Source organism: Onychomys torridus, chromosome 7 (assembly GCF_903995425.1).
Source record: "Onychomys torridus chromosome 7, mOncTor1.1, whole genome shotgun sequence".
NCBI lineage: Eukaryota > Metazoa > Chordata > Mammalia > Rodentia > Cricetidae > Onychomys > Onychomys torridus.
This window is the reverse complement of record NC_050449.1, coordinates 116,284,194-116,356,282: the sequence shown is the minus strand read 5'-3', so window position 1 is coordinate 116,356,282 and position 72,089 is coordinate 116,284,194. Positions and strand designations below refer to the sequence as shown.

General features: G+C 38.5%; 1 protein-coding gene across 2 annotated transcripts; it reads left to right on the top strand.

The window, feature by feature from the left end:
* The first annotated feature begins 43,340 nt into the window (after positions 1-43,340).
* Lztfl1 (leucine zipper transcription factor like 1) lies at positions 43,341-70,472 on the top strand. Of its 2 annotated transcripts, none has more exons than XM_036192764.1 (10): positions 43,341-43,443; positions 47,021-47,141; positions 49,989-50,183; positions 52,099-52,159; positions 53,630-53,701; positions 55,058-55,123; positions 55,210-55,287; positions 66,863-67,039; positions 68,346-68,449; positions 69,133-70,472. In XM_036192764.1, exons 2-10 carry the CDS (start codon positions 47,065-47,067, stop codon positions 69,149-69,151), a joined length of 849 nt encoding a protein of 282 aa, XP_036048657.1. In that variant the 5' UTR covers positions 43,341-43,443; positions 47,021-47,064; the 3' UTR covers positions 69,152-70,472. The 2 variants fall into 2 exon arrangements, with proteins under 2 accessions (XP_036048657.1, XP_036048656.1); XM_036192763.1 differs by having other exon boundaries at positions 47,017-47,141.
* Positions 70,473-72,089: the final 1,617 nt, after the last annotated feature.

Below are 72,089 nucleotides of genomic sequence, written 5' to 3'. Positions count from 1 at the left end.
CCACCCCACACCACCTCTCTGGGAATGTGGGCATCATATTCTTAAAATTGCTTCCTGCTGGGTACAGGCGAAGGTATCCTTATTCTGAAAAGAAAAATTTGGGGCTAATTGTCAAATTCTAGGAAAGGTAACTATATTCATTGTTGTTCAGTTTGAGCATAATGCCAAAGTTTAGGGTTTATCTCAAGTCCTTATTCAAGTAGTCTTTGAAACTGGATCTTCTCAGCTAGCCCTCTCAAAATTGCTTTGAGCACTTTGTATTCCAAAGCTGATCTGTAGATGATGTTTGTCAGCTTAATGATATTATTTTCCATGTGGAATTATCGTTGTGGGGCCCCATCTTCTTCCTGGAGATTTCAGTTGATGTTAGGCCTGGCCGTGGTTTACTGCAGAAAACTGATAAGAGACTCGAACACAAAGACATGTATAGGCAGCTAATTGAAGCCTTTTCTCTAGAATTAATTAGTACTCTATATGACCATTATTATCTTAACAAGGTTTAAAAGGTATATATATATATATATATATATATATATATATATATATATATATATATATCTCTTGTAAATTTTGATATAAAATTCATACTTTAAGAAAAGTTTAAAGAATCAGAATAGAATCAAAGAATTGAGATTAGTAATAGTCCCTTAATTAATTTGGTTTTTCTCCTGTCCCATGTCAGAAGATGGCTCTTTCTTCTGGTATGATACAGGGAGTTTGTATTTTCCTTTTAACAACATGCTTGAATTTAAAGGAGAGAGCCATTCTCCAACTCCAAAGTAAGCTTTAAATTTTAATTGTACTGGGACTACAAGAAGACCAATAGTGTTAATTTTTTTAGAGAAGAGCATAAACAAACATTTAGGAAGATTTATGAAATTTTTTAGATGATATACCAATAGGCCATTTTACACTTTTTCCTGGGAGAGATGATTTGTCATTTTTCTTCAGTTGTCTCATTTGTCCAGTGTTCTTCAGATTCCTTAGCCTTCATACTCCTAAAAGACAAAAACAAAAACCCTTCCCCAAGACTAATTTTGGGGAGGTTCCCTTTCGGCAAGTTATATCTGATTAAATGAAAAGACATGTATTAATCGTATAAGTTAGTTTAAATTGGATGGTCATGTTGGTTGATGGACTATCACCTCCTCTAATTAAGAGGTCTCTCTTGTTCAAATCGAACCTTTATCAATTTTGATGGTACCCACAGCTTATCTTCTGCAGAAACAAAAGCAAAACCTCATCTCCAACATAATATATATCCTGGTTTCCATTCTGAGGTCAGCACATCCTTGAAGTATATAGGCTGATATAATTCTGTAGTTTTTTTCTATTATCCAATGTCTCTCTGCAGCTGTTGTTCCTTTCTCATTAGCATTGAGAAAATTCAAAGTTAATAGAGCATTGTGCAGTCTATTTCTGGGGGTTTTTGTTACCCCTTTCTGTTTATTTATCATGTCCTTTAGAGTTCTGTTTGATCTTTCTATAACTGCTTGGGCTGTAGGATTATGTAGTATACCTGTAATATGCTTTATATTATAATAAACAAAAAACCTGTTTTGTTTTAACAGAGATATATGTTGGAGCATTGTCAGTTTTAATTTGTGCAGGTATACCCATGATGGCCATAACTTCTAGCAAATGATTACAGAATCAGCTTTTTCAGAACTCAAAGCAGTCACCCATTGAAATCCTGAATAAGTATCAATGGTATGGTGTACATATTTCAATTTTCCAAATTCCCCAAAGTGAAACACATCCATCTGCCAGATTTCATTCCTCTGAGTATCCTTTGGGTTACATCCTGCTGGTAATGATGTCTGATTGTAGAAGGAACAAATAGGACATTTCTTTACAATTTCCTTGGCTTGTTGCCAGGTTATGGAAATTTTTAAACCTTTACTATTGACATGATGTTTTTTATGAAATTCTGAGGCCTCCAGCACATTTTCTATCAAATGGTTTATCAATCTCATCATTACCTTGTACTAGAGGGTCTGGCAGACCAGTATGGGATTGGATGTGAGTTATATATAAAGGATGACTCCTTTCCCTGATTGTATCTTGCAATTGAATAAATACTGAAGCATCAGGGATAAATTCTGCAGTCTCAATATGTAATACCACTCTTTCAGCATACTGAGAGTCAGTAACTATGTTGAGAGGTTCTGAAAAAATCCATTAATACCAACAGAATAGCATACAATTCTGATTTTTGAACTGAATTATAAGGACTTTGAGCCACTTTACTTAAATTTTCTGATTTGTAACCTGCCTTTCCTTGGCATCTGTATAAAATGTACAAACTCCAGATAGGGGTTTTCTCATACAATTTGAGGCAAGATCCAATCAGCTCTCTTTATAAGATCAATTCTATTGCTTTTGGGATATTTGCTGTTAATTTCTCCTAAAAAATTACGGCAAGCTCTTTGCCAAGGTTCACTTTCTGTCCATAATTTTTCAATGTCCTCTTTAGTTAAAGGTACAACAATTTCTGCTGGGTCTATTCCTGCTAATTGACAAAGTCTCAATTTTCCTTTCAAAATTAGGTCAGAGATTTTTTCCATATAAGTTTTTAATTTTTTATTCAGTTTATTTGTAAAAATATCCATTCCAATATAATATCTTCTCTCTGCATTAATATTCCTATAGGAGAATGCCTCGAAGGTAAAGTAACCAAAATGCAATCCAGCTTTGGATTGATACAATCCACATGTCCTTCATGTACTTTCTTTTCTACCAAGGCCAATTCTTTCTCAGCTTCAGGTGATAATTCTCTTGGACTATTTAAGTCCTTGTCACCTTCTAAGGTTTTGAACAAATTATTCAGTTCATCATTTTTTTACCCCAACAATAGTTTGTAGATGAGAAATGTCTCTAAATAATCTTTGAAAGTCATTAAGAGTCTGAAGTCAATCTCTCCTAATTTGCACCTTTTGAGGTCTAACTTTTTGTAGCTTTATTTTATATCCTAAATAATTAAAAGAATCTCCTCTTTGTGTCTTTTCAGGAGCAATTTGTAATCCCCAGCAAGGCGATATTTTCTTTACTTCTTCAAACATTCTTTCTAAAGTATCTGCATTTGAGTCAGCTAGTAAAATATCATCCATATAATGATAAATTATAGATTTAGGAAATTTTTTGCGTATCACTTCCAATGGCTGTTGAACAAATATTGGCACAGGGTTGGCCTATTCAACATTCCCTGTGGGAAGACTCTCCATTGAAATCTTTTAACCGGTTGAGAATTATTCTAAATAGGCACTGTGAAAGCAAATCTTTCTCTGTCTTTTTCTTGTAAGGGTATTGAAAAGAAGCAGTCTTTTAAATCAATAACTATGAGAGGCCATTCTTTAGGTAACAGAGTAGACAAAGGAATCCCAGATTGCAGAAATCCCATTGGCTGAATTACTTTGTTAATTGCTCTAAGGTCTGTTACCATTCTCCATTTACCAGATTTCTTTTTAATAACAAACACAGGAGAATTCCAAGGGCTGGTAGATTCTTCAATATGCTGAGCACTTAACTGTTCTTCTACCAGCTCTTCTAAAGCCTGGAATTTCTCTGTTGTTAAAAGCCATTGATGAACCCATACAGGCTTGTCTGTTAACCATTTTAAAGGTAGAGCTGTTGGTGTCTTTGGAAGATCATCAGTTTTTATGCCCTGTTCTTGTACAATCTGGATGCCTGGTGACCACTCATTAGAATAATACCTTCTAATATTTCTCTCAGAAACATGTGCTAGTTTATGATTTATTTCTGAGGTTGGAGGGATGCTAATCTGAGTATTCCATTGTTGCAACAGGTCTCAACCCCACAGGTTCATGGCTATGTTAGCCACATATGGTTTTAATTTACCTCTCTGTCCTTCTGGGCCTATACATTCAAGCCATCTTGCACTCTGTTTCACTTGAGATAATGTTCCAATTCCTAACAGTTGAACGTTTACCTCTTGAAGAGGCCAAATTGGATGCCAAAATTCTGGTGTAATTATGGTCACATCGGCACCTGTGTCTACCAAACCAGACAACAAAACACCATTTATTTTTATTGTTAATTTTGGTCTTTGTTCATTTATAGAAGTTTTCCAAAATTTTTTCTTTATGGTTTCTCCTGAATTTCTGTTCTCTCTGTCTCAGTTGTTCCATTACTCTGAGTAGCCTGGTTTATTCCAATAGGCATTTGGTTATTTAACTGCTCTGAGTAGTAGTCTCCTCTACAATTGCAGGAAAGGTCTGAACTGGATTCACTGTAGCGACCTGCCTGAGACCCCTCTGGGAGTTTCCTGAAGACTGAGGCAAAGTATAACCTTGTCTGTCCCTTGTTGATCTATATTCGTTGGTCCAGTGTTTTCCCTTAACACACCTTCTACATACTCCAGAAGGAAGGGTCATTCTGTTGCCATTGTTCCTTGAAGAAACATTGTTTCTAGAAGTGCCTTGTTTACAGTCCCTTTTCCAATGTCCTTGCTTTCCACATCCAAAACATCTGACATTCCTCAAACCCCTTGAAATTGCTTCTCCTACCCACATATTATCATGTTCATGAGCCTCAACATTAACCGTGTCTCTAATCCAGTCTTCCAAGGGTACAGATCTTGTCTTTAATGGCTTGATTATTCTCTTGCTTGCTGCATTTACGCTCTCAAAAGCCAAAGATTCAATTATTATCTGGCTAGCTTCTGAATTTGGGACCATTCTCTTTACTGCTGAAGTCAGTCTTTGTAAGAAATCTGTGAAAGATTCTTTTGGGCCCTGTATAACCTTTGTAAATGACTCAGTTTTCTTTCCTGGTTCCTCAACTCTGTCCCATGCATTCAAGGCTGCCATTCGACATAGAATTAAAGTTTGGATATCACATAAACATTGTGTTTGTACTGCAGCATATTGGCCTTCTCCAACAAGCTGATCCTGGAAGACTTGTATACCTTTATCCATACATTGTTTTGCTATGTTTTTAGCTTCCTCTTTGAACTACATTTGCCACTGGAGCTATTGTCCAGGTTCCAGAACAGCCTGTGCCAGCTCCTGCCAGTCCTGGGGTATAATCCTATTATAAGTTGACCAGGAGTTTAACATTTGCTTTACATATGGGGAATGCATGCCATAAGATACTATTGCCTCCTTAAACCTTCATAAGTCTAACATTTCAACTGGAGTCCAAATATTTTGTATATCTACTTGACCAGGTAGCTGTTTTATGGTTACCAGATAATTTAAGGGTGATTGTGTGAAAACAAGCTTTCTTTCTGTAACTTTATAATCCAATCCTGAAACAACTTCACTGTTAATTTCTTCTGTCTGAATCTGAATTTCTCTATAATTCATTTTAACAGGTTTAACAAGTTTTTCTAAAATTTTTATCTTGGCACTTAAATTGACTATCTTTTTAAATAGTAAAATAAGGATAAGAAGAGTAATAATGTGCATAATTTGATCAACATTAATCTTCTCATATAGTTGTTCCATTGTCAGACTGCCTGAAATTTCAAACAAAGACCAATTTTCTTCCAATGTACACATAAAACCTTTTTTTTTTTAATGTGGAAAAAATTATCTTTTAAATAGTTTCCTTTAAAATATCTGATTTAATTGACTTACCATTTCTGCATAGAACAGTATAAATCCAAGGGAATTTCAAAACAGCTACCTAGCGTCCAAGGTGGGAATCCAGAGAGAGAGCATAGCCATGTTCTAGCTAAAAGCTTGAATCCAACCATGTGTTCCCACTTGAACCAAGTCGAGCCTGGGCTTTGGCTTCCTTAAGCTCCAACTGATCACAAGCACTGGCATTTCAGCCAAAAGCAGCCTATCTGCAGTTGCGTGTAGCTACTGCAATTAGCGGTAGCTCCCGCAGGCCTGAGTTGTTTGTAGCACCGGCTTTTTAAACAAGTAACTCCAGCTGCAGCAGTAACCACTTGTAGCTAAGGTCAGTTGGGCCTGAGTCCTAAGCTGAGCTAGGCCCGAGCTAGGGTGCTGGGCCTACCCAGGCGGGAAGCCAGACCCACTGCCAAGCCAAGTGGTTTTTAAATGAAGTCTTGCCACGTTGGGCACCAAATGTAGCCATAACCATCTTGTTAAATGAGAAACACAGAGCCAATTGCAGAGTTAAAAGCCAAGAGGTCAGAGCAATAGCTGAGAGCTGAAAACCTTACCCTTCACTGCTGCTCTGTCTTTCCTCTCCACAAGAGACCTACTTCCTGTGTTTTTCTCTTTTTTATAGACTTTCTGTTCTGCCTTCTCATTGGTTGTAAACCCAACCACATGACCTCCTCGTCACTGCCTGTCTGTACAGACCTCTAGGTCTTCCATGGTTGGTATTGAGATTAAAGGCATGTGTCTCCATGCTGGCTGTGTCCTTGAACACACAGAGATCTGCCTAGCTCTGCCTTCCAAGTGCTGGGATTAAAGGCATGCACCACCACTGCCCAGCTTCTGCTATGGCTTGCTCTGACCCCAAGGCAACTTTATTAATATACAAATAAAACCACATTTCAGTACAAATAAAATATCACTATACACAAAGTAACAGTGTACACGCTCAAACTGTTCAGTCTTTCACCTTCTGGAACTCCAAAGTGGTTTTGGATCCTTAAATAAGTATGGCTTCTAAAACAGAAGTGTAAGAGATAAGGAATGACTGGAGAGATGGCTCCATGATTAAGAGTTCTTGCAAAGGACTGAAGTTCGATTCCCAGACTAACATGGTGGCTCACAACCATCCATGACCCTACTTACAGGGAACCCAACAAGCACACATGTGGTCAATATACATGCATACAAAAAAATAAATATAAATATTTTAAAAGAGAGTAGAGAAGTAAGGACTTTTTGTTTGCTTATATGTTTTGATTGGTTGACAAATTTAGGGAAAGATGTAAAGGAAATAGAGGTGGAAATCTTTCCAAAGGAAAGAAGACATCATAGATGTCTGTTACAGTGAACTTTGGAGGGACGTGGAGAAATGATATTTTTATCTATTATTTTTTTCTTTATTTTATTTTACACACCAACCACAGTTTTCCCTACCTCCTCTCCTCCCATTCCCTCCACACACCTCCCTTAAAACCCCCATCCACTCCTTCTCCCTCTCCATTCAGATGGGGTAAGGTCTCTCTTGGGAATCCACAAAGCATGGCACATCAAGTTGTGGCAGGACCAAGCTCCTCCCACGTCCATACAAGGCATCCCATTGTAGGGAATAGGTTCCAAAGAGCCAGCTCATGCCTCAGGAACACTGAGGTCAGCCCAGTGCTTGGCTGTAGATCTCTGCATCTGCTTCCATCAGTTACTGGATGAAGGCTTTATGATGACAATTAGGTAGTCACCAATCTGATTACAGAGGAAGGCCAGTTCAGGCACCCTCTCCACTACTGTTAGGAATCTTAGCTAGGGTCATCCTTGTGGTTTCCTGGGAGTTTCATTATTATCATTTTTTAGAAATGCTTTATTTTATTTTTATGTACGAGTGCTCTGTCTGCATGTACGCCTGCATTATAGAACAGGCCATCAGATCCCATTATAGATGGTTGTGAGCCACCATGTGGTTGCTGGGAACTGAACTCAGGACCTCTACAAGAGCAACCAGTGCTCTAAACCACTGAGCCATCTCTCCAGCCCAAAATATGGTATTTTTAAAAGAAGATTTAAAAAAAGAAAGAAAGAAAGAATTATCTACTTTTATTTTGTGTGTATGAGTGTTTTGTCTACATGTGTATCTGTATACCATGTGAGTGCCTGGTGCCCACAGAGGCCAGAAGGATATCATATTCTCTAGAACTGGATATACAAATGGTTGCGAGCTGCTATTTGGGTGATGAGAACTGAACTCTGGTGCTCTGGAAGAGTAGCCAGTGTTCTTAAGGGCTGACTCATCTTTCTAGCCCCAGAAATAATACTTTAAGAAATAAGATATTGCAGAAAAAAAAAGAAAAGAAAAAAACCATTAGAAATGCCAGGAAGAACAAAAGGCTTTATAAGTAAGGAATTGTTATAACAACTTGCTACATGGTTCTGCAGTAAACAACTATACAGTCACTATAAACTGTTTATTAGTATTGATAAAAATGCTAATACTATATTGTAAAGATGAGAAGTGAATCTAGGATAGGAATGAGATCCTCATTTGTTATCACAGGAAGTAACGGAAAACTGTCTAAAATTGAGCCAGGCTTGGAGGAACCTATCTGTCATCCCATGTCCCTGGGAGGCTGAAGTAGAAGGATAGATCACCCAAGTCCTGAAATTTAAGATAAGCCTGGGAAATAGAATGTGATTCCATCTCAAAAATGTCTAAAAATGACCAAAAGCTTTCTGATGTAAAGAATATAAAGCATGGCCCACAGATGCTTCACAGTGTCTACTTTCCCTGCATGGGCCCTTAGCTTAGATAGAGTGGCCTTTCAAGGGCATCCCAACTTGCCTTGCACGCTTTTAGAGCAGTACAGACACTACTCCCCATCTCATCTGCAAATGTAGCTGTCAAAGAATTTGTTCTGAGTCTGTTTCCCCTCTCTCAACAACAGAAGAGGACAGACCATGGCACAGCTGCCTTCATGAGCTCTCAACATCTTTTTTCTCCCAAATTAAAAGTTTCTCAGGAAAGTTATCACTAACCCAACAGTCCTCAAAGCATATTCCCTGGGACAGCAGCAATCCAAGAACCATCACCCAGAAACTTGCCAGAGCTGTGATGCCTCAGACCTTCCCAATCAGGCACTGGTGGCCCAGACTTTCACAACCCCTTCAGGAAAGTGATGTCTGCATGTCTGTCCCTGTGTTATCACTAAGTGAGTATGGTACAAATCTCACCTGGCTCTCCTAAGGGATAGGTTCAGACTGCTAGCTGTTTCCATGAAGGTGCAGACATCACCTAAGCCAAAGATGTTTCCTATATAAAACATAATTTTAAATTGGTTATGTCACACATAGATCTCTTTTATCCATCTTATATCCCTCTTGTCTCCAGGGCCCTATTGACACATATCAGAACTATCACAGAAATAATGACTCTCCTGTCACAGTTACCCTTTCTCCTTTCTCCTTGGCCCCTCAGCACCATGCCACAATTCTCTCAAGCCCCCAGCCTTCATCTTCTCCCCGAGAGATGTGATGCTGAGATAAGTTGTGCTGTGGTTGAGCACAGTTCACGCAGGCCCTGGGCCCCCGCTACCACCTGGCTGCTTTTCTGCTCTGTACCAGAGCATGATGAGCCCCTCAGATAACTCCAGGCGGGGGCCATGAGCTTACATCATTTCCTTAAATGGGCATCAAACAAACACTAACCTAAATTCCAAACTCCAGATATAGAAAGATTCCTATGGGAGAGTCCTCCTTAGATTGAACTAAAGCTTGTGCAGGACACGAGGGTGGCTATCAGAGACAGGAACCTGCCCACTGGTACTCAAGCATGTGGTAGACTTACTTTCTTCCCTCTTTCATCTTTGCCTTTGCAGTCTTGGGGGCTTCATTCCACTTGCTAAAGGTGTGTGGGTGTTAAAGTCACGCTATGGAAACAAAATATGCACAAACACACACCACAGCTTTTTTTTTTTTAATGTAAGCAATGTTTTTGTGACTTTCTAGTTCTATAGGTCCCTGCCTGCTTTTTGTAATGTCTATTAGAAAAGAAACTCAATTCCCACCAACCAAAAATAGAAGAATACCTAAATTTTAAAATGTGAAAAAATATGAACAGTTTCTTAGTGAGAAAAGAAAAAGATCTGAAAAGTATAATTGTGGGTCTGGGGAGATGAAGTAGTGGATAAACTGCTTTACATACAAGTGAACCTGAGATCAAATCCCTAACGCCCATCTATGGCAGAGGTGTGATGGCTCTCCTGTAATCTCAGAAACAGGGGATCTCAGGGCAAGCTGGCTAGCTGGTTAGCTGAATCAGTAAGTTTTGGGTTCAAATGAAGCATCTTGCCTCAATATATAATGTTAAGAATGATCAAGGAAGGCATTCATGTCAATTTCTGGGTTCCATATCCACACGAATACATATATGTGTACCTGCACACACACACATGTGAACATGCACACACTCAGGACACACACAAAAGTAGTAATCATAAAAGTAGAAATGCATGTTCAACAAAGATAGTATTTTTATCTTTCAAATAGGTAACTTGTTTTGAGTTTAGTAGCAAATATTGGGGGATAGGGAATCAAGTATGCTCACAAACTCCTGGGAATGTAAAAATTAGCCCTGTCACATTGAGGAGGACCATGACAACATCTGATAAAATGTAAAGTTGTCTACCCTTGGCTCACAGCATTTTTCTAATGTCCCATGTATGACACCAACCTTGCACATGTTGCTCTGATGGAAAAATCACCAGAAGAGGATCACATAAATCATAGTACGTTAATTCTGTGGAATACCATGCAGTAGTAACAAGATGATGAGTCAACTTATACAAACATGGAAATATCCATATGATTTTGAATGATCAAAATAACTTGTCTATTATATGCTCAATGTAATGGCATTCTCAGTATCAACCTGTCTGGGAATATATGTGTTAGGGTTTCTTTTCCTCGTGCTATAATCAAATACCCTGACAAAGGCTACTTAAAAGAGAAAGTATTTTTTCTGCCTCACAGTTCAAGGTCCATTGTGATAGAAATGTAAAGGTGGCAAGAACTTGAAACATCTGTTTGATCCCATCAAATTCACTATGAATAGGAGACAGCAATGAATGAATGCCTGCTATGTTAATGAGCAGGTCACTTTCCTCGTTTATACAGTCCAGGATTCCCTACTCGGGGAATGGTCCCACAAACTATTCAGATAGGTCTTCTCACATCAGTTAGCATACCCCTCAACATACAAGTGTGTTTGAAAGACCATCTCCCAAGTGATTGTAGATCTTGTCAAGTTCACGTTAATACAGTTTGTTAATAATGGTACACAAAAAGCTTTGAGAAGGCTTCAAACAAAATGGCTACTGTAGTTAGAGTTTTCCTGCCTGGCCCACAGTCAGGACAAATCTCTGTCACCCACCAGGCCCATAGACGTTCAGAACCAATCAAGTAAACACACAGAAACTTACATTGTTTAGAAACTCTATGGTCGTGGCAGGCTTCTTGTTATCTACTTCTTCTATCTTAAATTAACCCATTTCTATTAATCTATATCTTGACATGTGGCTCATGCTTACCACTACCTTACATCTTCCTTGTCATGGTGAAGGCTGGCAGAATCTCTGCCCCAGCCTTTCACCTCCCAGAATTCTTTCCTCTCTTGTCCTGCCTATACTTCCTGCCTGGCTACTGGCCAATCAGCATTTTATTTATACAGAGTGATATGTTGCTTTGGAAAAGAGTCTCTGCTTTTGTTTCCACAGAAAGCCAGAGGCTATGGATTTGTTCCAAATTAAGATACATCAGGTTTGACCAGCCAAGACCACCTGAAAGGTCTCCGATAATACCATGGCCCAGATGATCCAACATCCAGAATGGTTTCAAGGCAACTGGCTCAGAGGTTTACCCTCATGGACTACTCCATAATCCTAAAATTTTCTTTGTGTCCCCATAAGATACAGCGCCCCCCTCCAGCAGGAAGTAGTAAGAAAAACTACGTCCAATTTCCCAAAATTGTCATGCTGGCTTTGGAAATGGAATTGGCTTACTCCTTCTCTAAACCCAGACATATTGCTAAAAGAAAAGGTTAAGAGATTTTTGTGTCCCAAATCAGAACAGCCCTCTGGTGTGGGACAGAAAAAAACCAATATTTTTATTTAAAACAGGTTGATTATAAATGCGATCTCTTTCTAAGGAAGAAAAGAGCATATGATATAGATATAATAGGATGAAAGGTGAGATTAATGAACTTACTTTTAAAGAGCAACAACTTGTTTAAAATGTTTTACATTGTTATAAATTTTAGTCTATTGATACAAACAAAGTTAATTTTGTTATACTGTGTGTATATTACTACTCTTGTTTAAGGTATTATGTTTGTACAGCTCATTTAAAATTGTAATGGATAATTAAAAATAGGTTAATAATTAGTCATCTATGATAATCATACTTGTAGCCATGTTAGTTAAGTTTTCTAGGTATACATAGATATATTTCAGATAGAAAGGTACTCTTCAAACACTTCAAAGGTCTACAGAATATGGCATTTAAAATATTTTTAAAATTTAGACTTTCTGGACAGTGAGACATGTCTGCTCCTGGCAGCACTGATTTTCTTCAGAGAGGAGGATGGGCATTGAAGACACTTCATATGGAGTTTATCTTTACCTTTGCAAAAATAGCCATTTGGGCAAGAAACTGTTCTTGCCTGACTGCTTGATCAACTGGGCATGCAAGACCCATAGAAAGGTGACCACTGAACTTTGCTTGAAAAAATGGTTCTTCAGGTTCCTGCTTCGCAGAGGAAACTGCCAGACATTCTACAGGACACAGAGAGAAGTGACCGAGAGACTCTAGCCCTGTGGGCTAAAGACAAATGCCCCAACTTTACAAAGGAACATTAGGTGACTGTCCAGGCTGCCAGCTGTCTCTGTCTACCCTATAAGATTCCCGAAAGTTGCTTGCATCCTTCTCCTGGTTCTCAGGTAATATTATATCCTTCTGAGGTCTTTGATGTGGTTGAAGACTAGATATTTATAATTTCCCCAATTATGATAAAAGATAAGTTAGATATAAAACCTTAGACTCACAAATATAAGATAGATAGGATATCTTCTTTAATATTGTAACTAATTCTTGCTTGATAATTGTTTTGTTATATGTAATTTTATTATGTAAAAGTTAAAACCTTACTTTTCTAAAAAAAAAAAAAAGAAAGAAAGAAAAGGGGAAGTGCTGTGGATATCGCTCTGTATAAATAAAATGTTGTTTGGCCAGTGGCCAGGCAGGAAGTATAGGCGGGACAAGAGAGAAGAGAATTCTGGGAGGTAAAGGCTGGGGCAGATAGACACCGCCAGCTGCCACCATGACAAGAAGGATGTAAGGTAATGGTTAAGCCACGAGTCACGTGGCAAAGTATAGATTTATAGAAATGGGTTAATTTAAGATAGAAGAAGTAGATAACAAGAAGCCTGCCACGGCCATACAGTTTGTAAACAATATAAGTCTCTTTGTGCTTTCTTGGTTGGGTCTCAGCGACTGTGGAACTGGAGGGTAAGAGAAATTTGTCCTGACTGTGGGCCAGGCAGGAAAACTCTAACTACAGGCTACAATGCTTACCTCTAGGAAGAAGTCAGGGTGGTGGTGAGAGGTAGTAAGGAAGAGTTTGGCTTTATAATCATAGGTATTTTACTATGAGAGTAATATGCAGTATGGGGTGTTCAATACAATAACACTGAGCATTTTAGGAGTCTAATACATTTTCTATCTGGACATCACAAAATCTGGAATTTGTTTTGAATATTAAGTGGACTTTGTTCTTTAGAAAGTTGTTATAAAAACCATCCTGTTTGTTAATCTGTCCTTATTCATCAGATGCTTAAGAACAAAGATCAGTTCTCTACACCCAACTATAGACACAGACACATACACGCACATGACACAGAGACCATAACTCATCCTGGTGATATGATTTCCACCTGTTGCCCCACTGTGCTGCCTTTCAGGATGTCTAAACCACATCCAAGCAGGCCTGGATGATTTGTTGATAGCTTAGTTTCCAAACTTCCGTGCTACCCGACTGTCGACTCATAATTTTAGAGCTGATGAAACCCAGAGACACCTGACTTGATGGCGGGGCCTGGACTGTGGGTGTCACCCGACAGCCAAGAACTTTGCTTCCTGACCCCAAAACCACAAAGCTTCCATGTGGCCTTGTGAGTATCGTGGCTGAGCTTCAGAGCAGGTGCTCGTGACTAGCGGGCACCCAGAAGAAGGCTGATCCAGTAGAAGCCATCTCAAGGAACATGTTTGTTACAGCTTCCTAATTCATACACCTCACTGGTGCCTGATGCAAAGACAGAGAGATTTGAAGAGAAGCACAAAGCCAAGGATAGGAGGACTGGAGAATTGTTGACATAACCATACTCTTAATGAGCTGAGAAGAACCAGATGACAACTCTGGAGGAAACAGCCTCAGCCACTGGTTATATGATGACATAAGTGTCACCTCAAGTTCTCTCAGACCTCAGAGTGATCTCTTTTATCTGGGAGAGACTTTTTTTTTTTTCAACAAGATGGAGACTTAGAGGATCCCAAGTGAGAGAAATATTCTCTGCCAAGCTATCCCCAGACTTTACAAACATTGCTTTCTGGGACCTTCTCCAAAAGAAGTGTTTATCAAAGATTAGGCAATTACCGACCCAACATAAGTAGCATTTCTATTAAATGTCAAGTGGAGGCTGGGTCATATGTCAGGCAGAACTTGGAGGCCCAGAATAGCATATGACAACTTACTTTATTGAGACATTGACTACATTTTCTAAGAGGCACGTAAGAGTACAAAAACAAGGACCAAGAGGCCCTTTGGATTTAGCATGGCAGACATGGCTTTCTCCATATCCTATTCTTGAGAAAGGTCAAGAAGCCCCAACAAGACAGATGCATGACAATGTGCATGTCACATTATTGAGATAGAGCTCCCCAGGACAAATATACTGTGAGAGATGCCTGGAGGCCTGGTGAGCCATAGGACGGTTTGGCATTAATCCTCCATCCTAAGTAGTGCCACCATTGCCTGCCAGCAGTGGCCTCTGTGTCTAGTCCCCACTTCCTGCATATTTCTCTTCTCACACACTTTCTTTAGCTCTTTGACAGACAGTGTCACACAAGACCTGATAGCCTGAGCCCTTTGTCTCTTCTCAGTGGCTATGTCTCTTTGCCCTGGTCTCCTGTGCATTTGGTAACTGATTAAACTTTAATGGGAGGATCTTATTAAAATACAAATTCCAGCCAGGAATGGTGGCACATACCTTTAATCCCAGCACTCAAGAGGCAGAGGTAGGTAGATCTCTCTGAGTTCAAGGCCAGCCTGGTCTATAGAGTTCCTGGACTGCCAGGGCTATACAACAAAACCCTGTCTCAAAAAAACAAAAAACAAAACAAAACAAAAAACAAATTCTGAGATGACCAGTGTTGGGTAGAACCCGAGTATCCCTTTCCAATAAGCATCCAGACAATGTCCATGACTCTGGACTAGAGCCATGCTTATCAGCAAGACAGCTGGGTGTATGAGAATGAGGCCTCCCTTTAGGTAGCTCTCCTGAACAGAGAGGGCCTATAAGGGTTCCATGAGACCAAAAAACAGTGCCCTGCTGTTCTGTAGTGCACAAGGAAATGTTGTCTGTTGGTAGTATTTATGTTGTCTAGATTATGTACTGTGGAATTAGACAGATCCATGTGTATTCTTCTCAGCATTAACTAACTAGGGGTTTGGGCAAGTTGCTCCTTTTTTACCTGTAAAAGGGAATTTTACCATTTAAGTAAAGCTGTATTTGGAACTTTTCTGAATCTATGCATATATTTATATATTTATATATTCATATTCATCTTTCTCCTTGCTAATGAGCAAAGGTTCTCCCCATCTTTGTCTCTGTCTCTCTGTCTCTGTCTTGGTCCTTCTCTGTCTCTGTCTCAGACTCTGTATGTGTGTGTGTGTGTGTGTGTGTGTGTGTGTGTGTGTGTGTGTGTCTCACAAAAAAAAATTGGTAAGTGTGAGAATCGGAACTTGGCTGCTAATTCAGATGTTTTCTAAGGCTGTCAGAACTTCTCAGGGAGCCAGAATGATTTATGGTTTGCCACCACCACGCTGTGAAGATAGTGGTTTCCAGCAAGTTTCACTTGTACAGCTCTGAACTTCAGCAGAAAGCTGGGGAAAATCCACTTGAGAAAAAACTGCCCCTTTCCATCCTCCAACACCACAGCTCTCCAGAGCACTGTGTGCAGTCCACTCTGAGGGTTGACATTTATCTTTGGCTATGTTTTCTAAAGCAATCTGAACAACACTAACCTCAAATCTTACTTAATTTCAACCTCTGTGGGTGCAGGTACAGCTGATAGACAAACTGACATAGCAGGTTCCCAGAGGGAAAATCTTGAATAGGGACATTTTAGAGGGATTGTTAGCAGCTGCCTTTTCAAGGAAGTAAGGAATCTTTTTATTTCTTTTCATTCTCATATTATTTCAAACTTTTCTATACTAAATATGTATCACTCTTCCTGCACTCCCACCCTCCTGACTTCTATGTCCATTCAACTACCAATTTCTTCCTATCATAGCTCAGTTTCTATTAGTTGAAATATATAGTGCTTATTCTTCTGTTGTCTGACTTATTTTTATTTATTCATTTTTTTACTGTTTATGTTTTATTTGTTGTTTTTTTTTTTGACAGATCTCACTATATGTCTGTCATTCTGTTCAGGTCTTTGTGTGGACATGTGTTTCTTCTCTGGATTAAAAATAGTAGTGGAGAAGCTGGAGCCTATGTGGACCTTGTTTAACTTTTTGAAAGACTGCTGTTTTCAAATAACTATCATTTTTATATTTCTACCAAGAGTGGATGGATTTCTTTCTGCTTTTAATTTTTTTTTACATAGGGACTAAATGAACACATAAAACTGTAAAAAGGAATCCCCAAATACAGGAATATACAGAGTAAGAAAAACGTTAAGTCCCTTTTATTCTAGCTCCCCTCTAGTTCCTCATATTCTTTAAAGTTTGGTGTATGTCCCCCTTTTCTTTGTATGCTATAGCCACTGAGTGAGTGTGTGTGTGTGTGTGTGTGTGTGTGTGTGTGTGTGTGTATGCGTGCGTGCGCACGCGCGCGCACAAGCACACGCGCACGCAAGCACATGCATGTAAACAGAAGGCTTTGCTGGGTAAGCCACAGAAAACAGCTAGACACTCTGCCTGAGGGCTGGACTTCATTCTGCGAGTCCCATCAGTGAGAACCGTTTCAGGCTAACTGTAAGTCCCTTACTTGGTAAGGAGGAGGCTCTCAGAGGATTAGTCATTCTGAAAAGGGCAAAAGGGCAAAAGGGCTTCAACTCTTCAACTTTCAGCTTTGAAGATGAGTAAACTTAAAAGTCTTTATCATTGTGTCAGAAAATTTACCACATGCCAATGTGGTGAGAGAACCTCTGCCTTATGTTAAACTGACAACAATGTCACCCACTCAGTCAGCCCAACAGCTTTTTTTTTTGTCTCCCCATATTCATTTTTTCTCATTTTTAAAAATTAACAGCTCCTAGGGCCACAGAAAACGGCACTCCAACCTTCAGCAAGTCCCAAGGCTAAATCACCTGTCTTGCATAAAATTGGGACTGTGATACGACAGGGTTGTATGTCCCACATTGAGCATTTTATCATGAACACAGTTTTGCATTACTGAATAGTAACTCAAATGATAACTTCAACCCAAATTTTAACTGCCAATGACTCACAGTACTTCACATAGACATATGATTTGTTTAACCATTTCTGCTTGGTGACAGATTTATACTAGCAAATGAAGACTTGGAGTAGCACTAGTGGAAAAAGTTATTTCCATACACCATTTATGGTAATGGGTACAAATTAGGTTCTGATGGCAACATTACAATGGTGTCATGTGTTCCCCCTTTAACTTATCTTCTTACATTAACATCTTGCTTGCTATTTTGAACTCAATATTCTATGCCATTCTCTTTTTACTCTTACTCTCAGACTTCAACCCTCAGAAAACATACAGACTTTATGCTCAGTACTTAAACTCGTGTTGTCTGCTAGTAACTGACAACTGTAGTGAATTAAACATCTGTGCACAGCTCATTCCCAAGGTGGCTGGATGTCACAGTCCATTGCACATGTAATGTCTATCCATGTGATGTATGCAAAATTAACCAGAGACATTATGTTATTACCCTCTAATGCCTTAAAATGTATTTATAAAAACAACTTTATTATTTAGCAAAACAACTTTCACATGTAAAATTAATAATTATATTTAATCATCATCTAGTAGCCAGCATATTATTCAACGTCTCCAGATATCTTCCAAATGTCCTTTCTAGCTTCTTCATCCAAACTAGAAACCAGTCCCCAATCCATTGCACCTGGCTGTTTTGTCTGTTCTATATCTCTTCTTTCCTTCCTTCCTTCATTCATTCATTCATTCATTCCATTTTATTTTTTTCAGCAGTGGAGATTGAACCCAGAGCCTTGCATATGCTAAGCAAACTATCTACAACTGAACTATATTCCCAGGCCCTCTCTCTCATCTTTTAGTCCAGACTCTAGTATCTTTCCTAAAAATATATCTTTATTGCAGCTATGGAGGCCCTGCATGGCTGGCTGCTTTTGCCCTTTAGTAAATTTCTCTCTCCCTATATTTCCTAGATGTTTCACCTGCAGGTTAATTATCCCCTAGTTATGTATCTTTAATGGAACTGAATCACAAGTGATGCTTGGCACAGAATGTACCACTCCACCACTGCTTTAGGGTGAATGCAGCCTGGTCCACCTGTTCTATGATTCTGTTTCATATCATGCTTATGTTACTTTGGCACCGTATGTGTGTCCAGGTCCCAAGCAATTTGATAGTCCTTGCCTGGGTCTACCTTCCTATTAGCTAGTACAAGGTCCTGATGCTCTAAGTCAGTTATCTTTCTTTTTTAGCTGGCATTCTGGCAGAACAAAGCTTGATCTTGTCCACTGGGACTTTTAAATCACCTTGAAATGTAGTTCCCATTCAAAGGGCATTAAATATACTTCCATGTACATTATATACTATCAGAGTTGATATGAGCTGCCTCAAATGAGTTTCTTTTATGAGCATCATTGTGAACTTATGAATTATACACTCAGTGAATGTCCTTTTATTGAATTATTTGTGGATCTCATAATGATACTTTTCTTACCAGAAGCCAGTGCAGAGAAAATTGAGTTAATATAAAACCAAGTTTCACAACAAGAGAGGTTCCAAGTATAACAGGAGGCATTCTAAAAAGAGGAAGCATGCCTTTCTCAGAGAATAGTCAAATCATCTAGCAGAGTATCAACCCTTATTTTATACGAACATTTTTTGTTATCTCTGGTCACAGACATCATAAAATCTTTATACATGTATATATCAACATTTCAGTAGTGTTTATGTATTTCATGTGTGCCTCAATAAAATTCTTCTTATTCCAGTGTGGACCAGAGAAGCCAAACAGTTGATCAGCCCTGAGGGATATCATTACATTTTACTCTGTTCTGCCTGCATCAAGATACAAAAGAATTCCCCATCTTTAGGAAGGCTGCAAACCATTCTGGATCTTCCCTAACTGCCAGTGACTGTACAGACAGTGAGTAGAGAAACTCAAGTCCAAGTTCAAAGGTACTTGGTTGGTCCATACTTTAAGGAGTTCCAAGCCACAAGAACCATATTTTTTTTCCTAAGTTGCAGTTTGACCCAGTCTTGCCCTTCTTCTTTCCCACAAATCAAATAGTAGAATCAGAGAAACAGTATCCCTTCTAGATGATTCCTCTAGTAAGACATTGTTTCCTCACTGTGGCTTGAGGAACTGCAGACCCCCTACACTGTTGTTAAAATACCAGAATCCCATCTCTTCCACACCCTGCATGTCCTGATGGGTTTCAATTTGACTGCTTTTATCACCCCTGCTCCCTTCGCTAAGGAAGTATGCCAAAGAGAGCCACAGCACCAAAGCACTTCTCCTTGTGCATAGCTCAAGTCTGTTCTTCTGTCATCCTGAAGCAAGGTTGAAGCATTCTCTGGCTCTTCCATATGTTTCTGGTATTACAGATGGGGACTTGGAGGCCAAAATGTATTAGTGAGGCTCTTCAAAGGGAAAGCAAAGTATAGAATCAGTGTTCAACTCACTTTACCTCTCAAGAGCAGGCACCTATCTGTCTCACCATTGTGACACCAAGCCTCAGATGGTGTTTGGCATGTATATCAGATATGCAGTGTACATTTGGTGGGCAAATTAACAAACCTGGTCACCTAAACTCCATAACTAGCTATGTGTGGTTTTTTTATTTCTTCAGTCAAAAAGTGAGCTCCATAACAAAGATAATAATCACCAAGTGGGAAATAAAATATTTTGACGGGGATGGCAATATGGATCAGCAGTTAAGAACATTTTCTGCTCTTGCAGAGGATCCAGATTTGGTTGCTAGAACCTAAATAGCAATATACAACTATCTGTAACTCCAATTTCAGAGTATCAATTGTCTTCTTCTGGCCTCTGAGGGGACCAGGTATATGGTACAAATACATACATGCAGGCAAACACTCATATGCATACAATAAAAATAAATTAAGAGGTATTTTGACAATGGCTTGGTACCTCACAGCTTTCAGCTTCTATGAGTAGGTTTCTTTTTTAGATAAGAGATGAGTAAATTCTTTCTTTTGGTTATACAGAAAGATGAGATTCACAAAGCCTTAGAAAGTCATGAACCTCAAACCAGTTGTCTGTTTTAGTTTGCAATAAAACCCAAGATGAGAGTCTTTGTTATCAGCAATGTGCCTACTGAACTGTGATTTTGCCTCTGGCATCAATGTAAAAACACATGCATAAACATACCTTTGTATATACAGAACAGTCATATAAACTCCATCAATGCCAGCTTGCTTATCAGACTTTAAAATCTTTAATCTGTCCTTCACCTTTTCTGTGCATGAATTGAATGATCTTTCCCTTAGGCTATCAGAACACCTTTTATGAATCTGGCAGGTGTACTTGGCTGGCTTCTGACCCAGAAAATACAAACATGCAGCAAAGCAAAGAGCACTTTGAGGCTTCCTGGAGGTTTATATCTGAACCATTGTTTTCAGTTTTACTCATAATTCACCCTCTCTCTTAACATTAAAAATAAATCCCTTTTTAAACTTTTGCCCTCTGAAGCTTTTATCTCTGATAGGGTTTTGTCCTTTCATTTTGTTTCTTTCGAAATAACTACAGTGCCCACAAGAAGTCTCAGTGCTGACATTAGCCCAGGGGTAAGCCCCACTCCTCATATCTGCTCTAATTTCCTGGAAGCTGCCCCTGCCTCCACACTGAGAATACTTCACACACTGCTATGTGCTGGGCTCTATTCAGATTTGTCTCTTTCTTTCATATCTTGTCTCTAAAAATAATCTCCAGTAAAAGCAGAGAAAAAACATGCTCAAAGAGTCAAGTGGAAACGTGCTGGTGAAGGATTCCTCCAGAATTGGTTAAGGAGACCTGAAAAATCTCTCCTAACAGCAGGAATAAAGAAAAGTGATTTTCAAGATTAAGGTGAGAAAAGTGTCACTGGTTCCTATGGACTGAGAAATTCAGCCACCCCATGTTTACTATACAGACCCTGAAAACTGAGTCTCCTTGCTATGATATTGCATGAGACCTGGTAAGGACAGCATTTCCTACAAGTCAAGCAAGACCCAGCAGGTTATGTGACCTACTCTCAATAGACTGTTTCATATGCTCTGAAAATAACAATGGGATCGTTCACTGAAATGTCTGATTCTGGCCTAATTGTTCTGACAAAATATAGAATAATAAAAGACTATTGTCAGGAGGAGAAACATGCTTTCTGAAGAAAATATCACAACCCTATTAAGAGAAAAGTAGGTTTTTCACATTTCCCATGGTATTATTTCATTACCTATAAAAGACGCATTTATTCCATCAAAAATAAATAAACAAAACGTGCACCCACAGTGATGTATATTCAGCCATAAACAACAAAGTCAGGTTTATGATCTCAGCACTAGAAAGGCTGAAGCAGAAGAATTGCTGAGAATTCAAGGCCAACTTGTGTGTGCTACATAGTGAGCTCCACAGTGTCTGGTCCCAAGAAATCCCTCTTCCCAAATTCTGGCATTTAAAACAAAAGCCAGTACTCACTCAGAGACATGGGGAAAATAGTCCCTACCTGCTAAAAGGAAGAATTCTCCTGATATCTGGCAAAAGGGACCTCTGGCTTCTACATTAACATATGCCTATGGTGCCTATTAGCATATTAAGGTCTGTGCTACTTTCTAGGCTCTTTCAGTCTCTACTCAAGTACCTGTTAGACACTTCAAAGTCCTCCACCCAAACTTTCAGATTCCCCTCCTTCCAGGTACTTCTCCCCCTTAAAGCCCTGGAACCCCTTCACCCCCCCCCCCCAAAACCCCCAGCCCACACCCCACTCCCACACCCCACACCCTTACACCCCACAGCCTCGGTTCTCTCTGCTTTGCCAACTCTGCTTTCCTGAGTGACAGCCTTGGTGGTTTGGAACAAACTTTTCCCTTTTATCCAGAGTGGCTATTTGGGGTTCTTTACTGCACACATTTCATTCACACAACAATGTAAACTACATAGCAAGATCTTGTGTCAACCCCTACCCTAAAGAAAAAGAACAGAATCATATATGTTGTTTGCAGGAAAATGGGTGAAACTGGAGCTCATCAAAATACAGCAGAAGACTCACAGAGATTTGCATCACATTTTCTCTCATAAGCATAGCAGACTTTTAAAATGGACATTGAAGTAGAAAGTATTAAAAGAGAAAGAGGATAGGAAAGGAGAAAGAGGGCCATGAGAAGATACTAGGGATATGAATAAGTAAGTGTACTACATGTTACTGTGAAACCCTTCATTTTATATGATGAATATATAAGCATATAAAAAAAAAAAAAACAGCTGGGCAGTGGTGGTGCACACCTTGAATCCCAGCACTTAGGAAGCAAAGCAGATGGATTTCTGAGGTCAGCCTGGTCTACAAAGCTAGTTGCAGGACAGCCAAAGATACACAGAGAAACCCTGTATGGAAAAGGAAAAAAAATCCATTAAGAGGGTTGAATAACCATAGGAATCCAAGATTTTTTCATTTGTGCTCTTTCTACTAACACATGCTCTAACACATAGGCATTCACATTCTCACATGCTCTCTCACATACTCATATTTACACCCATAGATACTAACACTCATACATATACAGTTTTCCTTTTATATCTATGGGATTTGGTTCCAGGATCTCTCTTAGATACAGATCAGCAGGTTCTCAAACCCCTCATATAAAATGATGTAGCAGTTGCACAAAGCATACACAATGTCCCTTGAGCATTTTAAACCCTCTCCAGATAATTTATAATGCCTTCAATACCTAATTCTTTCCATAACATTTACACAGTACCTAAGACAACATAAATGCCATGGAAATAGTCACTATACTGCATTGTGTAGGGAATAATAATAGAGAGAAAGTATGTATGAAAATTATAGACATAATTTTTCAAATATGTTTGATTTGAGGTTGGGTAGACCATACATTAAAAGAACCATATATATTGTTCATTACACACACACACATATATATACATGCATATATATTTATGCACACTCACTATATGTGCAGATAGACATTCTTCAGTCATTCTTGTTATAATTTCTCATAAAAAACTTTTACTATCAGTTGCGGATTTTAGAATCTACAATGAATCTTTATTTTCTTTCTATTAGAATAACAGCAGCTGAGGACTGGGAGTGTAATTCAGAGATGGAGTGTATGCTTAGCATCCACAAAGCCCTGGATTTAATTTCTAGCACTACCCATCAAAACTAAAATTCTTCATGATATTGTGATTATTAGAGCATATCAGAGCCATATTTTATTATTATTTTATAATGAATGTCATTTTATTTCAAATTTCTGAAATTCTTTTCCAGACTTTATGTATATTGTGTAATGTTCTCTGTGTAAGACCCATATTCATTTGTTGTTTTTTTGTCATCTGTAAATGAGAAAATTACCCCCATTGATTTTATAAAAGTAAACAAAAATTCAGAGACAACACTCAAGGCAAAGAGATTTTATTTGGCAAACAACAACAACAAAAGGATTAAAATAGAGGCACATACAGGCTAAGTGACTTCTGTTATACCCAAGGAACAAAGGTAAAATTGAGTTTATTAAGGAAAAAGAAAAGTTGCTTACAGTGTTTTAAAAGAAAGCCTATTGGCTCTTGCAGTGGTTTTTTTTTTTTTTTTTTGGGGGTGGGGGGGAGCCAGGAATTCTGGCTGGCCAAAGTTATAATAACAAGGTAGACTCAGTCTCCTCATAGCCTGCTATCTCACTGAATGGGGCTCAAGAAACAGTGAAACTATGTTCTCAGATAAGCAGTAGCGGTCTTTATTCTGCTCACTGTGCTGGGATAGTTTCAGCCAGGTGAAACATGCTGACAAGCCTTCCCTGGAAGAATTCGACGCAGGTAGCTCCATTTTGAATCTGACAACTTTCAACTTGATTAAAGACAATGCTGTTGGCATAAATGAAAGGCCTAGGGAAAGTAGGGTGAATAAATTGGAATTTTTTTACTAGACTTTTATGCTAATTAGAACACAATACATTATCTCTGCAGAGCATCAACAGCAGTAGCAAGGAGGGAAGAAGTTGCTTCCTATAACTACCTCACGTATATCATTGTAGAATTATATTCAGAGGAATCAAGAGCCTGCAGCTTAGCTTTAAATTCTCACCTAAAGCTAGTGTATGTGCATGCATGCATACATACGTGTGTGTGTGTGTGTGTGTGTGTGTGTGTGTGTGTGTGTGTGTGTCTTTACCTATAAAATAGTATTTACATGGAGTAATGCCTCCAAAAGTTTCCCAACTTCTTAAGGAGCTCAGAGGCCAGGGAGTCCATAGTCACCAAGCAATGAATTGGCCTCCTCTGAAAAACCACAATTTACCACTTTAAGTGAACAAACACCAACTTCTGTGGTAAACATAACCAAACATTCGTGACCTCAAGATTCATGACAACAGTTCTTAGAATTATTTTTTAAATGCTGACATTACGTTCTTCATATTTTTTTTTAATCAGACTCAACCTTTTTTTCTACTGGTTTTGTTCACCTTTCTTTTAGGATTCCAAAATAGACAATTCTAGAGCAGCTACACAGTATTAACAAAAAGATTAAGGTGAGTGTTCACTTACTTTCAGTTTTTGTGTTTGTAGGTTCTATAGCATGTAGATACAGTTCATAAAATATGGCACATGACTTTAATGAGAAATAAAAATGTTAGGGGTACTGGTAAATTATATCCAAGATACTAAGCAAAGATGTAAGCAAGCATATTATTCAGCTCACCATCTGTCACTTTGAATGCTTCTCTGTCATAATATTTACTGCAACAGTCCTGTACACTGGCATCCCCCAAATCTTCCTTGGCTTCGAGGTTAGGTTAGGAGGCTATTTCCCATTTGGGAAAAAGCACTTACAATGTACTACTCTTACAGAATCTTTTTAAAAAATAAAGAAGAGCTCCAAGCAGTGGTGACACATACCTTTAGTCCCAGCACTTGGGAGGCAGAGGCAGGCAGATCTCTGTGAGTTCGAGGTCAGCCTAATCTACAGAGCAAGTTCCAGAAAAGTCAAGCTACACAGAGAAATTCTGTCTTGAAAAAACATAAATATAGGGATAAATAAAGAAATAAAATAGAGAAACACAAGTTTTCTTCTTCTTGGCAATACACTCTGACTTCTGTTAAAAAGACCCACACATGACAGTAGTTATTTTAATCTACTATTTATTATTTGTTTGCTGTTCTTGGAAATGGATGTAAATTAGACAATTTTTTTTTTCTTTAAAATTGAATGTGTACAAGTGTGGGATTCCCTGAAAAGGAAAATTTAAGAAAAAATGTTGAAACATTGACACACTACATTTCAATTCTGGAAATGAAAAATCTAGTTAAGGAATCAGGAACTACAGAAGGCAAGCTTCACCAACAGAATACAAGAGATGGAAGAGAGAATCTCAGGCATTGAAGATTCAATAGAAGGAATAGATACATTGGTCAAAGGAAATGTGAAATCTAAAAAAGTCCTGACACAAAACATCCAAGAAATCTGGGACACTGTGAAAAAAATCAACCCTTAGAATAATAGGAATAGAAAAAGGAAGAGAATCACAGCTCAAAGGCCCAGATAATATTTTCAATAAAAATCATTGGGTTTGGGAGGAGGAGGAGGAGGAGGAGGAGGAGGAGAAGGAGGAGGAGAAGGAGAAGGAGTAGAAGAAGAAGAAGAAGAAGAAGAAGAAGAAGAAGAAGAAGAAGAAGAAAGAAAGAAAGAAAGAAAGAAAAAATCATAGAAGAAAATTTTCCTAACCTAAAGAAAGGGATGCCTATAAAAGTACAAGAATAGAGAACACCAAATAGACTGGGCCAGAAAAGAAAATCCCATGGCCACATAATAATCAAAACACTAAACATGCAGAACAAAGAATGGCTATTAAAAGCTGCAAGTGGGAAAAAAAAACAAGTGACATATAAAGGCAGGCCTATTAGAATTGCAAATGACATCTCAATGGAGACTCTAAAAGCCAGAGGGCCTGGACAGGTGTCCTGCAGACTCTAAGAGACCACAGATGCTAGCCCAGACTATCATACCCAGCAAAACTTTAAATCACCATAGATGGAGAAAACAAGATATTCCATGATAAAGTCAAATTTAAACAATATCTATCTATAGATTCAGCCCTACAGAAAGTACTACAAGGAAAACTCCAACCCAAGGAGATTAACCACACCCATAAAAATACAGGAAATAAATAATCCCATACCAGCAAAACCAAAAGAAGGGAAACATACACACACCAACAACAACAACAATAACAACAACAAAATAACAGAAATTAACAATCCTTGGTCATTGATATCTCTCATTATCAAAGGGCTCAACTCCCCATTGAAAAGACAGACTAACAGAATGGATTTGAAAACAGGATCCATCCTTATGCTGCATACAAAAAAACACACCTCAGCATCAAAGATAAACATTAATTTAAAGTGTTGGAAAAAGATTTTCCAAGCAAATGGACCTAAAAAGCAAACTGGTATAGCCATTCTAAGAGCTAACAAAATAGACTTCAAACCAAAAATTAATCAAAAGAGACAGGAAGAGACACTTCATACTCATCAAAGGAGAAATCCTTCAAGATGATATTTCAATTCTTAACATCTCTGCCCCAAATTTAAGGGCACTCACATTTGTAAAAGAAACTTAATAATAAGCTAAAACACATATTGATGCTCACACATTGACTCTCACACATTGATAGTGGGAGACTTCAATATACCACTCTCAACAATGGACAGGTCATCCAAACAAAAATTAACCAGACAAGTACTGAAGCTAACAAACATTAGAAACCAAATGACCTAACAGATATCTCTAGGACATTTCACCCTAATATAAGAGTATACCTTTTTTTCAGCACCTCACAGAACTTTCTCCAAAATTGACCATATACTCAGTCACAAAGTAAATCTCAACAGATACAAGGAAATTGAAATATCCCCTTTATTCTATCAGACCACCTTGGTTTTTAAAGCTGTATTTCAACAACAGAAGCAACAGAAAGCCTACAAACTCATGGAAACTGAACAACTCTCTCTGCTGAATAACAACTGAGTCAAAACAGAAATAAAAAAAAGAAGTTAAAGTCTTTCTAGAATTCAATGAAAATTAATACACAACACACCCAAACTTAAGGGACACAATGAAAGCAAATGCTAAGAAGAAAGTTCATGGCACTAAGTGCTTACATAAAAAATTAGAGAGATCTCATACCAGTAAATTAACAACAGCACACCTAAAAGCTCTAGAATGAAAAGAAGTAAGCATACCCAAGAGGAGTAGATGGAAGGAAATAAACTGAGTGCTGAAATCAATACAATGCAAACAAAGAGAATAATTCAAAGAATCAATGAAACAAAGTGTTGGTTCTTTGAGAAAATCAAAGATAGACAAGCTCTTATCCAAATTAACTAAAAGATACAGAGAGAATATCCAAATTAACAAAATCAGAAAGGAAAATGGAACGTAGCAACAGAGAAAATCTAAAAAATTCATTAGGTCATATTTTAAGAACCTATACTCCACAAAATTGGAAAATCTAAAGGAAATGGAAAATTTTCTCAATAGATACCAAAGTATCTATTATTTATTATCTATCTATCTTACCAAAGTTAAATCAAGAACAGATAAACAATCAAAATAGATCTGAACCCCTTAGGAAATAGAAGCAGTCATCCTAAACCAAAAAAAGCCCAGTGCCAGACAGTTTTAGTGCTGAATTCTACAAGAATTTCAATATTTATTTGTTTGTTTGTTTGTTTGCTTGCTTGCTTGTTTGTTTAATGTATACAGTTTCTCTTATGAACATAGCAAAAATCCTCAATAAAATATTCAGAAGCCAAATCCAAGAACACATCAAAAAGAACAGCCACCACACCATTATCAAGGAGGCTTCGTCCCAGAGATGCAGGGATGGTTCAACATACGAAAATCAGACAATGTAATTCACCATATAAACAAATGAAAGGAAAAAAAAAAAAACCTGATCATCTCATTAAATGCAGGAAAGGCCTTCGACAGAATCCAACACTCCTTCATGATAAAAGTCTTGGAGAGATCAGGAATACATAGGGCACACCTAAACATAATAAAGCCAATTTACAGCAAGCCTATAGTCAAAAGCAAATTAATTGGAGAGAAACTCAAAGCAATTACACTAAAATCAGGAAGAAGACAAGGCTGCCCACACTTTCCATATCTATGTATTATAGTACTTGAAGTTCTACCTAGAGCAACATGACAACGAAAGGAGATCAAGGGGATACAAATTGAAAAGGAAGAAGTCAAAGTATCATTACTTGCAGATGATATGATAGCATACATGAGCTACCCCAAAAATTCTACCAGGGAATTCCTACAACTGATAAATACCTTTACAGAAGTGGATGGGTACAAGATTAACTTGAAAAAATCAGTAGCCCTCCTATATACAAATGACAAATGGGCTGAGAAAGAAATCAGGGAAACAACATCCTTCACAAATAGTCACAAATTATATAAAATATATTGGGGTAACTCTAACCAAGCAAGTGAAAGATTTGTATGACAAAACTTCAAGTCTTTGAAGAAAGAAACTGAAGAAGATATCAGAAGATGGAAAGATCTCCCATGCTCATGTATTAGTAGGATTAAAATAGTAAAAATAGCTATCTTACCATAAGCAATCTACAGATTCAACTCAACAACTATCAAAATTCCAATACAATTCTTTGAAAGGACAACACTCAACTTTATATGTTAAAATGAAAAATTAGGAGAACTAATACAATCCTATACAATAAAAGAACTTCCAGCAGTATCATCATCTCTGATTTCAAGCTGTACTACAGAGCTATAGTAATGAAAACCCCATATTATTGTCATAAAACAGACATATTGATCAATGAAGTCAAATCACCCAGATATAAATCCACATTCCTATGAATACCTGATTGTTGATTAAGAAGTTAGAAATTCACAATGGAAAAAAGAAAGCATCTTCAACAAATGGATGTCTGTATGTAGAAGAATGCAAATAAATCCATATCTATCAATCACCCTGCACAAAACTCCAGTCCAAGTGGATCAAAAACCTCAACATAAAATCAGATACACTTTCCGCTGCCCTGAGTACCAGCCTCTAGCAACTCAGAGATTGAGGGGGAGCCACAGAGTTGGTGAAATAATCACTCAACTTTTCTATCTAAGGGAGTAAAACTTAATTCTCTGGGGCCAGCAAGGGAGGCGAAACTTAATTCTCTTGGGCTGGCAAAAAAGGGACACACACACACACACACACACACACACACTTAGGGTCTTACTTTGTTCTTTGTTTCTTTTCTTATCTCTATCTAGATGTATCCCTTCTGTTTCTCTTGATGTCTTTCTTCCTTCTAACTTTCCTTTTACATCTTCCTCATGTCTTTACTTTTTTTCCTTACAGTTTATATACCCCAAGAGAAGCTTTAAGCAATATAAAAATTACAATGTGGTTACATTCTATTTTTCAGGTGAATGATTACAATAAATACAAGTTAAAAACAGCATGTTTTCTATATCCCTTACATAATTAAACATTTTACATATTACAGGTGAAAAACAAGTTGTCCCAAGAACCCACATATATTCACGGCCAAGCAACTTATTATACATTAACAAAGTGAAAGCAAGCCAGGTATTTTCCTCAGCCAGTTCTTTTACTGGCAGGCTGTATTTTTGCTGTTACAAAAAAGGGATCAATTATTTTATTATTTATCTCAAAAGGTAATCTTTTAAAAAATCTTAAATAATCACAAATCTAAACTTTTATATTTGAAAAACAACTAGTCAGTTCTATTGTAAATCCTCAGGATGCATACTCACTTATCAACAATTTTTATAACAAGAAGCTGAGGGCAGAAATGGGCACGAGGAATTGCATGAATCCTAGTAGGTCTTAATGAAAACCCAGAGCCAGATATCGGGGTAAATGCTGAAAGATCAGAGAGACAAATGAACAAACCACAGCTACCTCTTACCTTGCTAACTGCTCAGCTGAAAGGACTGAGCTCCTCTCTCCTCCCACCTTATTTCCTTTTCTCTGCCCAGCCTTATGGATTCCTATCTCAACCTCCCTAGTGTTGGAATTAAAGGCATGTGTGCCTCCCAAGTACTGGGAGCAAAGGCATGAGATCCCAAGTGCTGGGATTAAAGGTGTGTGCCACCACTGCCTGGCCTCTATGGCTTACTAGTGGCTGGCTTTGCCCTCTGATCTTCAGGCAAGCTTTATTTCTTAGAGCACACACAAGATATCACCACATTTCCCCATTTTTGTTTAAAATAAAAAAGATTATAACTAATAAAAGAAAAACTATATAAAATAAGTACAATAACTATTATACAATATATAGGCAATAGTTACATCAATAATGTCTAGTCCATTAACATTTGACAAATTTAGAGAAAAAATATTCCATTATTTATCCTATTTTGGTGAGTCCAAAGTGTTATACCTAATTAACTTTCTATCCTAACTTGTATTACCAACCAAAAACTATCTTTTGATGTCTCTCAAACTCAAAACTCAAAAAAGAACCTATGTTATTAAAACATCTTAAATGCCATATTCTGTAGATCTCAGAACTGTTTGAAGATGGCCTATCTAAAATATATCTCTGTTTGACCTTGAAAACATATCTGATATGACAAGTTTAATTTTAATAGGTAACTAATTACTAACTTGCATTTCCTGATTATCCTAAATAGTTGGTAATAATAATTTTCAAGGGCTAGAAATTTGTATTACATTGTTAAATGAGCTGTATAGGTACAATACATTGAATAAGATTTAAAAAATATGTACAGTATGCTCTAACACAAATAATCTCAACTTTGTATCAATATATAAAATTTGTATACAATATACAAAAATCCAACTCAATATAAAATATTTAAAACTAGTAGTTGCTTTTTAGAAGTAGATTCAATAATCTACCTTTTTATCTTATCAAATATATTCTCTATATCCTCCCTTTTTCTTTTCAGAGTAGATTCAATAATCTACCCTTTATCCTATCATTTCTATATCGTTTTTTTTCCAGAGTGAATTCAATAATCTACCCTTTTATCCTGTTATATCTGAATCCTCCTTTTTTTCTTTCTTTCTTTTTTTTTTTCCAAACAAGAACTCTGAATCTAATCTCCTTTGTTCAGGTTTTCCTGATCATTACAACTTCTAACCAACCACCCTAAACAATGAAAAATACCTATAATCCATTGAACAACCAAAAACCACCCACCCTACCTTTTGGGACTGTGGGTGTTGTGTTCTTAAATTTACTTCCTACTGTCAAGGGCCAAAGGCATCTTTAGGGGATCTTGAAAAGAAAAATGTTGGTTAATTGTCAAGTCCTGGGAGAGGTAGCAGCATTATTTGTTGTCCAGTCTCTGTGTAATGAAAAAGTGCAGGGCTTGTCTCTAGTCTGTGAGGCTGGATCATCTCAGTTCGCCACTTTGAAATTGTCCTGAGCAGTTTGTAGTCCAAAGCCATTCTTTGTATGGTAGTTGTCAGCTTACCAGAGTTATCATAGTCCATGTGGAATCCTCCTTGTGGGGCCCTATCATCATTTTGGAGATTTCAAAGGCAGCTGTTAGGCACGGTCATGGTTCATTGCAGAAAACTTAAACATTTTAAATGTCATATGCAGCTTAGAAGGAAATCATCCTCATAATAATCCACAGGTAAAAATGCCCAGTAGGAAGAGATATTTCCATGAGGTAATCACATTACATTAAGGTCAGTGGGGATCTCTCCACGCCCATTCACACTATTCCAGATATCAGAGAAAAATGGCAGCAGCAAACATATAAAGGAACAGCAGTAGCAAGAGACCTTCTGGGGCCCGAAGTCCTTGGGGCCTTGCCTTGTTTATCCAAAAATCACCCATCAAAGCTTTGCTTCCTGGTGGGCCAATCCCCTGAAATCAATTGCCACCTGCTGCTCCTCTTCTATGGGCATCAGCATACACTGAACCTGATAGAAGAGAGAGTGGGGAATAGCCTTAAACTAATCTGCACAAGAGACAACTTCCTGAACAAAACACCAATAGTGCAGGCACTAAGTTCAACAATTAATAAATGAGACTTCATGAAACTGAAAAGCTTCTGTAAGGCAAACAACATCATCAATAGGACAAAACGACAGCCTACAGAATGGATAAAGATTTTTCACCAACTCGACATCTGACAGAGGGCTAATATCCAAAATATATGAGGAACTCAAGAAACTAGACATTAAAAAAAAACAAATAATACAATTGAAGAATGGGGTACAGAATTTTTTTTTTTTTATTTTTTTATTTTTTATTTTTTTGGTTTTTCGAGACAGGGTTTCTCTGCGTAGCTTTGCGCAGAGAATTCTTAATAGATGAATCTCAAATGGTTGAGAAATACTTAAAGAAATGTTCAACATCCTTAGTCACCAGGGAAATGTAAACCAAAATGATTTTGAGATTCCATTTAATACCTCTCAGAATGGCCAAGACAAACACAAATGACAGCTCATGCTGGTAAGGATGTGGAGCACGAGGGACACTCATCCATTGCTGGTGGGAGTGCAAACTTGTACAGACACTATGGAAATCAATATGGTGACCCCCCAGAAAATTGGGAATTGCTCTACCTCAAGACCCATCTACATCACTCTTGGGCATATACCCAAAGGATGCTCAATCATACCACAAGGACACGGTATTCATAGCAGCTTTATTCATGACAGCCAGAAACGGGAAACAACCTAGACATTCTTTGACTGAAGAGTGGATAAAGAAAATGTGGTATATTTACAATGGGGTATTACTCAGCTGTTAAAAAATTACATCATCAAATTTGAAGACAAATGGATAAAGCTAGGAAAAAAATCATCCTGAGTGAGGTAACCCAGGCCCAGAAAGACAAACATGGTATGTACTAACTTATAAGTGGATATTAGCTGTTAAGTAAAATATAATCATGCTACAAACCACAGACCCAGAGAGGCTAAGAGGGGAGTAAATGCATGGACCTCCCCAGGAAGGGGAAATACCATAGAATTTGTGGGTGGACTGGTGGTGGGTAGGGATCAGATTAGGTGAGGGGGGATGTAGAGGCAGAGAGCTAGAGGGAGAGATGACTAGAATTGGGAGGGGGGGAATTTGGAAGATGATGGAGAAACCTAGTGCAGTGGAAGCTCCCTGAAATCGATAGGGTGACCCTAGTGAAGACTCATAGCAGTCTAGGATATGGATCCTGAACTGGCTGTCTTCTGTAATCAGACAAGCATTCCAGTGGTGGGACTGGGATACCAACCAAGCCATAAAACCTTCAACATATAATCTGTCTTGTCTGCAAGATGTGTTCTGGCAATGGTGGCACAGAACTTGTGAGAGTGGCCAACCAATGTCTGGTCCAGCTTAAGTCATGGTGCGGATATCCCAGAGACCTAGGATAGAACCAAACACTACTGGCACAAAAAAAAAAAAAAAAAAAAAAAAAGTCAATGAAATGATTCTTAATGATATTCTGCTATAGTTATAGATCAGTACCTTGCCTAACAGTCATCAGAGAAGCTTCATCCAGGAACAGGTGGGAGCACATACAGAGACTCACAGTCAAACATTAGGCAGAGCTCAGGGAACCCCTCAGAAGGAGGGGTTTGTAGGACCCAGAGAGGTCTAGGAGACCAGGAGAACATTAAGCAAGGCTCATAAGAGCTCACGGGGACTGAAGGGACAATCACAGAGCCCTCATGCGATTGCACTGGGTCCTCTGCATATATGTTATAGGTTATGTAGCTTGGTGCTCTTGTGGGATTCCTAATAGTGGGAGTGATGGGTATCGCTGACTCTTTTGCCTCATCTTAGGACCCTTTTTCTTCTACTGGGTTGCCTCATTCAACCCTGATAGGAGGGTTTTATGCCTAATCTTTCTGTCACGTGTTATGCCATATTAGGTTGATATCCCTGGGAGGCCTGCTCTTTTCTGAAGGGAAACAGAGAAGAAATGGCTCGGGGGGGGGGGGGGGGGGGGGGGAGTAGAGCAAAGTGGAGTACATGGAGGGGAGGAGCGGGGAGGAGTACTGTAGCCAGAAGGTTTCTCCTGTGGTCCAGCCTGGCCTACAGTCCCAGAGCCGCTTATAAAATAATCACTCAAAGGTTTAATATTATTTACAAACTGCATAGTCTATGGCAGGCTTCTAGCTAGCTCTTTCATCTTAAATTAACTCATTTCTATTAATCTATATTTTGCCACATGGCCACATGGTGTTGTTATCAGTCTGCTGGCATCTTGCTTCTCCTTCAGTGGTGGCTAGGTCTCTCTCTCTCTTTTCCTTTCTCTTCCCATCTGTCTCTTGGATTTCCTGCCTGGCTATAACCTGACTCACCATAGGCCAGAGCAATTTCTTTATTAACCAGTCAGAGCAATACATATTCACAGAGTACAGAAAGACATCTCATAGCAGAATACGTTATAGGAAGGAATGGAAGGAGGGGGTAAGCTGCAGTTGGGATGTAATATATGAGGGAATTAAAAAAAACACTAATCATCATGATTAAACAACTTGAAAATCACAAAATAATGATTTTGTTTACACATCAGAGACAAGGACTGAAAACAAGTAGCTCCATGTGCCAAGCCTTTGGGCAGCACTAGCAAGTCCATCTCAACTCATCTGCAATGAACCTGCACTCCAGAGATACTGGCTGTACTGAGAGCTGTGGTATCTGGAAGCACAGATCACATAGATCTCTCACTCTCTTGACTTTGTTATGAGCCTGATATTGCTCTAGAAAATAAATTCCCAGGCTAGCCTCAAACTCACAGAGATCTACCTGCCTCTGCCTCCCAAACGCTGAGATTAAAGATGTGCACCACCACCACCATGCCTTATCTGGGTTCTTAAAGTGCATTTTGTCCTCAAGTAAGTTCCAGTACTAAGTGTTGAAAATCTTTAAATATTTCCTCACTTATAGCATGATTTGCTTTAAACAGTAGTTCAGAGCTACTAAGGGAGCTTAGCTTTCTAGAAAAGTAGAAAAGCAATTGCACTGGGATTTAAAAGGACAATGAGTATTTGGGGACCAGAAAAGCCTTTAGAAGACAGCCACTGGGGTTAAGGTGGAACAGGGATGACCAACAATGAATTAAAAATGCTATAATATCCAGAAGAAAATGGAAAATAAATGTCAACATGGCTCTATGAAGCCAAAACAAACAAACAAACAAACATGTTCTTGAGAGAACTCAAGGTTGGATTCCATCAACTTGACATTACAGCAGGATCATTCAGTGAAACAGCTAGTGGTTGAATGATTTCATGAAAGTCTTGAGACCAAGTAAAGTAAGTCAAGGAAGAGGGCAGATGCACCAGAAGAAAATGAAAGGGTCAAAAATCACAGGTAGGGGCAGTGATGTCAGGGTCCAGGTTTAGAGGAATGAGAGAGTTTGACTGTGGTTCAGAGGATTGGTAATAAAGAAACCATATCAAAGAAAACACTCATAATTGTAAAAATTTATATAGGTTAGCTCAAATTCTTATTTATCATGGAAAATGGAAATAATTGGGCATGTTTGAAATAATACAATATGCTGCTTCTCAACAGATAGCAGGGTTTGCTCAGGGTCAAAAAGCAACCCATAGACACAATTTTTAGGTACAGCAGAAACTCACAAATTAAGATGTTAAGATGTTGCTACTTCTCTTCTGCTCAATTCTGCAAGTACAGCTTGGAGCTGAGTACAAACCAGCCTGGCTGGGATGCTCAGGTTGGCCATGAAATGATATTTCCTTCAACCAATTTAAATTATAATAGTGGGGAGGACAACCCTGTACCAACTGGCTGAGAATGGAATTTCCTTTTTACCTCCATCATATTTTAGCCTTCCCACCTGTTTCATGGAGAAAACTTACATTTATGAACATGGTGCAGGGCTATTCAGGTCACATAACCTTGTCTTTGTAGGGAAACTTTCTTGGTAAACTGAAGTGTTTTGTTCCATTTTATGAGATGAGATATAAAACTGGTTTGTCAATAATCTTGGCAAACAGGCAAGACCATAGCCATGAGAAGGCCCATATTCCTGAATGAGAGGAATTCATTTTCTTCCAGTTTTATTCCTGAAACAATTTAAGAGATATAAATATATGTCCCTGGATCTGATGAAAATCTAATTCTTCATTTGGGACAACCCTCTCATCCACAATCATCAATCTCCCACACCTCTCCATACTTCTGAGGCCTCATCAGAATTCCACTGCTGTCTGGGATGCATTTCTAGAATTCTCCTCTCCCAGATAATAAAAACAACCATTCATGCTGTCTTTTAAGTGCCTTAATACTTGCTGTCTGCTTTGAGGTTGTTTTTCAAGTTCGTATTTCCCCTTGATTTCATTCCAGGGCCAGTTTTGAAAGGGATTAGTCCCATCTTACTTGCTGTCCCCCTCCCCACAGTGTCTTTCATGTATCTAGTTTTGTGTGAACAATTGCTGAGCACAGGGCTGAGCTAGCAGGTTAACCAAATGAACATGTGTACATGAGGTATAAGATAAGGATTTGCTGGAGATGGTCTTTGCAAGAAACTTTTTTTTACTTCCCCCAAAGTGTTCCCTACAACTAAGTCTTTATATTTTTCTTAAGATAAGCTTCACTGTGTGATGGTTTTGGTGTTTATTTCCTTTTAGGGTGTTGTCAACATATGGAGATTTATCAGTGAAACTAATCTGTAATTTGCGCTAAGTCTTGCCACGATCCACACCATCTTAAAGGGAGTTGTATTTTATGGTGAACCACTTCCTTGCCTGACCTTTAATGCGTGCACTGCACATTTCATTAATCTAATTTGTCAGCACTCTTCCATACTCTGCCTGTCCCTAGCAAATTTTGAAACTGACTGACAATATAGCCTTCTGCAACCAAAGAGCAATGATGTGCCATGGCTCCTTATGTCCTTATTTTCCTTCTGTTGCTGGAATACAACATTTTGATCAAAAGCAATTTGGAAAGGAAAGTGTTGTTTCAGCTTGCATTTCCAGGTAACAGGCTATCATGGAGGAAAGTCCAGGTAGAACTCAAGCAAGAGCTGAGGTGGGAACCATGGTAGGAAGCTGCTTACTAACTCATTCTGGCCTTAACTCATGCTCAGCCAGTTTTCTTTCTTTTTCTTTTTCTTTTCTTTTCTTTTTATTAAGGGATTTTCTATTTGTTTCACATATCAACCACAGATTTCCCTGTCCTCTCTCCTCCCACCCTCTAGTCTCCCCCCCAGCTGACCCCCATTCCCATCTCCTCCGAGGCAAGGTCTCCTCTGGGGAGTCAGCAGAGCCTTGTATATTCAGTAGAGGCAGATCCAATCCCCTCCCAGGACCACTTTCCCAGGAGTGGCATCACCCACAGTGGCATGGACCTTCCCATACCAATAATAAAAAAAAAGACAAGCCAGGCATGGTGATACACACCTTTAATCCCAGCACTAGGGAGGCAGAGGGAGACAGGTCTCTGTGAGTTTGAGGACAGCCTGTTCTACAAAATGAGTTTCAGGACAACCAGAGCTGTTACACAGAGAAACCCTGTCTTGGGTGGGCACAGTTAGGACAATTCCCCCCAGTCATGGCCACAGACCAATATGATCTGAGAAATCCCTCAAGTGAGACTTCTTCTTCTTCCCTGGTAACTGTTGGTTGTGTCTAATAGATAGTAAAAACTAACCAGAACACCTTCCACCCTGGACCTTTCCTTCTTTAAAGTTTTGGGGGACTATCTGGAGAAGTCAGATAGATCTTTGGGGAGAATTTCATGTAAGAAGTCATACTGCAAAGGCTCTGCTTTAAGATTATTCCCCAAAGTGGTTTTCTCTAAACTATCCCACCTTCCTGTTCAGTTTCTCAAACTTTCTTCAAGTGCTCTTGACTGCTCAGCCATCTTTCAAGTTCTGAGTTCTGCTTTTTTCCTGTTAACCTGGATTTTCTTGTGCATTGTCATTTTCTTTATCATTTTTCCTGCCTTCTTAATTTAAAATTTTATGATTTTTTTTAATTCCATACATAAGGACTGTATTTACATCATTTCCACCATTACTTCTCCCTCCTCCAACTCCTTCCATGCCCCACAACTCCCTTTTGAATTCATCACCTCTTCTTTAATTATTATTATTATATATACATATATACTTACTAATATATAAATAAAGTCTGTGAGTCTGTTTAGTGTTGCTCATATGTGTATGTGTTTAGGGCTGATCACTTAGGATTGGATAACCTATCAGGGGACTTGTTCCTGGAGAAGACGTAATTCTCCTTCTCTTAGCAGCTATTAATTGCCTGTAGCTCTTACTTCAAAAATTCCCAAGTCACAAATGACTTCACAGATGAAATATTTGCACTGTGTACTCCCTCTTTGGACTCCTGCGTTAATGACACAGCATGACAGGAGTTTGCTCCTGGGGAAACACTTATTCCTCAGCAGTACAGACTGATGAAAAACCTTGTTAATTTATTTGAAAACACAACACATAGTAAAGCTATTTTCTCCATGTGCAAGCCCAGTGTTTATTAATGTAAGAAATAATCACATTTGAGAATTACTACTAAGATGAAATGTGTCTAGTTCATAGTAGATACTAAATAATGGTGGCTGTTGTTATGAAATTCAATAAATACTGACCAGAATCATGAGACATAGCATGATAAAGTGGAAGTTTAACTGGACTTGAAGAGGTACATTATGGATGATTGAATCTATCATTATGTACTTTGTGAGGAGACAGATTCTGTTCCCATGCCGCCAAAGGAGGGGAAAGTAAAGATGAAAAGCCTTGACAAAGGTGAAATTGGGCACAGCCAAATTAGTACTCCAGACTACCCTCCAAACCCATGGAGTGCTTCAGCTTACACTCATGAGAACACTGCCATTGATCTTATCCTTCCATGGGCAACCATCTGTACATCATCTCTGGATCATCTAAGTGAATTATTCCTATGAAACAGTACTGTACCAAGCCCCACTGAAGGCAGAAAACTGCTGGGTTTCCTGCTTTTCAACAGTTCTGGGATACTCATGAAATCCTTGTTGAAATTGGACCAGAAGGGATGGGAGTGTGTTGTGGGATATTTGCACTGTATGAAGATATATTGATGTGATTGGTTTAATAAAGAGCTGAACAGCCAGTAACTAGGCAGGAGGTATAGGTGGGATTTCCTGGCAGAGAGAGGGAGGAGGAGATAATCCAGGCATGGAGGAGATACTACTGAGACATGGAGAGAATCAGACATACAGAATGAAAGAAAGGTAAAAAGCCACACAATGGAATGAAGATATAAAAATATGGGTTAATTTAACTTATAAGAACTAGTGGGAAAAGCCTAAGCTAAGGCTGAGCTTTCATAATTAATAGTAAGTCTCCATGTCATTATTTGGGTCTGGAAGTCCAAAGGAAAGTCTGATTAAAGGGGCGGAAGTTGGAATTTATCAAAACACACAGCATGTATATATGAAAGTCTTAGACAATAAAGAGTATCAGGCTGGAGAGATGGCTCAGACTGTTCTACCAGAGGTCCTGAGTTCAATTCCCAGCACCCACATGGTGGCTCACCACCATCTATAATGAGATCTGGTGCCCTCTTCTGTATACATAATTAATAAATAAATACTTTAAAAAAGAGTATCAATTTATATATTTGGGATCATACAAACATACCAGGGACACCAGAGAACATCAAAACATCCAACCAAGTAAAGGGTGCAACACCTTCACCTGGACACCATAGACAGAAGGATACCGAACATAGCAATAGTGACAGCCCCATTGACCTGACATCTGAGCTTCCAGCATGTAAATCAAAGAAGTGACTGGCAGTGAACTCCCAGATGTCCCAGGGAACTCAGCTTAGTTGAGCTTCCACTGCTAATGCAGCCTACTTTAATTACCATCAGTCTCTCTGCCCACTTGCCATTCATCCATTAGGACCTGTTTCTGTGCCTCACCTCCATGGCCATCACTATCCTGCATCTCACCTATGCAGCTCAATCCTGAAGGTCCTTCCAGTCTGACTCTGTGGCTTGACTCTGAAGTACATCTCCAATCAATCTCCACCAAGGTTTGTTATCTGATCTGATCCCACCCTCCAACCTCACTCCCATCCTTTCAAAAGGAACTTGGCATCCATATCAGCTTCTTGTTTCTTCCTTTCAGTTAGGTCTCCTAGAACTGGGCTATAGCCTCTTTAACTCTTTTATAGCTATGCTGTAACATATACATACACATATATGCATCTATATACTATAGACAGATATAGTGAATGATGTGCAGTGTGTGACCTAAAAATTAATATTAATAAAAATCTGGAAAAAAAGGAAGACTACTGGGCAAATTGCAGCCAATAAAATTGAAGCAACTTGGAATCTATTGTTCTTAAGCAAATTCTGATATTGTGAAAATATGCAAATGTGCCTGTTTCTGACACAGTTTGCTCATGACACTCCCCTGATCAGAAAGCAGAGGTTTTCCTCTGGGGCAGGCAGAGGTGGGGATAATTGTGACAAGAAAACCCTGTTGTTATCTGTACTGGGATGAAACTTAAAACCCTTGGCAGTGATCACATTGTTATATTCCAGATCTGCCTCCCCTAACAGATGATGGCATATGGCTTTTTCTGAACACATTTTTCTCATCTGAAAATAGTTTTCCTTCTAACTCTTATCCATTTAATTTATTTCTGTTTTGATGTCCTGACCACTTAACTAATAAGTGTGCTGTCATTATTGTACCTTTCCCTATAGATATCATGTCTTTATAAATTAACTTTATTCTAAAGGACTTATCTGTTAGCACTTTGTTTTAACGACAAAAGTTTCAAGCTCATTTAAGAAATTTTTAGCCAGGAAGTGGTGACACAGACCAGCACTTGGGAGGCGGAGGCAGGTGGATCTCTGTGAGTTCAAGGCCAGCCTGGTCTACAGGGTGAGTTCCAGGACAGACAGAGCTGTTACACAGAGAAACCCTGTCTTGAATCGCCCCCCCCAAAAAAATTAAATTATGTATGTGGGTGTGTGCATGCTCATGTATGTGGGAGGGGAACAAAGGTATGGCTTAGTGTCCCTGTGGAGGTCAGAGGACAATATTCCTGAGTTGGCTCTCTTCTTCTGCTGTGTGGATCCAGAAAATTGAATCAGGTGATCTATCCCACGAGCCCTCAATTTGATTTTAAGTTATTAAGCTTAGCTCCTGTGACAACTAATTTTCTACCTAACTTAGTATCATTTAGATAGAATAAAATGGCAAAAAAGAAAGATAAAATTCTTGAAACCAGAATCTTAATTTAATATCTACTGTATTAGAAGACTTGACAATAGTCTTTTGATTTTTGTCTTGAAAATATATTGGTTTCAGAGTCAAGCTTCAGAGTGCCCATCTAGTGCACCAGTCTGTACATTCTCAGTCCTGGAACCAGGTCCCTAAAATCCTTCTGCATGAAAAACACCCAATTGTGATTCACTTTATTGTACTTAGTATTGGGCTGTGATAATCCAAAAATGGACCACCAAAATTAATGCTGAATGTTTGTTCCTTCCTGCTTTAAGTCTCCCAGTTTCAAAAGGCTGGCAGCTCTACATGAAGTTGGCTTACCCAAGTGCCTCCTCATAAGATATGGGGCTGGTTTATAGTTGATTGTGTGTTCACTGGAACCCAGTATTTGTGATGATCTCTTCCTATACTTGCCTTTCATAGGACAGTGGTGTGGTGGTATTGTGTTCCCTGAAATATTGTGTGTTCCCCGAAATAAACTTATCTGGGGGTCAGAGAATGGGACGGCCACAATATTAAACATGAGAATAGGCAGTGGTAGCACACGCCTTTAATCCCAGCACTTGGGAGGCAGGGCCAGGCGGATCTCTGTGAGTTCAAGGCCACACTGGAAACAGCCTGGCGTGGTGACTCACACCTTTAATCCCAGAAAGTGAGCCTTTAATCCCAGGGAATGGGGGCAGAAAGAGAAAGATTATATAAGGCGTGAAGACCAGAAACTAGAAGTATTTTGGCTAGTTAAGCATTTGGCTGGTTAAGCATTTGGCTGGTTTAGCATTTGGCTGGTTAAGCATTCAGGCTTTGGAGCAGCACAGTTCAGCTGAGATTCATGTGGATGAGGATTCAGAGACATCCAGTCTGAGGAAACAGGATCACCTGAGGAACTGGCAAGGTGAGATAGCTGTGGCTTCTTCTGTTTCTCTGGCCTTCCAGCATTTACCCCAATAACTGGCCTCAGGTTTGATCTTATTGATAAGAACCTTTAAGATTCCTACTACACAGTGTTTTTGTTGTTGTTTTTAAAGGCAGGGTCTGATTAAGTAGCCCGGGATGGCCTTGAACTCACAGATCACAGAGATCCGTCTGTCTCTGCTTTACAAGTGCTGGGATTAAAGGCTAACGCCACCACGCCAGCCAGCCAAGGACAGTGTCCATGGCTTTGGAATAACAGTTAAACTTGCAGATTCCAATGACTCAAGCTAGACTTCATAAACGAAAATTTCCGCCGGGGCAATCAGGACATTATTCCACACCTTCTGGAGAATCTAGTGTCTATCTCTGTCTAATAAACTGCTGTATGTAAACCTATGTGTTTGCGCATTTTTCAAAAGTAAAGTTTAATTAGTCACTTCTGCCACCCTTATAATATAACGCAGATGGAGGAAGGAACGCAGCATTGGCTTGTCTGCCTGATGCGGTCACGCTGAAACCCAGGTCACCACGCCTGTTTTTATCAGAAGCGGTCAAAGAAAGGGCTGGAACCACGCTCTGGTTTCTGGTGCCAAAGGGCAACTAGCCAACCCCAATTTGGAGTACTCAAACACACTGGAATTCCACCCGACCCCACCACTGTTACCATTGGCAATGGCAGGCACCGCCCCAAGTTAGCGTGGCATGAAAAGGTGGGACTTCCGGATCTCGAAGCCAATGTACATGCGGAAATCAGCCAGTTACGCAGCACTTTCTATCACGTGATATTGAGGGCCAATGACAGTATACAGCCGAGGGCCCACGTGCCTCCGTTCCCATTGGCAACCCGCGGCTTCTAAACAACCTACTTCGCTCAGGCCGGAGCTCAGGCCTTCCTGTTTCCTGTGGGATCCCGCTACCGCCATGGTGAGTATCGTCAGGAGAGGTCCAGGCTAGGGAATGGATGTTGAGCCGGGCCGCGCAGGCTGGAGCTCGGTTGGGAAGGGAGGCTAGAATCACCTCGGTGAGATCATCCTTGCTGAAGCCTTTCTCCGGCCTGGTCACCTCATCCTTAGCCGCGGACTGGGACGCCTGGCCGTCAGGGCAGGCACACATCTGCCTTTGTGCACACTTTACGGGCTGGTTCCAACTTTCTGTGTGAACTTGATTGAGTCTAACTTTCTGAAGCACCTTATTTTATAGCTGATTAAATATGGGTGGTATTTGTTTGGACTTGTGAAGACCATTAGGCTAGAATGTAGCTCTGTATTAGAGTTCGGGCTTAGCCTAAAACAGGTAAGACGGGAAAGAATACACAGTTCATTTATCAGTTTATCAGTTTAAATGGCTGTATGTGGATAAAAGCACGAAAATGAAGTTGAAAGGGTAGTGAAGTTACTGAGAGTGCTGCTGAAACGGGTGAACAAAACAGACCCTTAACCAGTCCTGAGCTTAGAACTAGTCCTGCTTCTCTTGATTTCAAAACTGAGACAATGAGGCTAGTGGTGTCACGGGGCTGGGGTGGGGGAGATAATGCTTGAAGGAGACCCAGTACAGCGGAGTCCCATCCCCCCCACCCCATCCAGATTGGGCACAAACCACACCCAAACACCTGTTTTCACAGAGAGATCCTTTATTAAGTGGGGAAGAAAAGTTAAACTGGCTGATTTCTGACTCAGGCAGAAAAACAGCAGCAAATGATGTTGCAGATGTAATTTTTAAGAAGCGAGAAAGCGGAGCTCTGTGTTACAATTAGCTAGGATGCAGTGGTATGTTTTGATTTTGATTTTTTAAATTTATTTATTATGGATACTGTCTTCTGCCTGCATGTATGTCTGCATGTCAGAAGAGGGCACCAGATCTCATTATAGATGGCTGTGAGCCACCTTGTTACTGGGAATTGAACTCAGGACCTCTGGAAGAGCAGCCAGTGCTCTTTATCTCTGAGCCATCTCTCCCGCTCCTGATTGCTGGACTTGAATACTTTAATATTTAGACCTTGGTAGTCAGCCTTATGAGGAGGAAGTGGTTAAATAAGGGAATAGACTTTGGTGGCTAGCTTTGGAACTGTAATAGCAAGGCAGAAGAAATGGGGGAGAAGGTCAAGGCCTGCCAGAGCCATGCTTGCCACACTTGCTGACCAAAGTCCTTCATTACTTGTTGTGTTCTTACTCTTTTCTGTCAGTTTGACAATTAATACTTGGGAATTGGGCATAGATGGTTCATTAGTAAATTGAAAGGTTGGAAAATGACTCATCAAATAATGCATATGAAATAAAAAAATTTTAGCAATAATAGGCTTACTCCTGTTTGGATTTTTTTTTTTAATTTATTGACATTTAGTGGTGGCTCTAATCCTAGCATTCCAGAGGCAGAGACAGGTGGATCTCCGTGAGTTTGAGGCTAGCCTGATCTACAGAGCGAGTTCCAGGACAAGAAACCTTGTCTCAAAAAAAGTGGGGGAAGAGGCAGAGGCAGATGGATCTCTGAGTTCAAGGCCAGCCTATTTACAGAGCAAGTTTCAGGACAGCCAGGGCTACACAAAGAAACCCTGTCTCAAAAACAAAAACAAACAAAACAAAACAAAACAAAAAAACAAAAAAGCTTTAAAGATTCCATACATTCATACAATGTATTTAAAATCATATTTACTCCTCCCCCTAACTCCTCCCAGATTCATCTTGCAGTTTCTTTACCTATCTAGTATATGGTAACCATTTACTCATGGGTGTGGGACCATCCACTGGAGAATGACCAACCTCCCATGAGCCACACTCTTAAAAGAAACCGACTCCAGATCTCATAAATCCCTCCTGCCTCCATGCTAGATTGTTGATTGGCCTGTCTTGGTGCAGGCAACCACAGTTGTGAGTTCCTAGCAGAGCAGTCCTGTCAGATCTAGAAGACACTGTTTTGATCTGATCCTACTGATCTATCTCTCAGGTTCTTTTGCTCCCTCTTCAGAGATAGTTTCTGTGCCTTGTGATAGAGATGTCCCAATTGTCGAAGTCTACTTATTTTCTGCACTTTGACCAGTTGTGAGTTTCTGCATTAACCACCAGTCATTGCACAAAGAAACTTCTCTGATCAGGTCTGAGAGCTTCATTTACCCATGCAGCTTCTTGATTTGGTTATTTTAAAAACAGCATCTGGTTTTAACAAAAACTAGGGGCTATTTTCCAACCAAATATCCTTTTTAAAGCTGTATTTGGTAAGGTGAGTTTTCTGTGATAGAAATCTGAAGATCAGTGTATTAAAGAATACAGATGTTTAATTCCCTTTCACATAGCAGTCATCTCTGTTGTGGAATGTTACTTTATGTAAAGATGTGTTATATTTGTTTATGTTGTAGGATATTAATTTATGTAAAAGTGTGTTACATTTGTTTATGCTGCATTTGTTTAACTATGTAAAGATGTGTTACATTTGTTTTACCTTGCCTGTCTAAGGCACCTGATTGGTCTAGTAAAAAGCCAATAGCTAGGCAGTAGAGGGATAGGCAGGGCTGGCAGGCAGAGAGAATAAAGTAGGAGGAGGAATCTAGGGTTAAGAAAAGAGAAGAGAATGAGGAGGAAAGAGAAGAGGGGGAGATACCTGAGGCCAGCCAGGCAGCCACCAGCCAAACAGACACGCAGGAAAGTAGGACATATAAAATGAGAGGTAAAAAGCCCTGAGGCAACACATAGATGAAAAGAAACAGGTTAATTTAAGTTATAAGAGCTAGTGGGGGGAGGTAGGGATTTAGCTCAGTGGTAGAGCGCTTGCCTAGCAAGCACAAGGCCCTGGGTTCAATCCTCAGCTAAAAAAATAAATAAATAAAAAATAAAAAAAAAGCTAGTGGGACAAGCATAAGATTAGGCTAAACATTCATAACTAATATTAAGTTGCCATGTCATGATTTGGGAGATGGTTGGTGGTCCAAAAGAAGGCCTGCTACAGTCTCTCATTTAATGAGTGGGTCAGTGCTGCTCCGTGAGGTCTTTTATCTTTCTGTTGTTTCAGCCCTGGGCCATAAAAGTGGCTAGCATGGCTCATCCTAGTCACCCCCTCTGCCAACATTCAGAGAAATTGGAGATGACAAAGGTTTAAGGTATACCCCATATCTTAAGTCTTTGAAAATACCCCATGCCTCTTTGGATTACTTCTGTTCCTGAGTAGTAGTCATATGACTGTATATTTGATTTCAAGAAAGTTCTAGCTGGATAGGTAGGAGGAAGAGAAGAAGGCAACCTGATATACATCTAGCAGTTCTACAACACAGTATCATCATTATTGTTTTTGTTTTGTTTTGTTTTCTGGATACAGGGTCTTTTGTGTAGCCCTGGCTGGTCTGAAGCTTACTATGTAGGTCAGACTGGTCCCAAACTCACAGAGATCCTCCTCTGCCTCCCAAGTGCTGAGATTAAAGGTGTGTGCCACCACACCAGGCCCAACAAAGTATTTACTTATTTTCATTGTTTTTTTGTCTGATCCTCAGGACTAACAAATTCTCTCTTTCAGGCAGAGTTGGGCCTAAATGAGCACCATCAAAATGAGATTATTAATTACATGCGTTTTGCTCGTTCAAAAAGAGGCTTGAGACTTAAAACAGTAGATTCCTGCTTTGAAGACCTCAAGGAGAGCAGGTATCAAGAGACTTTAAGGCCTTGCTTCTTAAAACTGTGGGTCATATAAGTGAATGAAGGTGTGATTTCTGAAAATGCAATCACTAAAAATTAGTTCATAATCAAATTCATAATGCATCTGAAGTATTGTGATAGCATTTGCCAATGTTTTATCATGTGATGATGTCATGCAGCCTTGGTTCTAAACACTACAGGCACATTCTGCACTGCCCAGGCCATCTTGCCACCCAGCTCAAATGCAAGCTGCCTGGAACTCTTTGGCTTAGACTATAGTATGCTTTGAATTTCAGTGATTTTACTGTACATATAAGTATTTTGCTCTTATGGAAACATAATGTTTTAATTATGACAAATACAGTATTTTCTTACCATCATTCTTTGGAGTCTATTGTGTTAGAGTCTTTGATTTTAAAAATTGTTATTTGAGTTGTTGAGTTTCATTTAAAAACTATAAAGTGAAGTTTGGTTTGGGATTAAGATAGAATTTCCAACCATTTCTGAAATGGCCATAAATATATTTTTGCCATTTTGTACTGTATATTTATGCAGAGCAGTATTCTCAATATTAATGGTTATAAAATCAAATTATGAATCAACTCTGAAAAATGTTGACGTATGCTCTGTCTTGTATTATCAAATACTCTAATAAGATTTAATTGTTGCTAGAAAAATAAGCACATTCATCTGATTATATGAAAACTTAGCTTTCAGGTTTTTATGTATAACAAAGAATTGTTGGTTTTTTGTTTTGTTGTTTTTTGTGGGTTTTTTTTTTCCCCCAGTTTTTCAAGCTAGGGTTTCTTTGTGTTAACAGCTATGGCTGTCCTGGAACTCACTTTGTAGACCAGGCTGGCCTTGAACTCATAGAAAGTTCTGCTTCTGCCTCCCCAAGTGCTGGGATTAAAGGCATGTGCCACCACACCTGGTTTGTTTTAAGAAGAAAAATTATGATTTTTAATTAGCTAATGTTTTATCTATCTACTTGCTTACTTTATATACTTGTGTACCTAGTCATGTAAAATTTTCTCAAAAAAGAAAGGTACTGAGCAGATAAAGTTAAACTCTGATTAGGAAATCAGAGAAAAATATGGATTCTTCTTGGTAGCTAGTATGGGGATACCAGGATAACAACCATAGCAGTCACTGAGACAGGCTCCACTGTGTTCCATGGATTTGTGAAATTAAGAAATAGTTGTGGGGTGGCAGAACCAGTACATTGTCAGTCATGTACATGGTAAACATTGTGTACTGGAAAGATTCAGATAAAAATTGTGAAGGACTTATGTATCAATTCTCCATAACTTTAATTTCTTGAATGATTTCTTAAAAGAGCAGAGACATGACATGGCTGTTATGAACTGGTGCTTTTCATTTAGAAGAATTAGGAGAGGGAAGGATATTATGAAATACTTACTTGGTAGTACCAAAATTGTTAGTTGATTTGAAGCAAAAGTTGTTAAGTTTTGTTGGACCAACAATGGAAAGTAAATGTTAAATGTCAAGTGAGATGTAAGTAGAAAAGGTAAAGGTCTCTAGGTTGTCTTAGAGGTCATCAGCCTTGAACTACTGTCTGTTCAACCAATTAGTCTAATCTGGTGATCTGGTTTTTTAACTCCAGTGAATGAAAACAATGTAACTGGCAAAAATATGGTATAGTCTATTAAATAATAAAGAAAACACTAATATTTTAATAAAGACTGTGAAATTAAAGTACTGTAATTTTTAAATGGCTATATTCTTTTAGTTAAATGATATTAAAGAATCATCCATTAAATACTTCTTAGTGGAATATAACTGCTAAAAGTGTTTACTATTAATTTGAGTATAATTGTTGTAAGACTAAGTATAACTGACACTTGCTTAATTTTGTCTGTTTGGAAGAAAAGAAAAAGACAAAGGTGAGCTAAGAGTCTGAGGGTGAGAGACTGGAGAGGCAAAGCTAGGAGAGACAAAATTCTGTTACTATGACAGTGTCTTGGAAAGTAGGAGGTGTGCACAGGGTGTGTTAAGGACTCTAACTCTTGGTCATATTGCTGACATTGTTGGGCTTAGTCACCCACAGTGGACCCACAGGCAAATCTCTTCCACTCTCTAAGCCCTGTGTACAGTTAGGGGGTGGAAGATGATGGCCCATCCCCTGAAATTCCTTTCCAACCCAAGTATCTCCAATGAGAGTAGTTTTTAATGCTACTATTGATGGAGACATTAATTTTTGTGATGTCATAGTGGTACTTTAAGACATTAGATTTTATTTTATTTTGTGTCTCTAAACTGCTAAGAAATTTTTTTATTTAAAAAAAATTTCTATTCATTTTACATACCAACCACAGATCCCCCTCTCACCCTTCCTCCTGCTTTTCCCCATCTAACCCTCCCTTGCCCCTCCCTCATCCCCTCCTCCAAAAGGGTAAGTTCTCACATAGTGGGAGAGCATACAAGTGCAGTTTATGTCTCATGGACATTTACTAACATTTAAGTGATTCACACTTTTGCTAAAATATTAGAGAAGTGACAGAAAATGGAGAAGCAACATGTTCTAGGTGACTTTTTAAGTTTCTAAATGTGTTAAGACTAATTTAGAGGAGTATAAAGTAAAAAATAATAATAATTGAAAAGTTAAAAGGATAGATGAAGGTTTAGGAGGTGTTTCTCAGCATGTAGTTGTATTTTAAAATAAACACATTTGAAGAACTATCCACAATCTAATCATTTTAATAAATCTCTCCCAGAGAATTTTTCCTGTAATCTTTGATTCTTTAAATGTCATAGTGTAGGTTTCTTGATTTCGATTGTATTTTGTAAGTTGCTCCTGTGATAAGCTAGCCATTGGAGTCATACTGTTTCCAGGCTGGTGGAGGAGACTTTCACCATGGATGAGGTCACAGAAGTCCTGAATGGGCTGCAGGCTGTGGTACACAGTGAAGTGGAGTCTGAGCTCATCAATACAGCCTACACCAATGTGCTACTCCTGCGGCAGCTGTTCTCACAAGCTGAGAAGTGGTACCTAAAGCTACAGATGGACATCTCTGAACTTGAAAACAGGTAAAATTTGTACCTATAGTTGAGATACAGAGACAAAGCATGATCTTAAAAGTTAGCAAATAACTATTTTAGTGCTTTCCTTGGGCTAGGGTTTAAGACAATATGGGTAGGGTGGCAGTAAGGCACAGTCACTAGATGATTCCCTTACGTAGCACTCAAAGTCCTCTTAAAGATACTGTTTCCACCATTCTTTAGGTACTAAAAAAGCATTTGAGCCAAATGAAACTGCTTTTCAATCTATTTAAAGTAATGATTCCTTACAGCATCTTTGGTAGCATGATTAGTATTACAGTGGTCTTGATGCATAGATCTGCTAAGTAATAAAGATTGGAACCTTTAAAAATATGTTGGAGTATCATTTCCATTTATTCAGACTATAGCACTGCAAATTTGTTTCTAGATAACTGCATTTGAAATGTAAACTATAAAAGGCTTAAAAGCTTTACAATATTGAAAAGCTCATAAATTGAAAAACCTCTAGTAAGATTAGTGAAGTTGAAGCTTGTCCTGAGAAATAGCATGCCAATTGGGCATCATGGTTCATACCTTTTCCAACACTTGAGTCAGGCAGTCTCTGGGAGTTCAAGATTGCTAAGGCTATACAATAAGACTCTGTCTCAAAAACAACAACGACAACATCAAAAATACATGCCAGAAGTCAAGAAGGACTCACTGCCAAGCTCTAGAAATTGTTCTCCAATCTCTCCTCAAGTGGAAAATGATGAACAAATGCTAAAAAACAGTCCCCCAAGCAAGGATGGAAACTCATTTGACTTCTGCAACTGTCAGTGACTGGTGAGAACATGCTGAGTGTTGATGTTTGAAGAAGGTAGAAAAATGATCTCTAAGCAAGAGTATAGTCAACACATCAATCTTGTTGGATCATTGGGGACTTGGTCACACCCTCTATATTTCCATGGAATATGCCGGTATTCTTGCTCAGTAGATGCTGTGGACTACTTTCATATCCAAGATAACTCTATTACAAATCAGACTCTTTCTTAGGTAACAGTGAATATTATGCAATAGAGAAATCATGATGTGTAGTATGAATCTTAAAGAGTCTTATTAATAAAACTCAACCCAAGGCCAGTTATTGGGGTGATTGCTGGAAGATCAGAGACACAGAACAAGCCACAGCTATCTCACCTTGCTAGTTCCTCAGGTGATCCTTTTTCCTCAGGCTGGAAGCTTCTGAGTCCTCATCCCAATGGCTCTCAGCTGAACTGTGTTGCTCCAAAGCCTGAACACTTAACCAACCAAATGCTTAACTAACTACATGTTTTTTCTCCTTAGTTCCTGGCCCTCACGCCTTATATACCTTTCTCTTTCTGCCCCCACTCCCTGGGGTTAAAGGTTATGTTTCTGGGATTAAAGGCTTGAGTCACCATGCTTAGCTGTTTCTAAAGTGGCCTTGAACTCAGAGATCCAGCTAGCTCTGCCTCCCAAGTGCTGGGATTAAAGGTGTGTACCACCACCGCCCAACTTCTGTTATGGTTTACTCTTCCCATTTTCTAGCCACCATTTCTGGCTCTGTTCTAGTGGCTGTCTGTTCTCTGACCCCAGATATGTTTATTTCGGGGAACACACAATATTTCAGGGAACACAATACCCACCACAATGATGCACCTCAGAAATACAACTGTCATTCATATATGTATTGGCTTTTATGTCTTACTATATATATCATATACCTACCAAGTACAAAGTACCAAGAGCTATAGATGATTCAAATTTGCTTACAGGGGTGTGAGATTCCCAACCATTTGTAAGTAAATATCAGTTTTGTACAATCTTATGCTCTTCTCATGAGCATGTGATAGGTTGGTTCTTGTGATTTTTTTTTTTTTATTCTTTTGTGTGCTGGAAGTCTAATGTCAATGAATATTCTCTTAAATTTGCTTTTATTCTCCAGAGAATTATTAGAACAAGTTGCTGAATTTGAAAAGGCAGAATTTATATCTTCAAATAAAAAGGTAATTTTTATTATTTCTAAATCTATATATATTTTTACATGTGTGGTTATGCATACATTTGCATGCCTGTTTGTGTATATATGGATGCCCATGTGCACATGTTTGTGCTTGCATATGGAGGCCAGCTATTGATGCAGTATCTTCTTTGACCGCTTTCTATTTTATTTACTGAGGCACAGACTTTTACTAAACTTAGAGGTCACCAATTTATCAGCTAGTCAGCTTTCCCTAGGAATCCCTTGTCTCTGCCTACAGAGCCCAGAAATTGCAGGTAGGTCACCATGCCTACCTGGTTTTTATGTGAGAACTGAGAATCCAAACTTAAGTTCTCACGTTTGTGTGATAAGTTGAGGCATTTCCTCAGCTTCCCATATGTCTTAATAACTGGTCTCTAAAATCCTCATGATATAACTAGTGGAGATGAAAGTGAGACCTTTAAAGGAAAAGCATTCAAGTTGGGAGTAGAATTCAATTGCTACTCACACTTGCACACTCCCTGCAGTCTAGTCTGAATCCTAGGCCTTGTAAACCCTTCATTCAACCGATGCAGAGTATATTCTTTGTGGTGATCAGACCTGTGGTTATATCCTGACTCTGCCTCTTAACTGTGTGCCATAGGCAGGTTACCCAAGACAGCAGGTGGAGACAGCCTGGTTGTCTTTCTAAATAATTATGTGCTGTGGTGGCATTTACTAGATACACCATAAATCATAAATAGTTCCTCTTGTCAGATAGCTAAACACTACTGAGATGAATCCATGTATAGACACACAAAAAACATTTTCTAATAACTCTTTGTAACATATTTCTGATTAAAAATATTTTGGGTCAGAGAGCTATTGAAATACCCAAATGTTTGTGCTAAGTTATTGTTCCTCTGTAATTCCTTAGCCATTATAACTTCATGGTATAAGGTTCATGCAGAAATTATTTTCAGCTACTACAGATGAAAATTCTAGTCCTGGAAGCTAGAGATTTTTATCAAGTCTGGCTATGAGCTCCATGTCTCCCTCCTTTCCATTGTATGGATAAAAAGCTACAGGGAGGTTGGGTTTCTTTTGAAAGTGTGTTTTGTTGTTGTTTGGTTTGGTTTTGGGGTTTGTTTTTTTTTTTTTTTAAGACAGAGTTTCTCTGTGTATCCCTGGCTGTTCTGGAACTTGCTTTGTAGACCAGGCTGACCTGGAACTCATAGAGATCCTCCTGCTTCTGCCTCTTGAGTGCTGGGATTAAAGGTGTGCACCACAATGCCTGGCTGGGTTTCATTTTTATCTCTGTCATATATTGGGCTACATATGGCACATCATAGGCGCTGAACATAACAGAATGAATCCAACAAGAGTCATTACATCTGTGGAGCTGTAGTCCTGGTGGATTGTTTATAGACATGTCTTGCACTTAGAAAGTGCAAATGTTTAACGATTCTTGCTTTACTCTGTGGTGATTTTAGATTGGTTTCTTCATATGTTACAGCCCATCATAGACATCACAAAGCCTAAACTTGTTCCAATTAATGAAGGCGGAACAACAGAACTGCTAAACAAGGTAATATTCTCATCATTTTGGGAAAAGGGAAAACCTTGGTTCTGCTCCCATTTCCTGAACAATGCTAGAGTAAGAGAAATAGTCTGTTACAGTTTTACTGAATGGAACTCAGTGACCAGAAAAGGGTATACCTACTTTGTAGAGTCTAAAGTGACTGATAGATCTTTTCATAGTAAAGTGTACGGCATGGAATTTTAAACTATGTTTTTCTGGGTGTGCATTTGAAATTTGTGATCCACAAAAATGTTATGTTTTTTTAATGTTTATAGAAGTTATCAGCATAAAAATAAATTTGTCTCAACTCCCATATTCTTGGCATTATGCATGTCAGATTTTGTTACACTTAAAAAGCAGTACAATACCTAGTACACCCTCAAAACTGTTATCATTTCATTGGGAAGTTGGAACTAACATTTCCAGAAGCAGAGATGAGAGAACTAAAGGGTCCCTATGGGTGACATATTTCTGTGTGGGTGGGAAGAGATAAGAACAGATGTTTGAATGAAGTAGCCTCTGAGCTGGGTCTTAAAGACGAAGACAGGTTAAGTTAAAAGGGGCATGTTGGGCAAAGGAGCAGAATGGCTACTGGCCAGAAGCAAACAAAAGGTTGGTATGACTTAGAATAACAGAGCATAGGGGCCTCTGAGCAGTCCAACATGTATATTGGAGTAAAATGCAAAATCAGACTCGTCAGGTTGGTGCATCTCATCAGAACTGCATATGAATAAAGGTCTTTGGCCTCCCCTGAGAGCCATGCAGAAGCTGGAGTACTGGGTATTAAAATGATGAAGGTAGTGTGTTTTCAGGGTTAAGGGGCAGCAGTGTACCCAAGTTGAAGAATCAGAAAGCTAGGTGAAAGAGAATGGCTGAATACAGAGAACATACAGAGAAAAGGTGTTTCTGAGCAAAACAGCGACTGAAAGTCTTTGAGCTAAACTTGACTCACAGCTGTGGGGTTGGGACAGGCTTTGTGAAAGTAGGATTTTACTCCTAACCAGGGCATTTGGATACTTGAGCCATTACATACTTTTGGTTATTTTTTAAATGAAACAAGCAGTGATCATTTCAAGTGTTAAACATATTTTGGTTAAAATAATAAAATTTGGGGCCTAAAGAAAGGGTCCAGTGGTTAAGAGCACTTGCTACTCTTGTGGAAAACCCAGGCTTAGTTCCAAACATCCACATGGTAATTCACGTCCATCTGTAACTCCGTTTCCAGGGTGTCTCATGCCCTCATCTGGACTCCACTGGCACACACATGGTATATACACATACATATAAGCAAAACACTCATGGACATAAAATAAAAATAAATCTTTAAAATAATAATAATAAAATTTGAATTTACTCACAAAGGAAATTTTAAGACTTCAACAAGAGAATGAGAAATTAAAGTCAAGACTGAAGACCATTGAAATACAGGTAACTGAGAAATCCTTCAATACCATTATTGAAAAATTAACCTAGAGAGTAAAAGTTGAGTGTATCCTGTTTACATTTGATTATAGGCTACAAATGCTTTGGATGAGAAGTCAAAATTAGAAAGAACACTTCAAGATTTACAGCTTGATCAAGGAAATCAACAGGTAAAACAATTTTATCTATCTTTTTCACATCTTCTAAAAAAAATAAAGTTAGAATCTTTAGTCATAATCACTGTTCCTCATGCTCTATCTACCCCTGCCATTCTCTCTGCTGAATGCTAATGCTGTATTACGTTGAAATTCCCTGGCTCAGAAACTATCCTTTGTCCATTTTCCAGAGAAGATTTACAGCTCACAGGACTAGCATACATTAGAGATTTTAATGACAAGCAAGATGTTCTTAAATTTATTATTGTTAATTTTTTCTCCTTTCCCTCCTATATCTAATTAGGATTGGGGGGGGGGGGGTTGAAGAAAATTTACATTTGGATTTTATTATTCTGAATGTTACTTGAGTTTTCCTTGGATGAAATGACAGTGAGAGAGACTTATTGGTATGGGCTTCGTTTGTATCTAGCATGCTGTGGGATACAGCGATATCCAGAGTGGTAGCTCTGCAAGCCTACCTGAGAATAATAACTGAATAAATGTTGCTCCACCTGCTTGGAGTCCATTAGTATTGCATTGCCTCTCCTGTGGTCCTCCCACTGAGTGTCACATGGCATTTCGATTTTATATGAGCAAGGCCATGTGAATTTTCATTGTAGAATTGTCTTTTCTGTGGTTGTTATTGTAATTGTCTGCTAAACAATCTTCAAATCTACCTCTGTATGTTTTTCTTTTTTTCATTTCTAACATCATTTTTTCCTTTTTTATGGAATGGATATTGTGCCCAGAGTTATACATGCTAGGCCAGCACTCCCATACTGAGCTGTAACCCCAGACTTCATTAGGTTTTGTTAAACTTTTTTTTGTTGTTGTTAAACTTTTTTTTATGAAAAAAATTCAAACATGCAAAAATACCGAGAGTAGTGTAATGCACCCCCATGAGTGTACTACTCAGCCTTACAGGCATCCTGCATTGCCAGTCTGGCTTCATTCCTACTTGTGCCTTCTTCTCTTCATCCCATTTTTTTTCTGTAACTGCTTACTGATACAATATTTCTTATATGACTAAGGGGGAAAAAGGGTGTGTGTGTGTGTGTGTGTGTGTGAAGAGGTAGGGGAGAGGATGTTCCAGAACAGCTTTTTAACTTCAAAAGTTAAACATTTACAAATATTTTTGGGTGATGAATTTATTTAAAAGCCATTTGGGGCTTGTTTACTATTGGATTCGAAAGCAAAGTGAATACATGCTACATGCTTTTACTAGTTGAAAGGTCTCTTTAAAGACTAAATATTTTAAAATTCAAGTATTACTTCATTTTGTTGAAGACACTGCTTCATCCTCATATTAGCAATCATAGAAAATTTTCTGTTGCACCAGTGCAGATCATTTTTTCTGTCAAAAGTTTTACCTAGTCAAAAGCAAGATTCAGATGTAAGATTGGTAGTGCAGTTGTCAAATCCTGCAGAAGTGTATATAACTCAACAGGAAAAACAAAACCTTGTAAATTTAGAAACTCTTATAATCAGTAATCATTAGTAATATTCTCCATAGTTTCTTGAATAATAATTAAAACATGCCTATTAATCTTCTTATGAATGTGACTAATCTAACTATTACACCTATACTACTTGTTCTTTTGAGAGAAAAATCTCACTATTTCCAGCTTGGTTTGGAACTTGCTATGTGTAGCCCACGCTAGTGCACATAATTCAAAATCTTTACTATGTTTTCCCCCTTTATCCCAAATTCTTTTTTGCTTGTTCTTAGTGATTAAAAAAAATCCAGACAAAATATTTTGATTGTTTCCCTTCCTCCAATTCCTCCCAACTCCTCCCCACTCTCTCAACTTATCTCTTTCAAAACGAAAAGAAACATACATACCAAAAATGTCCCACAAACACAAAAAGGAAATTCAAAGTAAAAAAGCAAAAGAACAATAAGACAAAAATATGCCAAAATGAAAGAAAAGGTCCAAAAAAATACCATTGTGTTTATTTTGTGTTAGGCACGGGGCCTGCCCTGAAGTGTGTGGTTGATATATAAATAGAGCCAGTGAGGCTCCAATAGAGAAAACTTATATCCCCTTTGCCAGAGGGTATCAATTGCAGGTTCCTTCTAGGTCAGACTCCATGTCCACTTCCCTGTCTCAGTGCTGGGACTCTGCCTGGCTTGAACCTGTACAGGCCTTATATATGATGCCACAGTCTCTGTGAATTGATATGTGTATTGAGCCTGTTGTGTCCGGAAGACACTTTGCATGGAGTCATTCCTCACTTCTGGCTTGTACAATCTGTCTTCCTACTCTTCTACATAGCTCCCTGAGCTTTAAGGGGAGGGTTTTGATGAAAACATCATTTAGGACAGAGAGCTCCAAAGTCTCTCTCTCTGCACATTGTCCAGTTGTGGATGTCTGTGTTAGTTCCCATGAACTGCAGGAAGCGTCTCTGATGTGGGTTGAACAAGGTACTGATTTATGGGTATAGCAGAATGTCATTTTATTGCTATGTTCCTTTAGCAGAATAATACTAGTATGCTTTCCCTAGGCCTGTGATATAGCTAGTCTTGTGTTCTTTGGCCACCTTAGCAATATCTGGTATGTGTTCCATCTCATGGAGTGGGCCTTAAGTCTATTCAAAAAGTTGATTACTCCATAGTCAACTATTGTGTGACTATTGCACCTGTATGTCTTATAACCAGGTCACTGTTGTAGGTCACAGGGTTTACACCTGCATCCTACTGATAATTATTTTTCTTCTCCAGTAGGGTGCAGAGTACCTTCCAGTACTATGAGTGCTAGTCAGTAGGGATGAAGCTTCTAGTGTTATTCCCATCAATAGGGCCTTAACATTAGATTCTAGAGAGTAAGTAAGGGCTTGAGCAATAGTTGTGGTGCTTGAGTTTCCATGGGGCTGCTTTAGCCAACAACTAAACAAGATGTAACTCATTCCTGGCACTGGAGGTTTTATTCGGTAGCATAAGATGTCTAGTGTTGTGGGATATTTGTATACTGTGTGAAGATATATTGCTGTGATTGGTGTAATAAGAGCTGAATAGCCAATAACTAGGCAGGAAGAGGTTAGGCAGGACTTGGGGACAGAGAGGACTCTGGGAAGAAAGGCAGGGTGGCCAGTGAGCTATGGAGAGGAATTAGAAGGTACAAGATGGAAGAGAGGTAATGCCACATGGCAGAATACAGATTAATATAAATGGGTTAATTTAACTTATATAAGCTAGTTGAGACAAGCCTAAACTAAAGATCAAGATTTTATAATTAATAAGTGTTGTTATTTGTGAGCTGATGGCCAACAAAAAAGCATGCTACAGTCTAGTTGGGGCATTGTCTCCCTTATTATTTGTTGATTCCATTTAGAATCAATATATATATATATATATATATATATATATTAGGAAGCTTCTACAGTGGTAGGTTTCCATATGGTTTTTCAAATGGCCTTTAGTGTTAGTTGTCCATCCCCATATTCCTCGCTTTACTCTTCCTTCCCATCTCCCTCCCTGTTTAATCCTCCTATTCTAGTTTCCCTTTTTCTCTCCATTATACTATATTCTACTTCCCCTTCTTCCTTTATAGTCCCTTACTTGGTACCTAACCTCTGATTATTTTTATTTTAGCACAGATACCAAAAGTTTAAAAACTAACATCCACATAGGAGAAAAAAAATACAGTGTTTGTCTTTTGGGGTCTAGATTTTTTTTTCCCTAGTTCTACCCATTTACCTGTTTCATTTCATAATTTTCTTATATCTGAATAATCCATTATGTAAATGTGCCACATTTTCCTTATCCATTCATGAATTGATGGACATGTAGGCGGTTTCCAATTTCTGGCTACTATCAATAGAGCAACAATGAGCATGGAAAAGCAAGTGTTTTTGTAGTAGGATGTAGATTGCTTTGGGTATATGCCTAAGAGTGGTAAAACTGGATCTTGAGGTAGATCTATCTCCTCTTCCTGAAGAACCAACACACTGATTTCCATTGTTGCTGTACAAGTTTGCACTCTTCCCAGCAATGAATAAGTGCCCCCCTCATCTTTGCTGTCATTTGTTTATTGATTTTGGCCATTCTGACTGGTAAGATGAAATCTCCAAGTAATTTTAATTTGTATTTCTCTGATGGCTAAGCATGTTGAATATTTTTTTTACATGTTTCTCTTCTCTGTCATTTGTGTTTCATCTTTTGAGAACTCTCTGCTTAATTGTGTACCTTACTTTTTAAAATGCATTAGTTGTTTTCTTGCTATTCTTTTATTTTAGTTCTTTGTATATTCTGGATACTAATTCTCTATTAGTGTATAATACATCAAAATTTTTCCCATTCTGTAGCCTGTCATTTTGTACAAATGATGGTGTCCTTTGCCATATAGAAGCTTCCATTTTCATGAGATCCCATTTGTTAATTGTTGGTATTAGTGTCTGTGCTATCAGTGTCCTGTTCAGAAAGTTTCTTCCTATACCAGTGTGTTGAGGCCTATTCCCTGCTTACTCTTCTATCAGATCCAGTATATCTGCCCTTATGTTGAGGCCCTTGATCCATTTGGGGTTGAAGTTTGTGCAGGTTGATGAGTATAGTTCTATTTGCATTCTTCTGCATGAAGGCATCCAGTTTATCAGCACCATTTGTTGATGAGGCCATCTTTTTTCCAGTGTGTATTTTTTACTTTGTCAAAAATCAGGTATCCATAGGTGTTTTTCTATATATAAGAACATTAAAAACTTCAATTTGATTCCATTGATCAACAAGTTTGTTGCCATACCATGCTGTTTTTATTATTATAGCTCTGTAATAAAACTTGAAATCTGAGATGGTGATACCTCTAGCAGTTCTTTTTCAGGATTATGTTATTCAGGATTGTTTTAGCTATCCCAGTGTGTGTGTGTGTGTGTGTGTGTGTGTGTGTGTGTGTGTGTGCGCGCGTGTGTGTAAGAGGTTGAAGATTCTTTCACTTTCTGTGAGGAACTGTGATGGAATTCTGATTGGGGATGGCATTGAATCTGTTAATTGCTTTTGGTAGAATGACCATTTTCACTCTATTAGTCCTAGAGATACATGACTATAGGACATCTTTTCATCTTCTGGTGTCTGCTTGTTCAATAGTTTTTATTCAATATCTTCAAGTTTTTATTATACAAGTCTTTCACTTGCTGGGCTAGAGTTATCACTTGATATTTTATTTATTTTTTGAGACTGTTGTGAAAGGTACTGTTTCCCTGACTTCTTTCTTGGTTGGTTATCATTTGTTTATAGGAAGGCTGCTGGATTTTGTGTTAATTTTGAATCCTACTACTTTGATACATACACACACACACACACACACTTGTTTATTAGATGTAAAATTTTCCTTGTTGAGTTTTTAATGTTCTTATATATAGAAAATCATATCATCTGCAAATAAAGATACTTTGACTTCTTCCTTCCCTATTTGTATCCCCTTGCTCTCCCTCAGTTGTCTTATTATTCTAGCTAAGACTTCAAGTTCTCTATTTGAATAGGTATATTTGAAAAAGTGGACATCTTTGTCTTGTTCCCGATTTTAATAGAAATGCTTTCAGTTTCTCTCCATTTAGGTTGGTGTTGGCTGTGGGCTTGCTGTAATTTTTTTTTTTTTTTTTTTTTTTTTTTTTATGTTGAGATATATCCCTTGTGTCCCTAGTTTCTCTAGGACTTTTTATCATGAAGCAGTGTTGGTATTAAAAGTCTTTTCTTTATCTAATGAGATGATCATGTATTTTTTATCTTTCAGTCTGTTTATGTGTTCTATTACATTTCTTGATCTACAAATCTTAAACTATCCCAATATCTCTGGAATGAAGCCAGTGTGATCATGGTGGATAATCTTTCATATGTTTATGGATTCAATTTACAAATATTTTATTGAGAACTTTTGCATCTATGTTCATAAGGGATATTGGCCTATAATCCAATAGGTTGTTGAGTCTTTTTTTGGTTTTGGTATCATGGTAATAGTAGCTTTCTGGAGAGAATTCAAAATATTCCTCAGTTTCTATTTTTGCAGAGTAATTTGAGGAGTAGTGCATTAATTCATCTTTGAAGCTCTGGTTTCTGTACTGAATCCATCTGACCCTGGGCTGTTTGGTTGGGAGACCTTCCCCCACCTACACACCACCCCACCCCACCTACAACTCTGTGTAGCCTTGGTTGTCTTGGAACTCACTCGGTAGACCAGACTGGCCTAGAACTCACAGAGATCTGACTACCTCTACCTCCCAAGTACTGGGATTAAAGGTGTGTCTCACCACCGCCCAGCTAGTTGGGAGATAATTACTGCTTCTTTTCACTAGGGGTAATGGATCTGTTTAAATTGCTTATTTGATTTTAACATTGGTAGATTGTGTATATTAAGAAATTCATCCACTAATTTAAGGTTTTTGGTTTGGTGGAATACTGATTTTTAAAATATATCCTTATGATCCTCTGAATTTCCTTGCCATTAGTTGTAATGTTACCCTTCTCATCTCAAATTTTATTAATTTGGAATTCTTCTCTCTGTCTTTTAGTTAATTTTGCTAAGGATTTGTCAATTTTAGTGATTTTCTCAAATAACCAATGTAGTCGGAAGGTTTCTCTGGTCCCGCCTGCCTAGCTCAGTTGGTTAAAGCATGAGACTCTTAATCTCAGGGTTGTGGGTTTGAGCTTTATATTGGGTGCCAATTGTAGATGAATTTCTAAATGTTCTTATTAAATAAAAACTCAGAGCCAGATATAGGGGTGAAAACCTAAGAGATCAGAGGAATAAGAAAAGCCACAAGCTAACCTCACCTCACTGACACCTCCATTTCCAGAGAGACCTACTTCCCGTATACCCACACCTATATGCCTTTCTGTTCTGCTATCTCATTTGCTCTCTCTCTAGCTACATCACTTCCTCTTTCTGCCCAGCTCTGTCACTTCCTATCTGTACAGACCTCCATAGTCCATGGTTAACTAGTGTTGGAATTTAAGATATGTGCTACCACACCTGGCTCTGTTCCCAATGTGGCCTTGAACTCACAGAGATCCAGATAGATCCCTGAATGATAGGATTAAAGGTGTGTGCTGGGCTGGAGAGATGGCTCAGAGGTTAAGAGCACTGACTGCTCTTCCAGAGGTCCTGAGTTCAATTCCCAGCAACCACATGGTGGCTCACAACCATCTGTAATGAGATCTGGCACCCTCTTCTGTATACATAATAAATAATAAAATTAAAAAAAAAAAAAAAAGAAAAGGTGTGTGCTACTATTGCCTGACTTCTGTGTCTAATATAGTGGCTGGCTTTTTCCCCTGATCCTCAGATAAATTGTACTGGGGGGACATAATACATCACCACAAACCAACTATTTGTAGTATATTTTGTTTTGTTTCTATTCCTTGATTTCAGCCCTGAGTTTATTTCTTGCCATCTATTCTTTTTTAATATTATTCTTGTTGATCTAGAGCTTTCAAATGTTTATCTCACTAGTTTTTTTTAGATTACACAGTGTTTTATTAACTTTAATTTTTAATTAAGAAAATTTTCTCATTCAGTTTACACACCAAAGATCCCCCTCTTCCCTCCTCCTGCCCCCCTAGTTTCCCCTCCCAACCCATCTCCCACTCCCACCCACAAGAAGGCAAGCCCCCCCCCCAAGGGGAGGCACATTCAGTAGAAGCAAGTCCAAGCCCTTCCCCCTGCCTCAAGGCTACATGAGGTGTCCCATCATAGGTAGTGGGCTCCACAAAGTCTGCTCATGCACTGGGGATGGATTCTGATCCTACCGCCAGGGTACCCCAAAGCAGATCAAGCTATAGAACTGTCTCACCATGCAGAGGACCTAGTCCAGTCCCATGTAGGCTCCATAGCAATTGATTCAACTTTCATGAGTTCCCCCTCTAGGTTGGTCATCCCTGCGTGTTTCCTCATCATTATCCTGGTGAACTTGCTCATAGAATCCCTCTTCTCTCTCTTTGACTGGACTCCTGGTGCTCTGTCTAGTGATTGGCTGTGGATCTCTGCATCTGCTTCCATTAGTCATTGGAGAAAAGTTCTGTGATGACAGTTAGGGTATTCACCAGTCTAATATCTGGGGCAAGCCAGTTCAGTTTAGGCACCCTCTCCACTATTGCTAGTAGCCCAGGCTGGAGTCATCCTTGGGGATTCCTAGCAACTTCCCTAGCACCGGGTTTCTCTCTATCCCCATGATTTCTCTCTCTATCATGGTGTCTCTTTCATTGCATTCCGCCTCTCTCCCTGTTCCAGCTCAACCACCCCATTCCCTTAAGTTCTTATCACCTAGCCCCTACCCTCCATTGCCCACCCCTCATCCCCAGTTTACTCATGGAGATCTTATCTATTTCCCCTTCCCGGGCCGTTCATGCATCCTCTTTAGGTCTTATGTAGGCATTTAGTAATATGAACTTGCCCATAGAACTGCCTTCCTTGTATCCCATAGTTATGGGATGTTATGGTTTCATTTGATTCCATTTTAAAGTTTTTATTTCCTTCTTGATTTCTGTCTTGACTCATTTTTCATTCAGTAGTGAGTTTTGCAGTTCCCATGAGTTTGTATACTTTCTGCTGTTTCTGTTGTTGTTGATACCCAGCTTTAATCAGATAGGATGCAGGATGTTATTTCAATTTTCATATATCTTTTGAAACTTGTGTTGTATCTGAATATGTGGTCAATTTTGAAGAAAGTTCCTTGAGCTGCTGAGAATAAAATATATTCTTTAGTATTTTACTAGATGTCTACTGGGTCCATTTTATTTGTGATGTAATTTAACTCCAGAATTGCTCTGTTTATTTTTGTCTTAATGACCTGTCTATTGGTAAGAGTGGGCTAAGTGGTATATTAAAGTCATCCACTATCACAATGTGAGGGTTAATATGGATTTGGGCTGTAATTGTGTTTCTTTTATGAGTTTGAATGCCCTTGTGTTTGGAGCATAAATGTTTAGAATTGTAATGTCCTCTTGGTAGATTTTTCCTTTAATGAGTTTGTAGTGTCCTTCCTTATCACTTCTGATTAGTTTTGGTTTGAAGTCTATTTTGTCAGATATTAAAATGGCTATACCTGCTTGCTTCTTAAGTTCATTTACTTAGAATACCCGTTTCCATGCTTTTATCCTGAGGTGATGTCTATCCTTGATGATGAGGTGTGGTTTTTGGATACAGCAGAAAGATGGATCCTATTTTCTAATCCAATTTGTTAGTCTCTGCCTTTTTATTGGAGAATTGAGACCATTAATACTGAGTTATTAATGAGCAATATTTATTGATTCCTGTTATTTTGTTGTGATACGGGTTTCCCCCTTTTTTGATTTATTGTCTGGGATTATTTATTTGTGCCTCTTTGGGTGTAGTTAACATCTTCAGATTAAAGTTTTCCTTGTAGTGCCTTCTGTAGAGCTGGATTGGTGGATTGCTTAAATTTGCTTCTATTGTGGAATATTTTTCTTTTTCTGTCAATTGTAATTGATAGTTTGGCTGGCATCTGTCGTCTCTCGGAGTTTGTAGAACATCTCTGTACAGGCCCTTCTGATTTTCAGAGTCTCCATTGAAAAGTCAGGTATTATCAAATGGGCTTGCCTTTATATGTGACCTGGTCTTTTTCCCTTGCAGTGTTTAACATCCTTTCTTTGTTCTATACATTTAGTGCTTTTATCTTTATGTGTTGTGGGGAATTTCTTTTCTGATTCTATGTATTTGGTGTTCTGTATGCTTCTTGTACCTTGATAGGCACCTCCTTCTTTATTCTTTAGACTGGGGAAATTTTCATCCATGATTTTGTTAAAAAATAGTTTCTGTGCCTTTGACCTAAGTTGCTTTTTTAATTTCTTTTTATTTAATGTTCATTGATGTTTTGCCTCCATGTATGTCTGTGTGAGGGTGTCAGAAGCCCTGGAACTGGAGTAACAGACAAGTGTGAACTGCCATGTGGGTCCTCTAGAAGAGCAGTCAGTGCTCTTACCTGATGAGCCATCTCTCTAGCCCGAGTTTCTTCTTTTTACTCTATCCCTATTATTGCAGATTGATTTTTTTCATAGTGTCCCAGATTTCCTGTATATTTCTTTTTGTGTGTGGATTTTTTTGTTTTGTTTTAAGATTTAGCATTTGCTTTGACTGAGCTATTCATTTCTTCTACCTTGTCTTCAAGACCTGAAATTCTCTCTTCCATGTTTTGTAATCTGTTGGTGGGGCTTACTTCTGAGGTTTTTAGTTTGGATTTTCTTCAGTGATTCTATTTCTACTTTCATGCTTTGCAGTGTCTTCATTATTTCATTCAACTGTTTGTGTTTTCACTATCTTCATTAAGACATTTGTTTATATCCTCTTTAAAGTCCTTGAACGTATTTATAATTGCTATTTTGAAGTCCTTGTCTTAGCTTCAGCTAGATTGCATTTCTTGGGTCCAATTACCACAGGTTCCTGGCTTCTAGAGGAGGCATGTTGTACTGGCTGTTGATTTTTGTGCTGAGATTTAGGCATCTAGAGTTAAGATGTTTGAAGTGTTTCTTGGTGTAGATATCTGGCTGTGTCTTTGTTTGCTGTTGCCCACTCTGGGTTCTAGGCAAGTGGAGTCCCTGGTAAAGAGTGTTTCTGCAGGTTGAGAGTTACACAAAGGAATGGAGATTGACTATGAAGAAAGGCTGAGAAGGGCAGCATGAAATAGCTAGGGGGCTGGGGTCTACCCCAAAAGGAAGAATCCCAAGAAATATAGGTGTGGTGGGAGGCACATGCAAGTAGGCTGCTGCAGAACAAAGAATAAGTCTAGAGAAGTTGGAATGGAGACAAAAGAGAAGAGTTCTGTTTGATTTTTAATTTGACTTTTCAGAATGATTTGTCAGGGGACTAGGATATAGCTCAGTTAACTAAATGCTTGATTAAGCAACTACAAAGCCCTGGATGTGATCCCCAGTACCACATAAACCAGGCATGTTTGTGCATGCCTATAATCCCAGCACTGGGAGGGTGAAAGCAGGGTAAGTGGTCATCTTTGGTTACAAAGCAAGTTTGAGGCCAGTTGATTTATAAGAAACTCTGGCGCCCCCTCCCCCTTCTCCGCCCTCCTTCTCCAAATGATTTGCCATTCCAACCCTGGTACACACAACTTTGTCAAATTAAGATCTCACTTCTCAGGGCTGGAGGGATGGCTCAGCAGTTAAGAGCACTGCTTGTTCTTCCAGAGGTCCTGACTTCAATTCCCAGCAACCACATCGTGGCTCACAACTACCTGTAATGAGATCTGTTGCCCTCTTCTGGTCTGCAGTTATACATGCAAATAGAGCACTGAATACGAAATAAATAAATTAAATAAATCTTTAAAAAAAAAAAAGATCTCACTTCTTTCTTGTTCATTTTTGACTGAAATCCTAGCAGTTCAGGAATGATATTTTCTATATTTGGAATGCAGTGATTACTGAGTATCTGCTGTGTGTATACCAAGGCTGAGGCTGGATTGAGCCTGCTGGCAACCCTGCTGGGACTGGCACTTACCCAAACGGGTGAGAAAAACTATGTGCACACACAACACGGCATTACCCTTTGTCTCCTTGGATGTTGGATCACTATTTTAAAACATTTGTTATTTAGTACATCAAGGGAAATTTTATTCATGTATTTATTTTTCATAGGATTTTATAAAGGCCCATGACCTGGATGACTTGGAAAACACAGTTGCAGCTCTTAAGAATGAATTTCAGAAAACACTTAATGACAAGACAGAAAACCAAAAGTCTTTGGAGGAGAACCTAGAAGCAGCCAAACATGACCTTCTCAGAGTACAGGAGCAGCTGAGCATGGCTGAAAAGGTCAGGAGACACATACGGAAGGGCTTTTACCTGTTCATGTCTGATTACCTAATGCATACAGCAGAGAGGAACAAGTGTGACTAGATAAATGCTAGACAATTGCAGGGTCAGATTATTTTTATTCTGAGTTTTAGTCAATGTATGTTCTGAAGAGGTATCATTTCTGGGTACTTATGTTCTTCTTCTATCTTTGTGATAATAAGCAAACTACTCTCTTCTTCCTCCATATGCTCCCTGCTCTCTACACCCTTGCATTGCTCTCTGCTGGTTCTTCCCATAGCTTGACAGAGACCTGGATAGCTGGATTTTTGTTTGTTTGTTTTGTTTGTTTGTTTGGTTGGTTGGTTTTGTGACCTTTTCCAAAATGTTTTATATGAAAAATACATAGAGAGTAGATTCTTTACTTTAGGGTTTAGACACTTAAAAAATGTGGTTGTGGGGCATGAGATGGCTCAGCAGTTAAAAGCACATGCTGTTCTTACAGAGGACCCAAGTTTAGTTCCCAGCACCCACATGGGAGCTCATAACCATCTGTAACTCTAGTTCCAAGGGATCCAGTACCGTCTTCTGACTTCCATGGGCACCAGGCATTCATGTGGTATACATATATACTTGCAGGTGAAACACTCACACACATAAAATAAATAAGTAAATCTAATTTTTTTCAATCATACGTATTTTTTAAAAAAGGATTATGGGTGCTAGGGATGGAATCCAGGACTTACGCATACTAGGCAAGTGTTCTGCCAGCTGTGCTACAGTCCAGTCCTGGGCACTAAAATTAAAAACCCTCAAATTAAGGGCTAGAAATATGGCTTAGTGGTTAAGGCTCTTGGAGAGGATTCCAGCACTCACATCAGATGGCTTACAACTGCCTATAATTCTTGTTCTCTGCATGAATGTAGTTTACATAAACTCACTATCATGTACACATACACATAAATAAAAAGAAATGAATACTTGTTAAGACATTCAAATTAAAAATCCTCCTCGGGTTTTTTCAGAATTGGGGGATTTAGAAAAATATTGGACATATCTTATATGAAAGTTAGTTTGTATGTCATACAGAATCCCATATCTAGGGCATAGTGTACTTGTTACTTCCTAACATGATGTTACCTTGAAAAATAGTACTCTTTTATTAGCTTCTCCTTTAAAATATTTTTAAATTTCAGAACATTTTTAATTTTATACAAGAATGTTTTTAAGGAAATAAGAAAATTGGGAAACAATGTACATTTTTATCACATTTGTTATTCTTTCCTTAACATTTCTTAGTAATGGGCTGACATTTTTCACAAAGCAGGAGTTAGAAAAGAAATTTCAACAAACAGCAGCTTATCGAAACATGAAAGAGATTCTCACCAAAAAGAATGACCAAATCAAAGATCTACGGAAAAGACTGGCAAAGTAAGCTGGTTGATCCTACATTGGGGTTCCTCTCCCTACTTCCCTGCTGGTACCAATAAGTCAAGCTCTGGGTATGTTCATTGTTTAGTCCACAGGTTGCTTTTAGGCTCAGCTAGACATTTTCTTCACCACACTGTACTTGGTTGCTCTTGGCAGTGGATTCATTAGCAGGTAATGGCACAAAAATAGCAGCTAGCAAGCAGCTAGCAAGGAAGCACTAGGTATTTATGCTCCATGAGTTCTCCTGGTGCCAGTGTCCTTTGCTTGTTGGGTCAATGGTTTTGCATAGAAAACCAACCCAAGCTAGCATTTGCCTTTGTCAGAGTTCTCAGGGAAGACATCTGTTAAGTGAATTCAAGATCAGATTTGTAATGGGAAGCAGTTTGTTAGCCCTTAACTCATAGTCATGTCAGCTATTTATGATGATCTGAGGATTGTCATAATTATGCTAAGCTATAATGGGTCTAAATGCCAAATGCTGGTCTGGAATCTGAAGACATCTTAGGTGATCTGATGTAGACTCCAGCTCACCATCATAACACTAGTCTTGAGTATAACTGTTACAATAATCATGGAAAGTAAGCAGTAATGGCATTCCTGGGCTAGTTACTGGAGGTATTTCAGTTATGACAGCAACAAGAACAAAAAAGATCATGACAATATGCTCTTAATTTTATCTCCAGATATGAATCTGAAGATTAAAGACTGAAAGGTTTTGTCCAGAACCTGCTACACATGAACATACAAGTTATCTCCATCCACCTCAGGCATGTATTTTGAAGCATTTTGTCATGTTCTCTCCTTTATCTAATGTTTAGACTTTGCTTGTAATATTAGAATTAGTATTTTATCTTCAGTTCTCAAAATGAGAAGAGAAAAAACATGTAATAATTCTTTTTTGTTGTCCCAAACACCTGTCTGTCAAGTGCTCCAGTCTCCATGCAAGTACAATGAGATTTCTTCTTGGTAGGAAAGAGTTTAGAGTGGGAATAAGAGCCAGCCTTTTGTATTAGTAAGAAGAGTGGACCTTTTAATGTTAGATAAGCCGGTACCATCAATACTTGTACAGTCTCTGAATGTAAAGATACATAGTAAAGTTATTAAGTTTACAAATAAATCTCCTATTTTTAATAATGAAATCCTAATTTATTCTATCTGATAATCAAAATGTATAAACTCATGGAAAATGTTTACTGTCTTCTATAGTCAGCATTTTTAATCATTTATAAGAGAAAGCAAGCTACAGTGAATGAAGACTCAGTTAACCTTTACATCTCTATTATGAGTGCTGCTTATCAAAGGAGATGCAGTCATTTTTTGCATCCTGACTTCTTATGGGTCTGTGTTAAGGATGGAGAAGTCATATTCATCCTATGCTTTCATAGTTTAGAAAGCAGATGGACTCAGAGTACATGCAGTCTCTAGACTTATTTCCAGAATATCTGTTTAGCCTATATGTGAATTAAAACTCTTTCAAACTTTGACTCACTCAACATCAAGTCAGTGACTAGATTCCAGGTTGGACTTTGGGTTGTGGTTTGTATATGTATAGAGTAATGGCATTTTCAAGAGATTTTAATATTTTTATTGGTGTGCTTTTCCTTTGCTGATCATATATAAAAGATTAGAAACAGGACACATACCTACAATATGTGGTGCGGTGATGTGGTATGTGAATAAATAAAACTCACAAGGCAGTTAAACCTCAGAAAGAAAGCATTTACCCTTCACATGTTAACATGAAAGAAGTTTCCCCATTTGTCAAAGCAAACATGTCTCATCCTGTGTGAACAATCTGAGAGAGACTCCTCCACCTCCACAAATAGGGAACTTGCTCCCAGAAAAAGAGTGCACTGATCAGAGTTTACATCTGATTATTTGAGTTATTTTCACTCAAACTTTTAGTATTAGCTTTGAATGTACTGTGGGGTTTCTGTAGGCTTTGTTAAAATACTAAAGGAACAAATAATAGTGAGGTAATTTCTCCCTAAAAAAACAGGGAAGGCAATCTTAGATGAATGAATCTGAAAAAAAAAAAAAAACAGAAAGAAGGAAAAAAGGAGGAAGAGAAGAAAAAAATACAGTAACAAGCCAACATTTCCTACACATTTTCCTCATCCATTTATTTGTAGTTGGGTCACTCACCAGTTTCATTGAGGACTCTAGTTTCACCCTGTATTTCTTTAACCCAATATAATTTCCTCTCTAAAAGTCCATTCCATCATTTGTGGACCAGGATGTTCTGTATAAGTCAGAAAGCAGAACTTCTAACTAAGTGGAAAAATCTTTCTTTCAGAAACCATTTGTTGTATTCTCCCTATACCCTTTCTCAGTTTCATGACAGAAAGAAAAGATTTGTTAAGATGGAGATGGCTCAGCGGCTAAGAGCACTGACTGCTCTTCCAGAGGTCCTGAGTTCAATTCCCAGCACCCAGATGGTGGCTCACGACCACCTGTAATGAGATCTGGTTCCCTCTTCTGGCCTGCAGGGACACATACAGGCAGAATAATGTATACATAATAAATAAATAAATCTTTAAAAAAAAAAAAAAAAACCTGTAATACATTGCTGGGTAGGAGTTTATTTGTTTATTTATTTATTTTTGTTGGTAGTGGCTTTAATATTCTGTGTAGTGTGTTCTACTTGTTGAATAATAAATTCAAAAGTATTTCTGAAACTTTAAAATCTCTTAAGCAGTAAGATAACAAATTGGCTGCATAAACCAATGTGAGACTTCTTTCACTTACACCATCTACTGCTTCTGGTTTTGTAACTCTCTGTTTTGCTTTTAAATTCATACCGTTCAGCAAAATACAGTTTTAAATATTTATTTCACTTGGTTTCCCAATTTTAAGATTTACCTCATTTAACTGACAAAAGCCTATTTAGTCGATGCATTTTGGCCCTTTAAGAAACTAGTTCAGCCTTGAGTGACCTGTTAGTGTACTGGTAACTGGCAGTCTGAGCTGGTAAGTCATCTTAATGATACTCCTGGCCAAGTGTAGCACTTAACCTGCTATACATGAGACTCTGGGATCAGGCTCCACACTATGAAACAAAACTGAAAATTATGATTTAGACATTTTGTTAACAAAAATAAAATGTAAAGGGTGTTGTTATTAATATCTTCAATTTGACAGTTAAATGTTTATTTGTTCTTTTCTTAACATTTGTATGCCTGTGTTAAATAAATATTTAATCATTTGTTTATGTCTTATAAATCTAATTATATAGAATATATTTGAAATAAGTAATCATATTTGATAAAGCCTTTACTATTATTTCCATTTTGATAAACTGAATGAGATTCCTATAGATCTTTACTTTTTTTTTTTTTTTGAGCTGAGGATTGAACCCAGGGCCTTGCACTTGCAAGGCAAATGCTCTACCACTGAGCTAAATCCCCAACCCGATCTTTACATTTTAAGTGCTTACATTTTTAATATATTAGATTGTAAAACTTTGGTATTATTTGCCTTCCACTTACACCAAAGTGCCTGTGTTCTAAGCTTTGCCATTAGAAATTTGAGACACGATTTATCTCTGTAAGCAAGTCTTTAATGGTGATTCCTTCTCAGAACCAAACCAAACCAAACAAACAAAAACTGTTCAATATTTCCTGAAGGGAAATCATAAAGA

What these genes read in the sequence shown, in the direction of transcription:
- Lztfl1 (XM_036192763.1), top strand. An exon ending in GAAGACCTCAAGGAGAGCAG is followed by an intron (nt 47,142 to 49,988) that starts GTATCAAGAGAC and finishes TACTGTTTCCAG; the next exon opens with GCTGGTGGAGGAGACTTTCA. An exon ending in TTGATCAAGGAAATCAACAG is followed by an intron (nt 55,288 to 66,862) that starts GTAAAACAATTT and finishes TATTTTTCATAG; the next exon opens with GATTTTATAAAGGCCCATGA.